The sequence below is a fragment of the Solanum pennellii genome, chromosome 4, assembly GCF_001406875.1.
Source record: "Solanum pennellii chromosome 4, SPENNV200".
In the NCBI taxonomy this organism is placed as follows: domain Eukaryota; kingdom Viridiplantae; phylum Streptophyta; class Magnoliopsida; order Solanales; family Solanaceae; genus Solanum; species Solanum pennellii.
Window position 1 is genome coordinate 31,173,123 of NC_028640.1, and position 72,089 is coordinate 31,245,211.

General features: G+C 34.6%; 1 pseudogene; it reads right to left on the reverse strand.

Moving 5' to 3' along the window:
• Nucleotides 1-3,880: 3,880 nt before the first annotated feature.
• On the reverse strand, nt 3,881-27,062 carry LOC114076876 (annotated as a pseudogene).
• Between the last annotated feature and the right edge of the window lie 45,027 nt (nt 27,063-72,089).

Here is a 72,089-nt window from a genome sequence, read left to right on the forward strand (position 1 = left end):
TAATACTACGTGTCGGAACGTGACACTCCGATCCATTTATCTCATTATTTCAGTTCATCAAGCTTTCTTTATGTCAAGCGTCATCTTAATAGAGAGGATTTAAGATTAAAGATTCAACAATCTCATCATTCTAACCACCACAACTATACGATCACAACATACGAACACACAATCAAGCATATACAAGACTTTACAATACCACCCAATACATATCAATCGCTATTTAGAGTTTATCTATCACATAGACATAAACCATAACCTACCTCCACCGAAGAATCGTGATCAAGCAAGCTACTTCTCCAATGCCTTTGCTTTCCTCTTCGTTCTCTCTCTCTCGCTCGTTCTCCCCTCTCTGTCTTTTCCTTTTTCTTCTCCAGATTCTTTTTCTTTTACCCTAATTATCATATAATTCATTATGATAAAAGTAACCCATTATTTATTTCAAGGTTATCTCCTTTAAATAAATTATTAAACTTACCCCACTAATTTCATAAAGTTTGTCATGAATAGTCTAAAACACCCCTTTAAAACCTTTAGCAGAAATCCGACCCAGTTGGGGTTACGCAACCTGTGATGGTCCGTCGTGTCTATGACGGTCCGTCCTGAAGGTCCGTCACAAAGTTCAGAGAGTTAAATTCAGTAAAGGGTTTGTGACGGTCCATCGTACCTACGACGGTCCGTCCTGCAGTTCCGTCGTGAAGTTCAGAGTCGATCTCAGTACCCAGATATCAGAGTTTAAGTGTTTTGGAACGAAGGCCCTCGCGGTCCGTCGTGCCTATGACGGTTCGTCCTACTTGTCGTCGAGGGTAATGAGAAGAGTAGCAGAAGAAAATACACAAGTATGGGACGACGGAATCCATCACGGGCCGTCGTGACCATTACGGTCTGTCGCGTGGTCCGTCGACCCAGTCAGTTTTAATCAGAATAATTTTTACTGCTCGAACCTACTAAATAGGTTGTTACAGAACTTGACACTATTGAACACATATTTAACTCTAGAAGTTTTGCCAGAAAGGTCTGGGGTTCTTTGTTATCTCCTTGGGTATCCAAAAGGATTATAATTATCATAAATACATGGTGATGAGATGATTGAACAGTGTGCACAGAAATGAGTCTGTTTGTTTCACAATGTCTTAGTTGATACGATTTATGTTGGTTTCTTATATGATTATTATTTATTTGAGGAACATGTACTGATTGTTGATTATCAGATTCTTAGTTGTTATGATCGATTCGATCTGTTTTATTAAAGTTAACCGAGTCTCATTTTAATTTGTTCCAGTCATCTTCAAAAATGTTGATCTGTCTGTGTTGCTGTCAATGTAAACTAAAAATGCCCTCTGTATCTTGATGACAATTTTTTTTATTAATTTTTTAACCCAAGAAACTTGTGTAGTATGATTCGGTTAAGTAATTTTTAACGCAAGTAGCTCCTCAATTGTATTATGCACATTGTTCCTCATAAATTAAGGGTGATGACATAGTGGAACAGTGTGCACATGTTAGGAAGATTATCACGGCTAAGGTTACTTATGATAATCGTTGTTCCAGTGAGTACTGAATCAATTTAATGATTTTGATACATTAATGCCTGTAATTAACATGGATGGTCATGTCGTGCTCAAACTATTTTTCAGTTCAAACTATTGAAAAAAATAGGAATGCAACTGTGGAGCTGTTAGGAGTCTTCATTCAACATTTAACACCAATGTACTGTTATGTTTGTATGTTACAGAGAGGGGCCATCAGATGCCTCAGACAAAGATTGTTGTGTTGATTATTTAGTATATGTGTGTTTGACTTATTATGTGATTTAAGATGAGTTCTATAATTACATTACTGTTTTGTATAAGTTCTGCAATATTATACAGTACTTTAATGTATAAATTCAGGAGAATTCAGAAAATTTTGGAAGTTCTTGAAATTATACAAATTCTGAAGATTATAAAAACTCAAATGTTTCAATCTACTATAATAAGCTATCCATCTGTCAACCTTATATCAAAATTACATTGCTGCTACTTCTTTTAGTTAAACAATCTTATTATTTTGTAGGGTTACTTACTATTGGGAAACAAATTGAAGAGATTTAAACAAAGCGAAAAGAATGAATCAATCAACAATGCTAAAAACAACCACTCTTGAGAATTCAAATTTTATTATTTGTTTTTACTTCCTGAAACTAAATATATTTTATTTTGCATAGTCCAAATTTTTTCCTCCAGTAGAAGGAAAGACGTGGGTGATGACTAGTCTTCGTGATGCTTGGTGGCGACACAAGCAAAAAATTTAAAAGAATTTTTGTGATAAAAACAGTACCCTTGAGGATATGCTAGCAAAATATCCTGATGGCATTCCACATAATCAATTCCGCCAGTTGATCGAGTATTGGAAACACCCAACTATTAAAGTAAGGTTAAAATGGTGCATTTCTACTCATCGACTAATTCTGCATCATATCTATTCTTTTTATACATATCAATTCAATTATCTCTTTGTTTATAACAATAGTCTATATGCGAGATGAATTCTCAAAACAGGAAAAAAAAACAAAAGTGGAGGCATCGAATGGGACCTATTAATTTTGCTAGAGTACGCGTGGCATTGGTAATACTTAGCTGACTTTCATACAAAATTTAATTTTCATTTTTTTGTACTTTATAAGAATTTACTGATTTTTTAAAATTTCTTTTGATATAATCTGTAGCGTGCAACCAAAGACAACAACGAAGAACCATCAAAGCCTTAAATCTTTATTGTAACTCGTACCAAGACGGGAAAGGAAATCCACGTTGATACCCAAGTTGCAATAGTATGCTTTTCAAAAAGGATTAGTAGTGAACTTTATTCAGACTTAACATTTATATTGTGGGAAGTTTGACTACATTAAATTTTAATCACGTATGCCTTCTTCTTCTTCTTCTTCTTGTGCAAGTTCGAAGAGATATCAATTATTTGTCGACGTTGTTTAGTTATTTTTTACGAAAAGTTTTCATAATGTTTTAATGCTTGATCGCTAACATAGGATTGGAAATGAAATAGTACTTACAATTCACTATGGATGCCAATTTTATTCAATAGGCTGAACTTCAAAATCGCCAAAATTCTGGGGAAACAGTTTATGATGCATTTAGGGCAGTATTTGGAAAGGAGTAGCCTGGTCGAGTTAGGTGCTATGGTAGATCAGTGATAACAAGTTCTTTGAAGAAAGATGAGGAAATTAACAATCTAAAACAAAAGCATGACAATGAAATCACTTCTCTAAAGGAAGAATTGAGAGAAGAAATGCGACATTTATTCACTCAATTGTTGCAGAAAAACCCTGGATTGAATTTTCAAGATATAACAAGGTGTTTTGGATATAACCTTGCTTCACCTATTGATTCAAGTAGCGCACAAGCTGTAAGAGGCACAAATCTTCCATATTCTTCGGGGTCAGCTCAAGATTCGGTTCTTCAAAAGGTATTTTGTATTTCAAATTCTCTGTTAATAGTGTCAAGATTGTTTTTCTTCTTGTTTAGTTGGTGTTCTTTGTAATAAAATTCAAAACTTATTTTTACCTGTCTAAGTTCAGTCCACCAATTTAACATCCCTAATTTCTTGTGTACCATATCCTTCATTTTCTCCATTTTGGAAATGTATATACTATTTAACATTCAAATGGAAAGATTCAACCTTTTGATTGAAAATATCAATGAATGGAGGCATCCTTGATGTTAAATATGTATAGAAGGGAGCTAATTTACAAAGAGATAATTAAGATGTGTTCTCAAGATAATTAAGGGAAGATTACAGTAATGAAATAAACATAAGTTGTGTGCCTATATCTAACAGCAAACAAAAGAATTTTTTCTAAAAAAGCAGACTAATATATGTTCAATTATGCAGGACAAAATGTTGTTGCATTTGGTTATACTAGTATGTTAAAATCCCAGAATTTCCCTTTAGAAGAAACCAAATTAGTTTCACATAAGAATTCCCAGGAAAACCACTTCTGGTCCATCAAAAATCACCAAATCCCACTTTACTTCATACACTTCCTTGGGAACATTTGTAACAAGTGACATAAATTTGCACTTTCTTGATGTAGCAGTCTTCCTGGTTTGGTCTAGCATGTTTTAAAATCTTGTATACATCTCTAATAATTGTTTGATACATGACTCTGTGAATTCGAGTACTATCAAAATTACTCGTGGAGTTATAAAATTTGATATTCGCAGGGTTGTCCTCAAGAAAGACAGTGAATCCACCCCTATTGATTGTTAAAATTTGAGAAGAGTACTGTGTTTCAATCCCGAAAACAAGAATATTGTAAGGGTATTTTAGGGATACATGATCATAAAGAAAGTTCTTTTGTTTCTCCGCGAGGAAGTTGTGGCTATGTTAAACTACAAACAAGGCACATAAAATTGGAGAGGAAAATTGGCAGTAGATTTTCTTGCAGCCTGGTCCTCTATTTTTTGTTCACTGTCTGTTAAATCTTTACCTTGTTCATGATTTTGTTTATGTCTTTTTATAGCATTCCTTCTCTTGTTACTAAACATTTCTCCTGATTTAATATTGAACCTAGCTTTCTGTTGACCTGCATCAAAGACCTCTTGTTGCCCTGTATTTTTTGAACTTGAAATAACAGTAACATGGGCTTCATTACAGTGAAAAGGGATATCCTTAACCTCTTTCCAAACAAGAGCCATTTCATCCCTCCCTATAGATTTCTTTTCCTGCAAATTCGTAGTGTCCTGCACTCTCCAGCCATATCAGCAACTTCCTAAACAACAATATTATCTAGGGGCTTAGGGAATGGAGTACCTGCATTTACCGAACCTTTAGAATATTTTTGGTCTTCCATGTATGCAATAGAGATGCAGTCTGATGATTAACCTTGCCCTATGCTGCAGTTCATTGAAATATCATGTTCATGTTTTTATGTATTGATTTTTGTGGTCATTCTAAACTATGTTATGAACCTTGTTTCCAGTGGCCATCTCTGGTTTGTTTGAACTACTTGTGTGTTCCTGTGAGTGTTCTCAGGCCCAATATGTTGTTAGTGCTTGACTTATTATTAATTTGTGTGTCCATTGTATCCTTATTTATTGATTGTTTTGTTCATCCTCCATAGAAAGATTAATTAAATTATTAGAAGTATCAACTGCAGAATTACTAGTGGAACAGTGTGATGAGTCTGTCTTATTTGGTGATCAAGGCAAGTACAGAGAGTTATCCTACAACATTCAAGACTTGTTAGTGTAGAATTATTAGAAGTAAGACATGTACCATTCAAGACTTGTTAGTGCAGAATTATTTGAAGTAGCAAGTGAATAATTACTAAGTAGCTCTGTTGCTTCTTAAGTTACTACAATCCATTCAAGACTTACTATATGTGAAGTCTGAAAGAGTAAGTAGAGGATTAGAAAAAATCATTCTTCATATTGTATACTCATTTCAATATGCAATTAAAGAATTCATATCTTAACAATTATCTCACTTGTCCTATGAAAAATCTTTAATCTATGTTTAACCTTTTGAAGTTTAATTTTGGAGAGCCAACAACAGAAGACTGCACAAATGTTGTAGTCCTTATAATGTGTAATTTTTACATTGAAATTGTATTTAGATTTTGATTGGTTGTCTTACAGTGAATTCTCTCTGATTATGCACTTCCACAATTAATTCAAAAACTTATAATTTTATTTTAAATGTGCAGGAAAATGCAGGTAATTGAATTTGAATTTGGCCAGAAGTAAACTCGATCTATTGTGGCAAAAGATCAAGAAATTTTTGTACTGTTGTCAATCTACGTTTGAATGACAATTTTGTTTTTTTGGAACTTGTTGATATTAGAGATCTTTAAGCAATCATTTTCTAAGTTTTGGTTGTACATGCAATATTTCTCGAAGTTTATTTGAAATATATAGCTTTGATATAATGATTAGTTTATTTTGTGTTTTAGGTCACTTGTATGTATGTAAATATATTATATATAGTTGTGCTACAAGTAGGCTTATAAATGTTAAAGTTACACTTAGTAAGTGTTGCTCTAGGTAGATAAAAAGTTACACTTTATAAATGTTGTTCTAGGTAGATATAAAGTAACACTTTGCAAGTGTTGCTCTAGGTTGATATAAAGTTACACTTTGTAAGTGTTGCTCTAGATGAGATATAAAATCAATACTTTATAAGTGTTTCTATAGATGAGCTATAAAGTAACACTTTATAAGTGTTGCTATAGCTGAGATATAAAGTAACACCTTATAAGTATTACAATAGATGAGATATAAAGTTACACTTTATAAATGTTGCAATAGATGACCAATAAAAGGCAACACTTTTTAAGTGTGACCAATAAATCTTAAAAGGCAACGCTTTTAAGTGTAGTCTAACAAAAAATAGGTGTTGCTAATGCATGTCTTCGAAGCGTGCCCATATACCTATTTTGCTATGCTTTATAAGTGTACCCAAAGATGGCAACATTTAAAAAGTGTTGCCTAATGTCAAAGGTTACGCTTCTTTTGTGCAGCCCCAAAAAATTGTTGCTGATTCTCCAAAAGTGTAGCCTTTTATCAAAGGCCACACTTTTTGCTACTTTAGGCTACACATACGTGGTGTTGTTGTAGGCCGAAAATGGTGTAGTGAATGACTTATATACATTATATTTGTCCTTAAAACAATGTTACAACTCTTTGGTTCTCATGTTAAGCTCTAGATTAGGATTTAGTCTTCGAAGTATTACATTATCCCCCACCTTAAGAACATCCATCCCCGAAAGAAAACAAAATTCTTTGAAAGGAAGAAATAGACTCAAGACTAGCAGTGCAACCAACAATATATCAAAACATGAGTTATAATTCAAATCAACAAAACCATATGAGGAATTAACAATGCAACTCAAAACATCATTTTCAACTCATGAGAGTTTAACATTCACTACATGCTTATTTATTTGTGCCAAAGCTTTCTTCAACACATATCAACATGCTCAATACAACTCATGAAGACACTACATACAAAATACACCACAAAAGTTCAAATCAAGTAAAAGAGTTTTTTCTTGAAAACTGTCATTTAAATATGCATAAATCAAATTCACTGTAACAAAGCACATAATTCATTTCACTATAAATAGGAATAACTAACCTGAGTTATAAAATAGATGAGGGTAAAGGTACTTCATGTCGGCCTTGGACTCCCATGTTCCACCCTCAACTACGTGGTTCTTCACATTTATAGAAGCCAGATCTTTGTTCCTTCAATTCTTTACTTGTCTATCAAGGATTTCAACCGGAACCTCTTCATAAGGGAGGTTCTCTTAAAAACCTAGACCTTCAATAAGAAGAATGAACTAGGGATCACCGATACACTTCTTATGCCTGGAAACATGGAACACCAAGTGAATCGAAGTCAATTCAGTAGGTGAGCTCAATTCATAGGCAACCTTACCAATCTTTTGCAAAATTTCATAACGACCCACATAACAAGGACTCAACTTCCCTTTCTTGCCGAATCTCATCACTACTTTCATTGGTGAAATTTTTAGATACACCTTATATCCTTCTTCAAACTCAAAATCTCTTCTCCTATGGTCGGCATAAGACTTGCGCCGGATATAGGTTGTTTCCAGAGGCTTCTTATTATATGAACTTTCTCCAATGTCTTATAAATTAATTTGGGACGTAAAAGTGAAGACTAAGCTACTTCAAACCATCCAAATTGAGACATATATCTCCTACTATGCTAGGCTTCAAAAAAAAAGCCATAGATATAGATGAATGGTAACTGTTGTTGTAAGAAAATTCAACAAAAGGCATGTGTTTATCCCAATTTCATTTTAAATCAATTATAAAAGCTCTAAGTATATCCTCGAGTGTTTGAATATTACACCACACTAGACCATCCGTTTGGAGATGAAAAGCACATCTAATACCATACAAGGCTTTAAAAAGATCAATAGATATAGATGAATGGTAACTCTTGTTGTAAGAAAACTAAACGAAAGGAAAGCGTTTACCCCAATTTCATTTGAAATCAATTATACAGGATATTANCATACAAGGCTTTAAAAAGATCAATAGATATAGATGAATGGTAACTCTTGTTGTAAGAAAACTTAACGAAAGGAAAGCGTTTACCCCAATTTCATTTGAAATCAATTATACAGGATATAAGAATATCCTCGAGGGTTTGAACAGCACGCTCCGCTTGACCATCCGTTTGGGGCTGAAAAGTGGTCCTTAGCTTCACCTTGGTACCCAAACCTTTTAGGAATGACCTCCAAAAACTAGATGTGAATGGTGCACCCCTGTCCGATATGATGGATAACGGAATACCATGGATACACATAATATCATCTATGAAGATCCTTTCATAATCCTTTATCGTGTATGTGGACTTGATGGGAATAAAATGAGCGGATTTGGTCAACCTATCCACAACCACCCATATGGAGTCGTATGGCTTTTGTATCCGAGGAAAACTTACCTGAAATTCATAGTAATTTCTTCCAATTTCTAAGTTGGAATTTAAATTTTTTTTGAAGTAAAGCACCTGGCTTTTGGTGTTGGGCTTTCACTTTTTGGAAATTATTACATTTTGCAACTAATTCTACTATATATACCTTTAATCCATCCTAAAAAAACACTTCCCTAAGGTCATGATACATCTTTGTAGAAATCGGATGAATGGAATAATGGGACCCATGAGCTTCCTCAATAGTCTAGTTTATCAGGACATCAACATTGGGCACACACAACCTTCCTTGAAACTTCAAGACACCATCCCCCCTAAGGAGAATGACTCTTTAAGCTTACATAGAACCGACTCCTTCAAATCATTCAATTGTTGATCAAGGTGTTGTCTTGACTTCACCTCAACCACCAAAGATGACTCGGAGTTATGATGGACCGTAAAACCACCATATGGAGAATGTTCTAATCTAACATCAAACGAGCTTATCTACGAACATCTTTCACTTGGTCTTTCTTGTCTTTTTCTACCTGAGACACACTACCCATGGTCATACGACTTCGAGCATCCGAAACAACATTGACCTTGTAGGGGTGGTAGAGAACACTCATGTCGTAATCTTTCAACAATTCCCACAACCTTTTTTGTTGGAGATTTAATTCTTTTTGAGTAAACACATATTTAAGACTTATGGTCGGTATATGCATCAATATGGACACCATACAAATAATGCATGATATTTTCAAGGCAAATACAATGGTGGCTATGTAAAGATCATGAGTTGGATAATTCTTCTCATGCACCTTAAGTTTCCTAGAGGCATAGGCTACTACTTTCCCATGTTGCATAAGCACACACCCCAATCCCACTCGGGATGGATCACAATATACAACGAAGCCGTTGGTACACTCCGATAAAGTCAACACTTGAGAGGAAATAACCCTATTTTTCAAAATTTGGAAGCTTCTTTCACATGCCTCCGACCATTGAAATTTCATAATCTTGTGGTTCAAGGTAGTCAAGAGAGAAGCAATGGACGTAAAACCATTCACAAACCTCCAACAGTAACCCGTTAGACCCAAGAAACTTCTAATGTCTGTTGGAGTCAATGGCCTAGCCCAATTTTTCACCGCCTCGGTTTTTGTTGGATCAACCTCAACTTCCTCAGTAGAGATAGTATGACCAATAAACACCACCACATCATCCAAAACTCAATTTTCTATACTTGGAAAATAGTTGGTTTTCTTTAAGCAATTGTAACATCACCCTCAAATAGTCCATATGTTCACCCTGATTTCTTTAATATACTAAGATGTAGTTAATGAAGCCAATGATAAAGGAATCTAGGTAACTTTGAAACACTCTATTCATGAGGTCCATAAATGCCATCGAAGCATTAGTTAGACCAAAGGACATTACTAAGAACTCATAGTGACCATATCTTATCCGAAATGCTGTCTTTTCTATATCCTAATCCCTCACCCTAAGTTTGTGATACCCCGATCTCAAGTTAATCTCAAAAAATTAACTTTCCTTTCGGAGTAAGTCAAACAAGTCGTTTATCCGAGGGAGAGGATACATGTTATTAACACTTACTTTATTGAGTTGGCGATAATAAATTCACATTCTACGGGACCCATTCTGCTTCTTCACAAACAAAACCGGAGCACCCCCATGGAGAAATACTAGGTCTAATGAAGCCTTTTTCTAGTAAGTCCTTGATTTAAGCCGTCATTTCTTTCAATTCCTTAGGGAGGTAATTCGGGAAGATCATAATGAAAGACCTCCGAAAATTTTCTCACTACGGGAACTAACTTAATGGGAGGATTTTTTAGAGTCTAAATCTTTGACTATTATAATATGATATAGACACCATTTTTATATAATTTTACAAGGCTGAACACAAGAGATAATAAATCTCAAAGAAAAAGATTTTCCCCCTTTCACTCTAAGATGGGTTCATTTGAAAAATTGAACTTGACAATTCTTTTTCTACAATCAATGGAAGAAAAACAATCATCAAACCAATCCATCCCCAAAATGACATCAAAATTTACCATATCAAGTTCTAATAATTCAACATTAGTAACTATATTGGGCAACATTATAGGAAAATTTCTCTATACCTTTTTTTCAATGACCAACTCACCTACCGGGGTAGTTAACATGAAATGTTCATTTAGGACTTCGGGAAAAATATCAAACTTTCTAGATATCAAGGGAGTAACTAAATATAATGTATCACCCGGATCAATTATAGCTTATATAGCAATAGAGAACACTTGTAACATACCGGACACCACATCGGGAGAACTCTCTTGTTCACCCCTACAGAGAAGTGTATAAAAGTGATTCTTCTTTGGAGGATCCACTTTAGAATGACTATCTTCAGATTGAACGCTAGCTTTGTCTTTCCACTTAAAGTTAGGGTAATTCCTAATCTTGTGGCAACTCCTGACACACAAAAAGCAATTATCCGTCCCAACAAGGCAATCACCATAATGATTCTAGCAAAATTTTCCATAAGTTGGCTTTTTTGCTTTGTCAGATAGTACCGCTTCACTTTTGAGAATAAGGGTTACACAACCTATCTTCACGAGCCTTGGCAAATTATGTAGGAACTTGACAAGAAAACCTCTTCTTTAACATAGGTTTGTATTTAGATGTCAATCCTACCCTTAGATGAACCACCTTCATAAGACCATGAATTCTTCGCCTCCCTACTCTTTCTGTTTAGCCTAATCTATTCCACTTGTTGAGCATGAACAATGAGATGAGAGATATTCATATTATCATAAAGCACAGCTGAACGACATTCCTTAACCAAGTCTTTGGACACCCCAGAAAGATAGGACTCAAGTCATCACTTGGATTTGATACCAAGGATGGCGCATACTTGCACAATTTAGTGAATTTCAAGGAACAGTCAAGTACATTCATACCTCCTTGACAAAGGTTGATTCATTTTTCCACCTTACTTTTCCTCGACTCTCTAGGAAAGAACCGATCAAGAAAAGCTCTCATGAAGATCTCCCAAGTCACCAAACCACACCTTAGTGCCCAATTATCTCTCTATTTCACATGCCAAGTTTAAGACACATCTTTGAGTCGATAGGACGCCAACTCGGTCTTCTCAAATAAGGTTACACTCATAGAATAGAGGATCTTATAAACCTCATCGAGGAAATCTTAAGTGTCTTTATCCACCCTCGACCCAAAGAACATCGGTGGACTCATTCTAGTAAAGTCTCTCAAGCGAGAAGCCATAGTGTTAGAATGTTGAGGAACTCGAGGTCCAACCTCCCTATTTACTTGAGTCGTCAAGGCTTGGATTTAGAAGTGACCGCATCGGCTTGAGAGGTAATGGCTTGGGCCAAATTGAGAAAAGGCACCCTAATCTCTCCATCGGTCATCGGTGGAGGAAGAACCAGAACTTCATCACCCATAGAAACTTTTTCGAGTTGAGGAACTTTGTTCTCTTGTGGTGGAAATTTATTGTCATTGTAACGACCCAGATTCTTGAATCCGGACCGCCACCGTACACATAAGACTATGCATGATCAAAGAAATCTCTTCCTAAACAACATGCTATTTCTGGAAAGCCTAGTCACTAGACTTTTGTAAAACATTAGTTGTGAATTGAGGTATGCATATGATGTATTTTAATGCATTCAAACCACACCACTCATTTTCTGTATAATTACAAAATATTAGTATTATCAACAAAATTTTAGAACAACTCCTCTTTGTACATTTAGAGTATTTTTCAGTCTTTTTGTTTTTCTTGTTGTGTAATTCAATAATTATTTTAGTCCTATGTTTTACTTACAAGTGCAATTATTTATTGTAGGCCCATACCCACAATGAATCGATATAAGTAATCTAATGACAAAGGATTTCTCTACCTTATAGTTAGTCTTCTTTGCACTTTATATTCATTACCTTTCATAAGCAATTCTCTATTGATCATGGCATTGATTTCATTAATTTCATGTTTTTTATATATTATACATTTCATATACACAAGACTTTTGAATCGTTGATATAGAATAAGGCATCTCAAGTGAGGGCCATATATAGGGGACCTCAACTAGAGGGCCTTCTTTACCAAACACAAAGTCTGCTCGAGGGCCTTCTTTAGAAAACACAGAGTCTGCGTCAATCGTTCATTCGTACTTGACATTATTGATTTCATTCATTCGTAAGCTGATGTAAACACCAGATATACCTAGGATGAATTTTAAGACTCTCATAGGGATCATGAAGTACAATGTCCAAGAATGACCTAATGTCATTACTTGAATCTGATTTCACCTCCTGGTTGTCTTGCACAAACACCTTCGGTATTGTTCATTTCACTATTTTCATACATTGAGGTTGGAGTCATTCTTTCTTTGGAAATTTTAACCTTAACCGATATAGATCATGTGAGCATCATGAAATACAGTGTCTGCCCCACACCTAAAAAAGGTGGACTCACCAGCCAAACTAACCCAAACATGCTAGCGTATATAGGGAGTAGATCCCTATATTGGCAGTATAGGTTCAAAGAGTAGGAGATATAAAAATACCGATACCCGGCATGCTGGACTGTCTCATCTTCTGAGAGTTAAGTGAACGTCCGCCCTTACCGAAGGAAGGCATCACTGTTCATAGCTAGACTGTCTCATGGAAGTGTGCTTCTAGCATGAGGACATCATATCTCATTAGATGATTTCTCTTCTCATCATTAGTATTAAGTGTGAATTGTCCTTACACTTACATATAGAGTATGAGTAAGACTTGTTCTTGATATTCAGCACTCTATTAGGTGAGTACTTATAGTAACCTTTACATAGGCTTGGTTGAGACTTATCTCACCATTCATCTAAGCTTCTTATCATCTTGTCACCATTTTCATTATAATCATGGATTAACATAATTATTCACCTCATTACGTGAATGTTCATTTCTTCTTTATCTTCTAGTTTTGACTCAAGCATTATGGAGGTTTGCTTCTAGATTGAGATTTACTTAGTCTATCGATGACTGATAATCCTTACTTTACGTTGATGAAATGTGAATTTATGTTACATATTCAGTTGGTGTTAATGAGACTGACTCACACATTCTAACACCTTCACACGTGAGTATTCTTTTAACATAGTAGCTTAGGTGTAATTGAGACTTGTCTCACTTCCTTAAACACCCCATTCTGGTCACTTACGTACTTTAGACCCCTTTAATTATGTTATAACTCACGTTTCTTACTTACTTTAGTGTAGTAGATTCATATAATCGTTTATGGATGATGACCACTTTATTCGATGAGTTTCATCAGTTCATATGTCAAACTTTTAAAGCATGGTGGGAGTTGTCCCAATGAGTTGCATGCCCTTTGTTATGGATTCATTGAATTACATTAGAAGTTCTTATAATATATTTTATGCTCTTAATACACAAGATTGACATATGATCAGTATTTGCATAAACATTTTTGTATAGATTACATAACCGTCTTTGTTGGCACAGGCCAATTTTACATTCTTTCATACTTGGTTAGATATGTATATTATTCATTAGCCAATATTTCAATTATTTAACATTATATTATATCCATTTGCATGCATCCCCTTTTGACAATGTATTGTTAATCATTTTATCGGTATAAGCCAAACAATCACTCAAATTATAATTTTATGGAGATCTTTTTAGCCAACCTTATAACATAACTTTAGGCATAACATTTTTAAACATCTTTAACAGCATAATATGATCATTTAACGAACAAAAAGTCATCAACAAGTCACATTTTTTGTAGGTATGCACAGCGAACCATAATCAACTTCATACATAACAGTTTCAGACAAATCTTAACATATTATCATTATCTTAACCAATCTTGGTCCATGACTTTAGAGTAAAGCTTTTAGTACATATTGGACAGCATCATATTAATATTTGATGAATTTAACACCTTCATAACTTCACAATAACAGCAATGAAACATTCAGACAAACAGATCAACACTTAAAACAATTACGGGTGTAACTAACGAATCGTCGATTAATGATTCACGTTTTAAGCACTTAACTTTATACGATCACAACTTCATAGGTTAATCGACATTCATAATTTAATAAAATTACAAATAATATCAGCCATAACCACGTATAAACAACATGATATCTAATCTATTCAACATGGAATTTAAAATAATACTAGGGACAAAGGAATTCGACGAGAACACGGGAACAACCCTAGTTATCAAGATCACTGAATCGTTTAAAAGAATGTTCTCTTGGATAAAGAAGTACAGTAGATAAACCCCGACCTTATGTAGAACCTAATCTACAAATATCACCTTGAAAAAAACCTTGAAGAAACCTTGAAATCTCCCTAGAGAAATCGATAAATTTTCATCTTTTTTCTTGCGTTCGTTGCTTACATTTTTTGCGTCCTTTTTGTTCATGAGTTTGTGATTTTTAGGTTGAATAACTGATCTTTATTAAATCATATTATGTTTTAATAAGNATCTCCCTAGAGAAATCGATAAATTTTCATCTTTTTTCTTGCGTTCGTTGCTTACATTTTTTGAGTCCTTTTTGTTCATGAGTTTGTGATTTTTAGGTTGAATAACTGATCTTTATTAAATCATATTATGTTTTAATAAGTAATTAAATAAATTAATTAACTAATTACTAAAAATCCCCTCCTAGATTGACTAGAACTAGGAAAACACAATACTTAGTCAAATCTGAAATTTTACCGAAGTATTTCGTTTTTACCCTTTAAATTAATTAATTAAATATATAATTTAGTTAATTAAGGTACCTACGGTAACTATTAAAGTGCCCCTAAATTATTGGTACAAAAATTTACCCTTTTGGACCATGCTAAGTTGTAGTAGGATGTTTCTTGAGTTGTTTTAGGTTAGTGTAAAATTTTCTGTTTGACCCCTTTAATTTAATCAATTAAATGGAAAATTTAATTAATTAAGTTACCTAGGGAAATTAATAAAGTACCCTTAAGTCGTTATAACCATAACTAATCCTTTGAACCATCCTAGGTTAGGTACTAGGTTGTCTGTTTCTTGTTTAAATCAAAATCTTAAAATTTCCTTTTTATTTTTCGTTTTAGCCCTTTTAGTTAATTAAATAGGTATACTAGAGGAATTATTAAAGTATCCCTAAGTTTTTAGGACTATAACTAACCGTTTGGACAATCCTAGGTTTGGTACTAGGTTGTCTCTTTAACTAGTACTAGGTTAGTGTAAACTCGGTTTCGGTCCTAGGTTATAGAGTGCACTAATGGGTCCAATTTTGTTATTCCTAGGTTATTTAGCTATTTGGGACAGTACTTTAGAGTCTAGAATTGGTAGGTAGGTTAGGACCCACATGGAATGGTCCCTTGTGGACGTTTTTCCCCCGAACTACCCTATCCGAATTAGGTTAGGGTGGTCCCCTCCTTTGGTAGCTTCTTCACATGTGTTGCACATGGATTTGTTGTACTTTCCTCATTAACTATTATTTGTTGTTCATTTGGGAATATTTACTTAGTGTCCCAAGGAACCTCACCATGTCCTTGGGCAGTGCTTAATACACATGATCATTTTAAATTATCATGTGTTATGTGCTATGGTACTAGCCTTGACACTAAGATGCCTAATATCTTATGCATAAAAGATCCACTGTGTTTTTATCTTAGGGTATTCATTGTAGTTACACTTCTTGGTTAATGAATCTTTGATTGGGTATGGCAACCCAAAATATATATATCTTATTCTTATATAGAACATTGGCTAATATACCTTAGCCAATTTTTCTATATGATGCCCAATATTTCTCAATATTGGTGCTTATGTACCCCTAATAGGCTATCCTAAGGGCATACTTGGCACTTCATTAGACAGATGATTTTCCGGAATGTTACAGTCATTGTCTCTTACATTAGCCATTTCTTCTTCGTCCCTTCTAGCAGCTGCTCTTTGAGTATTCATACCTAAAACCATGATACAAAGTTTAGGTGAAAGAACATAATAATACTCTAGAGGCACGACATTCGAATACAAGAAGATGAGAATTTCTAATTATCACATAGTTTCTTGTTTATCAATGTGACACAGCGGAAGCATGGTGGGCCCATAACCTACACGTCCTTAGATTGAAACCTGGCTTTTATACCAAGTTTGTCACATATGGGAAGTACCCCCTAGACGCAATTGGCGGCAGCGTCCTCAGAGAGGACTAGGACAAGCCTTTTAGCATTCATCATTACTATCATAGTTTATAAATGTGAAAAGTTAAAAATTTTCATCTACACTATATCATAAGGTTTACATAGACCTTTCTCTTACACATAATATATTATATCGGGAATACATAGACCCTTCGTACAAGAACATACATAGTCTTCTATTTTTATGACACACACACATATATATATAACATACAATATAGTCTTAAAACAGATGTTTCATATCAAAACCATCTAAACAAGAGTATAATAATTGGGCGTAGCCCATACACCAATACAATAAAAGACACATATTGGCTATACAATCATAGTACTCAAATGAAAGAAAATGAATAAAGTGTCTTTAAGACTAATCAACATCCAATGCTAGAAAGTGGAATTGTCGTCGATGTGGTGAGGAACTACCCAACATGGAAAATGAGGATCCATGTCTTCTTAAAAGATCGTCACAAACCCTTCACTGACCGGAATCTAAAATGTTGGGAAAAAAAGGAGAAATGGGGTTATCACATCACTTGTACTAAGTATAGGACCATATGCACATACAACATAGAAATCATGCTAAAAAAGAACATTTCATTAAACCATGCTAATTTTCTTTGAAAAGCCTTGTGAATATTCAATAACCAATATAAGTCAATAGTACATATTCATTAAGTCAAGACCATGTACATCACAACAATAACAATACTAAGTCTAGTCAAGTCAACATGCAAATCAACAAAATTTACACATAATCAAGACAACCCTATCATCAACTTAAAATATCAACAACATGTAAAAGTTTTCATATAATCATAACAAAAAAAGACCATTACTCATGAACCCTCATTAAGTACACTAGTGCAATGACTAAGTAACGCCCCATAACCTCACTCTACAAAGAAAATCAACGAAGAACCATTAGAAATGCGAATTTTCACATGCCATATCATTAAAAGTAAACATCATCCCATTTTAGAAATAGAGGCCAAACAAATGTTCATAAGTGTTTCCAACATCACATAGTGTAATTAACATGTAAGATCATCATATGCATATCATTTACATTTACAAGCACATAAACACATAAGAACATACTTCTAACACTTCCTTCAAGGCTAACTAGTGAAATGTAAAGGTAGAGTCCCATACACCTACATACAATTTGCTAAACCCCTTAGGTCATCCTAATTAGAGTTCACTTCATTACATTATTTTACCTTTTGTAACGTCTCGCCTTAATCGGCATAGACCACATGAGCTAATGTGGAATCCGGTGTCATGGAACCTTACACTGAAAAAAGGTGGACTACTTGCCAAGGTAGTATGAGAACATGAACAAAACATCAATATGGATCTACTAGCTAGTATTCCTATGGGGGAAACATAGTTCAAGAACTAGGAGATATAGTTGGTAACCTCTTTATGCTACATGCGTTATAGTCTCCAATCTCATGGATAAATAAGTGGTCCTACCTTCCCTATTTAGGAAGGGACACTCCTAAATTCTAGTTCACTCGGTGCTAAGCTAGAGTCCCTTTTGAAATGTCTTTCATTCATAGTCATATATTAGTTTAATTCATAGGGTCTATCAGTTATATATTAATCATCATAACATAATTGGGTTGCATGAGTATTGTCCTTAGATTTCAATTGATACATGTGATGTTAGCACATTACATAATCACATTATAATAAGGCACATAGGTAAGTTATCACAATCCTTATATCAGTACATCTTAGCCAACAACTCACAAGCTATAATTATGAACATTCCAATTCAATATCATTCCAACCTTAATAAATCTGATCATAAGGTATACATCAATATAACTTCATAACTAAGCACAAGTAATCATAATTGAAGCAAAGGTTTGAGATAACAAGACTCAATCCAAACTTCTGCAGAATCCATCATCAAGGTATTACAATCAACAATCGAATTCAACCCAACAATGGGTGTAGTATCATTATAAAATAGTAATCAACGCAATAATGAAGTCAATTGAATCATTACATAACAATCCATCACTATTTCATTGTCTAGGTTAGGGACATGGGTCAGATTCATCATCTACTTCACAAACTATGTAGTATAATTGAATCATAATATATCACAATCTAAGTACAATAATCAAAGGAAACCATGAAGAAAAAAATTTAGAAGATCAAATTCATAATAGAAGAAAACCCACTTGAAACTCTATAACACTCCAAAACAAACTAAAGTTAACAAGAGCCTCGTTAGTGTTTCTTGAGTATGTTTTATTTTAAAATTAGTTAAATTTGTGTTCTTAGGCAGTGTGTTATGTTTTGTTATGTTTGGAGGTCAAACGTCCATAAACGTCCATGACAGTCGAAAGACATGCCTTAGAAAGTACTTGTGTGTCTTTATGTGTTTGAGTGAGTTTTACGTGTTCGTTTTAATCGAAATTAATGTGCGATGTTGCTAAGACCTTGACGAATTAGTTTATGGTTTTAACGTCTGGGTATGAATCAATAAAGGACACACGAGGGGCCCTCGAAGAGGACCCAAGACTTTGCTCCAAGTTGCTAAACCACTGCTCCATCGATGGAGGGCAGTCTTCTGTCCCCCTAATTTGGGGGGGGGGGGAGGGGGGAGTAGTAACATACTTAGTGGGAGACTATCCCCACCCATTAAGAAGTCTATGAATCCATCTACACCCCAGAAGAATGGGCCGTCGATCAAACATTGCCCAGTAGCTTGGGTCGTCAATTGCCACCTGCAAAAGCTGCTAAACGTTTGCTGCCTGCATGGGGTGTTTTATGTATATTTAACCCAAGTATTTTAGGACTCTAGGATGATATTATTAGGGTTTTTAAGTTATATTAGATTAGTTTTTAATTCGTAGACCTAGATAAGACCTCTCACTTCAAATATTCAAACTCCCTCTTTAAAGAAAACTCTCAATGCCATCATTGGAGCTAAGACTCAAGGAGGGAAATAAGGTATAATTGGGACATATTTATTAACAAAAATTAGTGGGTTTTCCATCTCATTGAGGTATGGTACATTCTTGAACCCTCTTCCATTCAAGCACTTATTTCAAAAAGATTTCATAAAGGGTTTTCAAACTTTATTTCCTTCTTTCTTTGATTTTAACCATGGGTCTTCTTGTAAAAGTGTTTTAATGATTCAAATGTGTTTATTCTAGTATGATTTGATAATTTTAACATCAAAACCCTAATGAACTCATGTTTATGTTATTTCAAACTTTTAGCTTAAGAAATGAGTTAAATGAGCAAGTTTGTGTAGGGTATGAAATTTGGTTTTCTTTTGTTGTTATTATGATTTAGCTACTGCCTAAAGTCCTTATATTTATGATATATTCAGAAATTGGTTATAGCTACTGCCTAAAGTCCTTGTTATGTGATGGATAATAATGACGAAAATCCCTCTTGCAGCCCTTACACCTTTACCTAGCCTTCAATAGAGTACATCTATTTCGCAGAGAAAATAAGAGAGAAGGAAGAGCAATTGGGTTTCAAGAATTATGAGAGTTGTGTTTAGTTTGATTAGGTTAGGGCTTTATATAATTCATTAACTAATTTAATTAGACCTTCGTTAATCCCTAACTAATTAACTAACGAATTTATTAATTTAATTAGATAATCTAAAATATGCCAGTAAAATAGTGACCAGATATACGAGACCCTGACTTACGGGCCATATGTCACGACCAGAATCTAGAACCCAGAGGTGACCGGCTTCGTTGACCTCTCAGAGGTCGCAGACAAGCCTACATACATCATTCTTACTTCATGTAGGTTAATTTTAGCGGAAAATTTGAACTTTTTGTTTAATTATTTCATGCAAAACATTTTAAAATTAAAATCATAGGCGTTCACAAATCAACCATCTAATATAGAGATGATCAAATGAAAGAAACAATTCATAATTGCATTAAACATATTCTTGCCAAAACGACACCAATACAAAGTCCGAAATGAAAGTGGATAGAGACACTAGTGGAACATTCTCCACTAGCTAAAGCCTACATCAAATCTTTATAATAACGGTACACATGTCCGAAAGCATGAGGGCCTACCAAGTCCGAATGAAAGCTCCACGTCCGGATAACTGAAACGTCAACCTTTAAGCTTAGCGTCCACCTACGCCTGCACCTAAAAGTATAGAGTTTATGGGATTAGTACACACTTGTAATAAGTATGGGTGTATATAAGCACACACCAAGGACATGCATGAGTAAGAATGTCTCTTTCCTAACAACATGATTATAGAAAGTCAAGTCAGGGGACTTGCCGAATTCGGATTAGGAAAGTTAGTGAGCTTTCCAAATTTGGATTAGGAAAGTGAGTGAGCTTTCAAAATTTTGATTAGGAAAGTGGGTGAGCTTTCCAAATTTTTATTAGGAAAGTCATGCCATGAGAGTAATATGCATGATCATACTTATCATACTGCACACAACACATAACATCTTCCACATAAAACATAACAACTTGCATATACTACATAACATTTCTCATATCATTCATTCATATGACATGAGACTTTGGAATCATGGAATTGACATCAAGACTTTTCAACATGAGGTCTCAACATATGGGACCTCAACTAGGGATCCTTCTTTAAAAAACACTGAGTCTGCTTCATTCATTCATACGTACTTAATTTCATTTCATTAATAGGCTAGTGTGAACACCAGTTATACACAGGATGTAGTTTAAGACTTTCATCGGGTTTGCTGTGCAATGATTTAGAATGACCTAGTGTCATTACTTGAGTCTAGATATTATCCTATCCTAACACCTCTGATATCATTCATTTCATTATGTGCAAGATTTGAGGTTGGCCTCATTCATTCATTAGGAAATTTAACTTTAACCGACATTGATCATGTGAGCATCATTAAATCCAGTGTCTCCCCCACACCAAAAAGAGGTGGAATCATTGGCCAAAGTGACCCAAAACATGCTAGCGTACATGTGAATTGAACCCCGGCAGATCTCTATAATGGAAGTATAGGTAAAAAGACTAGGGGATATAAGGACCCTACCCGGCATGCCGGACAGTCTCTTCTCATGAGAGTTACGTGAACATCCGCCCTTCCCTAAACAAGATATCACTTCTCATAGCTATTCTATCAGTGCTCATTATAAAGTTCCATTACATTCAACTTATACAACATGGAAGCTGGATTCTAGTATGAAGACATCACAGCTCAATAGATGATTTCTCATCACATATTAGTATTTAGTGTATATTTATCTCAATACTTTCATTAGAGTGTTCATAGAGACTGGTCTTTTCATTAACTTTACATTGTCATAGGTAAGTATGTATTGGTAACATTTACTTAGGCTCATTTGAGATTGCTCTCATCTTTTACATTAGCCTCATATCATGGTTTTACCAGATTCATTAACATTAGCACATTTGCTCTTCATAATTACTCACCCCTTTATACGTGAATGTTCATTTCATCATATGCCAATGCACTTGGCAATTTAGTGTGTTTCACACTCTTACATAACCCTTCTAGGGTTTCATGATTTCATTGTTCATTTCATCATTTCATTGTTCATTTCATAATTTCATTGTTTATTTCATCATTTCACTGTTCATTTCATCATTTCATCACTCATTTCTTCATTTCATTTCATACATCTTAGGTTCACTTATTTTTAAACATATGATAGACTTATGGGTCCATACATACAAGCAATAAGACTTCATTCATATTTCTATTAAGTGATTCATATCTTCCTAAGATTATATTGTACAAGACTTATGCATCTTGTATATATGCAAAGATTTGGATTTCGATCAGAGTAGGCAGCATCACTCTTGAATATTTAATTCAAGGATGACTTATGTATCAATACGGGATTTTGACAAGGGAACCCGGTTTCGAATCCCTTGGACAACACTTACATTTTATTATTCATTTTGATTTTATCCATTGGTCTCGGGGACTACAGACAGACCCCCAACGCCTTCATTTTTTTTCCCTTACTAAAATGAATGTTATTTGGCAGAGAGAAACGTGAATGGGAAGAGAGAATGATCGTGAATGTTGACGAGATAGACGTGAGAGAGTGAGAGTTTTATTAGGCTTAGATTATAGTTTAGAACTTAGTCAAATAAGGTTTTTATTAAATGATAAAAAATCTGATTTCCCTTTTATTTTATATAAGCTAATAAATAATAAATATTAATTAATTACAATAACTGACCAACATAAATGAAAACAAATTTACATCATTGTTTCCACCTAGGTTCGAACCTAGGTGGAGCAAGATTTCACTCTAAGAGCCAATTTTCGGCCCTCTCTCTCCAAAATACCCCTCCACCTTATTAATTAAATAATTAATTATACATTTAGGATAATTATGATACTACCCTTAGTCTGGAAAAAGACAATTTTACCCCTAGACCCTCCAAACTTAAGATTTCCCCTTTTTATGTTCGGTAAAGACTCATCCGGGTAAATCTTCATATTCGGGAGTCCTACATGGCTGGACCCAACCTTTCCTATTTCAACTAACTCCCCAAGTTAGTTGGATTGGTTGTTCTAAAGGTTCAGAGGTCAGGTTCTACGCGCACTAACCCGGGTGAACCCAGTCTAATCGTAGGAATTCTAGACACATTAAGCATTACTTAGCATATCAATTTTTACGGTTGTTACATTACCCCCCCCCCTTAGGAACATTCATCCCCGAATAACACTACTAACTATGTAGTGTAATGCCAGTCAGATCATAACATAGTCAATATACACAATCAAGCAATAGCAACAAAGTATGGAGAGATAAGGAAACTTTGATTAAAGAGTAGGAAGTCTAACATCAAGAGCTGAAAAGATAGGGGTAGTAGGATCTCATATCGGCCTCGGCCACCCACGTAGCACCCTCAAGAACATGATTCCTCCACAATACCTTCACTTTGGTAATCTCCTTGTTCCTCAGCCGCTTGACCTATCTGTCTAGAATCTCAACAGGTACCTCCTCATAGGAAAAATGTTCATCAACCCCCAAACCTTTAACAGGTAGAATTGATGTTGGATCACCTAGGCATTTCTTTAACATAGAGACATGAAAGACTAGAAGAACAGAAGCTAGTTCCGCAAGTAGTACCAACTCATAGGCCACCTCTCTAACACGCTGCAGGATCTCATATGGCCCAACATACCTCGGACTCAACTTCCCCTTACTGCCAAAACTCATCACCCCCTTCATAGGTGATATCATTAAATAGACCTGGTCACTAATATACAACTCTAAGGGTCATTTTTCTGTTGTTTGCATAAGAGTTCTGCAGACTGTAAGAAGCAGCCAACCTGTCCCTAATAACCTTGACCTTCTTTAAGGCCTCATGAATGATCTCTAGACCCAAAATTGATGACTCTGCAAACTCGAACCACCCAACTGGAGACCTAAACCTTTTACCATACAGTGCCTCAAACGGTGCCATCCTAATGATGGAGTCATATCCTATTATTATACGAGAAATCTATCAATGGCAGATGGTCGTACCAACTATAGTCAAAGTCAATTACACACGCCCTCAGCATGTCCTCCAAGGTATGAATGGTGCGCTCTGCCTGCCCATAAGTCTGAGGATGAAAGACAGTACTAAGCTTCACCTGCGTAACTAAGCTCTTCTGGAAGGATCTCTAGATATATGAAGTGAATTTAGCTCCTCTATCTGGAATGATAGACAAAGGAATCCATGCCATCTCACAATCTCATTAATGTAGAGTTTTGCATAATCCTCAGCTCTGTAAGTAGACTTCACAGGGATAAAGTGGGCAGACTTTGCCATCCTGTCTACAATAATCCATCTGGAGTCATGTTGTGTCCTAGTCTTCGAAAGACCAATAACGAAGTCCATATTAATGGCCTCCCATTTCCAAGTCGGAGCCTCAATAATCCGAGTAAGACCGCAAAGCTTAAGATGTTTTTCCTTAACCTGTTGACAATTAGGACACTCAGCCACATAATCTGCAATGTCCTTCTTCATGCTATCCCACCAATAAATCTGTTTAAGATCATCATACATCTTGGTGGAACCTGGATTTATGGAGTATCTGGAACCATGGGCCTCTGCAATGGTCTTGGTCTGCAAATCATCCACATCTGGTACACACAACCTGTCTTGGTACCTAAGTATGTAGGTCATCTCCAAAAGATAAAGACTCATTCATCTTAACCAACACCGAGTCCTTATGCTCCATCAACACAAGATGAAGATGCTGACCCTCCTTGATTCAACCACTATGGTTGCTTCAGAACTAGGATGAACTGAAGCACATCCACTAGTAGATTACACTAACCGCACACCAAGTCTTGCCAGTCTATATATATCTTTCACCAACTCTTTCTTTCCATCCTCAACGTGGGTTGTACTTCTGATGCTCATCCTACTCAAAGCATCAGCTACAACATTACCTTTACCTTGATGGTAGTATACATTCATGTCATAGTACTTCAACAGCTCCAACCATATTCTCTGACGTAGGTTCAACTCTCTCTGTCTGAACACATACTTGATACTCTTGTGGTTTGTGAACTCATCCACATGCACCCCCATACAAGTAGTGCCTCCATAGCTTCAGTGCAAACACCACAGCTGCCGACTTCAGGTTATGAGTGGGATAATTTTTTTCATGAACCTTGAGTTGTCTGGACGCATAAGCTAACACCTTACCACCCTGCATAAGAAAACAACCCAAACAAACCCTAGATTCATCACAATACACAGTGTAATTCTCACCACACATAGGCAAAGTAAGAACTGGGGCTGAAGTGAGTCTATCCTTGAGCTCATGGGAACTCTTATCACAAGCCTCCGTCCATTATAACTTTGCCTTTTTCTTAGTCAAAGTTGTTAGTGAGGCACTAATGGAGGAAAAACCCTCCACGAACCTGCGATAATAACTAGCCAATCCCAAGAAGCTACAAATATTTGTGGGAGTAAGAGGTTTTGTCTAGTTGTTTACAACCTCAATCTTCCTTGGATCTACCTCCACACCTTTGTCGGACACAAAATGAACCAGGAAGGTCAGTGATCTAAGCTAGAATTCACACTTGCTGAATTTGGCATACAATAGATGTTGTCTAAGTACCTGCAAAGTCATTCTCAAATGTTGTTCATGCTGTTTCTTGGTCTTAGAGTAGATGAGAATGTCATCAATGAATACTATGACAAAAGAGTCAAGGTATTCACGGAAGACTCTTTTCATGAGATCCATAAATGCAACTTGTTCATTCGTGATACCAAATGACATAACTAGGAACTCATAATGACCATAATGGGTACGAAAGGATATCTTTCGGATATCTCCATCACTAAATCTAAGTTGATGGTACCGTGAGCGAAGATCGATCATCGAGAAGAAAGTAGACCCTTGGAGTTGGTCGAACAAGTCATCTATTCTTAAAAGTCGATACTTATTCTTGATATTGACTTTGTTGAGCTACTTATAATCGATACATATTCTAAGGGTTCCATCTTTATTTTTCACAAAAAACACTAGAGCGCCCTAAGAGGATATGCTCGGCTGAATAAAACCCTTGTCAGTTAGATCTTTCGATTGCAGCTTTAACTCTTTGAGTTCACCTGGAGCCATTCTGTAAGGAGGAATTGAAATTGCTTTTGGTATTGGGTTCTAAGTCGATACAAAAGTCATTCTCTCGAGGGGGAAGAACTCTAGGCAAATCATTAGGAAATACATCATGGAACTCATTCACTATATGCACTGAGTCTATGGAATGAATGTCATGATCTAAATCATTAACACTCACAAGATGACGCAAAAACCCCTTGGACATCATTTTATTGGCTTTAGGTTTGAAATCAATGGATTAGGACGACTTGAGTTGTACCCTTCCTAGACTAGCTCTTCTTCATTAGGTAAACGAAATCTCACAACCCTACTATGGCATTCCATACAACAATAACAGCTATGAAGTCAGTCAATGCGAAGAATAAAATCAAAATCATACATTGGTAACTCAACCAAGTATGAACACATAGTCTTACCACATACATCTATTGGGTAATCCTTGTATACTCTATCAGTTCTTACATTTTCTCCTAAAGGTGTACTAACCACTATAGGATCATGCAGAACTTCAGGCAATATCCCAAAAGTGAGAGCAAGCAAAGGAATTACAAAGGAAAGCGTACACCCAGGATCAAGTAAAGAATAAATAGAAGTTTTGAATACTTGGAACATACCTATGACGACATCAACGAACTTCTCCTGCTCCTCCCTGCCCTTAAGGGCATAGAATCTGTTCCTCTTAAAAGGCTTAGCTACTGCTGCATCCTGTGGATTAGGACTAGGTTGAGCATTACCTCTAGACTGACCTCGTTTCCGTGGGTAGTCCTTAACCATGTGCCTACTCTTACCGCAACCGATGCACGCATTAGTGCCCTTAGTGCACTATCCACTGTGAGCACGGCCACACTTAGCGCAGTCTTTCTGGGATGGTGCATCACACCTCCATTGCCCTTCCTGGGCTCGGGTCTGCCTCCTCTAGGTGTTGTACTCCTCTGAGAGTTAGAGTTCCCTGAACTCTGTTGGCCCTTTTTGAACAAGGGATGCTCACGGACGCCAAAATTGTTTCTATGGCCTCCGTGGCGGGGGCCTTCTTTAGAGACTCATATCATGAATATCTTCATAACAAGTAGAAAAATACTATAATGTCATCCATAATGAACACATACGTAGTGACATGCATTAGAACAACTTCCTAGAACTTCCTAAGGAGCTACTTGTGCAATGTCTAGATGGGTTCATTACTTCCACCTATCCTATGTAACATCCCTTATGTAATTCGAGTTAGACTCCTAGTGATTTACTTCCTCTTTCCATTTTACATTAGGGAAATATAGACTTAACCGACATAGACCATCTGATGCTAAACATGGAATCCGGTGTCATAAAACCCCTTACCGAAAAAGGGTGGTCTATTGGCCAATGTAGAACCAAATATAACATAGCTTTCTAGGTGGATCCACTAGCTAGTACCTTATGGTGGAAACATAGTCATGGAACTTAAAGGTACGTGTGAAAACCCTCATTATTCCAAGATTAGCATTGTACTTATTCACTTAGGGAAACCCTATTTATTCCTATTGAGGCATTGTGGTTATCCACCTCATGAGTTTTATGTTAACCTACGTTCCTACCATAGGAAGGGACACACACTCATATTCATGTTAACTCGGTGCTAAGATAAGTTCCCTTCATCGAAAACCTTTATTATAATTTTACTTTATAAAGCATAGGTTTAGGAGAGTCATCCCCATATATGCTTAACTCATAGGTCATAGATGGAAGTTAATCAACCTAAATCGTGTAGTGAATCCCTTCACATGAACATAACATATGTAAAACATCATCTAGTTTAGGGTGCACATGAATACACCATTCAAGGCCAATCTCTTTACTAGGTATTCATACATGTGTGTGTGTATACATATTTGTGAGCAAATCTTTCACATAACACATTAAGACACACATGTTCATACGTACATATTCATACGTATAGAAACCAAAACTAGAAATGCATAGGCAAAGGCACATACCGTTGNTCATACGTACATATTCATACGTATAGAAACCAAAACTAGAAATGCATAGGCAAAGGCACATACAACGCCCATACTAGTACACCTATCAAGACATCCCAACTAAGGAAACACATATCATGCTTTGATAAACATCATCTTACCATGCATTGTAGTAGACACTAGTGAATATGAGAACTACCTTTCATTTAGACACCATGACCTATACTACTTGTAACATTCATGTAAAATGAGTGTGTGTGTCATATTCAACATGATCACATAATGTCTATCAACAAAATATTGAGGCATCCACCCTCTTAGACCATAATACTCTTTGAAGCATAAACCACACAACATACAATAGTATAGGTGACAAGTCAACTTCATATTACACTTAAGACTTTTAACTTGTGCTCCTCATGAATTCAAATAGGGGTACATAGGTAAGGGATTATTCACCATTTTACTCATCAATGGCAGCACCTATACTTTACTCTAACTTGGATATACACATGTTTACACAATAGCCATACAACCTTAATCACAACTAGGATAGGAAAGTAGGCATAAGCTTCAGATAGTATCATCATAAGCACATGCTTATATATTTATCAATTTTATTCCATGGACATGTTCAACACATATATAGATAATTTATATAGTAAACACCGCCACCATAAGTGGACCATACAACATAATGCCATACAAGGCTTCCTCAACATCACTATAAAGAAATAGAGAAGTAGAAAACTTGAGGAGATAAGAATTCATACCAATTTCTCAATCTTTGATAATCATTAATCAATAAACCTTATTTATAACCAATTTATATATCAGGCAGTAGCTATTTTTACTTTAGTTATAAAATAAACCATGTACAAGTTGCTACAAGAACACACTATAACATAATACAAGACATCTCACAAGTATTAGGAAGTAGAGACTCCTAGGTCATCAACTAACCTCCCTAGTTTAGTTCATCATTAATCATATACTAATAATACACATTTAGGGAAGTATCCAAATAGATATAAATCAAATCTAAATAATGCTTCATCTACCCTATAATTAAGATCACATAATGTTCATTGCAACATTGAAATTGTAGGCTAGAAGAACTTAGATCAATTCATGCCAAAATTCCTTTTCTTTGATAATCAAGTATTCATAACTACAACCCGTTAATATCATCAAAATAAGATGTTAGATAGTGATAACATAATATACACGAAATCCTCTATCATTGAGATAACCTTTAGAATACAGTGAATGTGTTATTTAAGACATCCATGGAGAGTCGAAGAATCATAGGCCAATAAACATTGATCAATCATGCAATCACTTATTTACATTAAATCCATAATATCCAGTTTAGACAGTAGATACAATGATCTTTACCAATCAAAATCTCCTAACAATCACCATGAACCTACAATGAACTCATAGAACATAGGCTAATTTTGTTCAAATCTTCATACATGGATTCACATGGACAATTCAACAATGATTCACCCTCAATACACATACTAGACAGTAGACAGAAGTATATTAACATAATTGATTCACATGCCGACATGCATAAGATAAAGATCACAAAGTCATACATAGGCTCAAACCGAGTTTGTGAAAGACGCATGGGCTCATCTTGCATTAGGGAACATGTTGATCAATAAATAATCATAAATACCTTCATATTATGCTTTTTAAATCAAATTAAGAAAGAACCCATGGGTAGAATGAAGAAGAACTTGATCATATTGTTCTCTATGAAAACATTGAGATTAACTCTCTACATGGAAGGATAACTAGAGATGAAGGATCACCATACCTTTATCTAAATTAAAATCTCTTAAACTTGATGATTTATCCATAGAAATCCAAGCTCCAATCTGTTCTTGAGCTTCACCAACAATGGAGGTTTTAGAGAGAATATTTTTGAAGGAAAAAGTCTAATTTGGTGAATTGTATTGGGAGTGGGGATGATACCGTTTTTACTCCGTTATATATACCTAAAAGTATCTAAATGAAGCTATTATAATAAGGTTAGGACGTGGGATGAAACCCCTTAGTTAAAACAGACACAGGAAGTAGTTGACAGACCACCATCGACAGAGCAATCGGCTGGCCGTTGGTTAGTCTACGGGCCATCATTTGGCTTGTGTCAACTGGTCCTTAGCCATATTTTTGCTTTAGACATGCCCAAAATAAGTACCGATCTACGAGACCTCACCTAATGGACGTTGGTTGAACAAGTGACCGTCGTTTTGTCCATCGATTGACACTGCCAAGGCAGTGTCTCGACCAGCCTTGGGTCCTTCTTGTGGGGCCTTTTGTGGGGCACTTTAGAAGTAGTACCCAGTCGTTTCCAACGTTAATACAATTCTTACTTAGTTGTATACCTTCCACATAATTTTCAACGAGATGTAACGCCTGCAACTCGTCCAAACAGGCTAGGCCCCATCGAGACACACGTTGAGCGTCTTAAGGGTTATCTTGCGAACGCCTTGGACGTTCTTAGTTGTTTGACCTCCATACTTCTAGAAACTTCATATACCATATTTAAACATAATTATAACTCATTTTAAGACTTAATAAGATCATGACATAGAGTATATAAACACACATGGACACATGAGTCACATAGGCGACTAGTCGTCGAACGTTTTGGTCGTCCCTTGCCGTTCGACTTCCAAATCACTTCAAACTTTACACACGGACTCTAAACCATATTATAAGTAATTTTAGGACATTATAACTTTAATAAAAACATGTTAAAATCTAGTTCCCTATCTCATTTTTGGGTTTTACAATATCCCCCACTTGGGAACATTCAACCTCTAATCATACTAAGCACTCTTTATTCACAACAAGGATTTCAATGCATCATATATCAGTTCATAACATTTATAACAACATCAAATAATTTCAGTACTCAATGCACACAAGCAAGCAAAACCATTACTCACTCACTCTTTAATGCATCAAACACAAAGGCTCTTGTCATGTTCATAGGAGGAACATCCTTCTCTAATCATAACATGGTCATTACACCTTACTTCATTAAGAGATCATCTTGCAAGGCCACACATAGGCAGTTTTCAACAATACTCAAGAAGCTATTTCGGCACTCATACATCAATGCACATAGACTTGAGTTAATTGAACCAATAAATATCTTCATTAGTTAGACCTAGCTCCATTAAGGTCATACTCAACCATACAATTTTTGGTGGTGTCCATGGATGAATGTACTTCTCCTCAACAAACTTAAATGTATCATGAGTTCACACCTTAGAAAAGTGCAAGTTTAATTCCTTATAAAATTTGAAATTATCATCTTTAAACCAAGACATGCTCATAATTCCTTCCTATTGAAGTCTAAATGGTAAATTACACCAAATACATCACAACAAATAAAAAGAAATTTCACAAAATATAAATTTCTACCATAGGACTCACTTTCAGTGTAAGCATATTTTGAGAAGAATCACACAAATCATAGGTACACACATGAGCACTTAGCTAAATATGCTTTCACTTTTCAAGAATGACCTACAATTATGCATTTCAAATCATAAAAGTCACATAGTTTTTTTAATAGACTTAATACAATTCATTTGAAAGAGACTCAACTTTCCATTATATGGCTAAACATTACACCTCACAAGTGACTTCTAGCATGATTCTTCTATTATCTCATGAAGTAAAATGCATAACTAGCATATCAAGATGCAATTTAACATGAGAAAATAAGGATTCTATCAATAATTTTTCTTTCATGCACTTTGGAACATTCATAATATCTTCAAGGTAATGTCAATCAATACATAAAAAACATATAAGGTCATGCAATTCATACTTTATGCAAAACTCTTATTCATGAACAAGCTTACTAAAAATTCAATAGATTCAAGCTCAAGCCAAATCATAAGGTCAATGGTAGAAAATATCTTCAAACTTACTACTCTATCGCCATCCTCCACATAGGGTAAACCCAATTAATAGTAACTTAACCCCGCCTTAAGAGGAACTTAACTAAACAACGTTCATTTTAATCACTTAAAAGTGATTACACTTTTAGAAGGATTTACATTAAGTTAACATAGGAAAACCAAGGTATTCTCAACTTCATCTCCTTAGCAATTTATCCCCTATTATCATGTTTGGTCATCTCATTAAACCACATATGATTTTCATACAATACAATAAACACCAAGGTCATATATCAATATGGGAAACAATAGAGGAGACTTAGCCTTCAGGACTCTTTTTTTACATTAAAGTAAGGTAACTTCTTAGTCAATCAAACCCGCATCATCAGCCTACCAAGACAAGTATACTACCCTTAAATCTAGGCGAAACATCAATTCCATAACATCAAGGGACTCACAAAACAATACGAAGTTAGAAAAAATCTACAACTCATCATGCCATAAGATTCTCATCCTTCATCCAAATAGCAATTCTCCTTTTTACATTTACTTCATGCTCATATGCATCAATTCTATACAAAGAACTCCAATCCATACTAAGCAACTTATCAAGAACCACATATATACAAAGGGAATCATTGAACACTTTTAAGATATATTCTTGGGGTAGCATGCTTCCATAGGTAGTCACTAAGCATTTTAAGTTCAAATCGTAGTATTAGGCTACCATCATGTAAAACCATATAGAAACACACCATTCCAAAAGAAACTTATTTTAACCATAATAACTCCTAAGATAATTTGACTATATAATGACATACATATTTCAATATACCATGCTATTTCACATAAGTTTCCTATAGAGCCATAAATGGGCATCGCAGCTTCAAAACATGCCAAAATTCACCTTCCACACATAGTCATTCTAACCATAAAACCAAGATAAGTATTTAAACTCACATTTAATCCCTCAAGCATAAAGATAATCTCATCCAAGCAAACACATCAAAAAGACCACCAGACAAGAAAACATAAGAGTGAGATCTTATTGAGTTAAGTTCTATGACACGATATGAGATTGATGAAGAAGGGAAACTCTATCGTCTTATAGCTTCTCGTATTATTTGATGTGTTGCGACTCAACACCAGTGATACAAGACTCTACTAGACGTGGCAATAAGACACTTCGTTGAACCTAAACAACTTTTAAAAACCTCATGCTCTAATACCACATTTGTCACATCCGGGGAGCACCCCCTAGAAGTAACATGGCGTACTTGACCTCTCGGATGTCTTATATAAGCCCATAGTTATCATTCATCGCATTGACATAGTAAATTTTGCAGAAAATTTAAAACTTTTCATAGAACATCATATGATATAAACATAACTTCATATATATATATATATATATATATATATAAGTCATAATACATATATAGAATCTAACTCTCTAATCCATCTTAGAGTCGACATTACCCTTAAAACATAAACATAATTACAATATTTAAGACTTTACAGTAAACAATAACATAGTAAATCCTAGGACTTAAGGATTCCTTTCCTTGAGCTTGGGAATCACATATCAATCTCCTTAATCATATAGACATTCTTTAAGCATCCATAACCTACACTTTATGTAAACACCAGAGAAGAATGGAATTAGTAAAAGAATGCACTAAGTATGACAACTATGCAAAAACATGTATTTAAAAGGGATATTTTCTTGAAATCATATTTCATGCCTTTATGATTAAATCTTTATAAAATATTGAAACAGTAGATTGATATAATTCGTACACTTCATATAAACATATTCTAAGGCCAAACACTTCATAGAATCACAGATAGGACATATTACATTTTTGAGTTACATTACAATGATCTCTTGTTCCCTTAACAGTGAGCTAATTTCCTTTTTATTCATTAACTTCCCAAATAACCCTTTAGTGATGGTGCAATGCATCACCTTAGGACCACAAGGAAAACAATACTTACAACTTAAAGAATCCAACACATATCATCATAGAAATATAGTACAACATAGACATGGTTAAGTTAAGACATTCATCATATAGTCAATAAGATCAACACCATGCATAAAGAATCATATAATGCACATCTTCATAAAAAATAGACAAATAATACAATGTCATGCATAACGAACAGATACATAGTGACATGCATTAGAACACCTTTCTAGAAGTTCCTAAGAAGCTACTAGTGCAATGTCTAGATGGGTTCATTACTTCCACCCATCCTAAGTAACCTCCCTTAAGTCATTCTAGTTAGGGTCTTAGTAATTTACATCCTTTGTCCATTTTACATTAGGGAAACTATAGCCTTAACCGACATAGACCATGTAATGCAAAACATGGAATCCGGTGTCGTAAAAACCCAAACCGAAAAAGGGTGGTCTACCGGCCAAAGTAGAACCAAACATAACATAGTTTTGTAGGTGGATCAAATAGCTAGTATCCTATGGTGGCAACATAGTTATGAAACTTGGAGGAACGTGTGAAAACCCTCTTTATGCCAACATTAGGCATTGTAGTTATTCACTTAGGGAAACCCTATGTATGCCTAGTGAGGGTTATCCACCTCAAGAGATTTCTGGTGACCTACCTTCCTACCTTAGGAAGGAACACACACCCATATTCAAGTTTACTCAGTGCTAAGCTAATTTACCTTCATTAAAAACCTTTATTATAATTTTACTTTATAAAATATAGGTTCAGGAGAGTCATCTCCTTATACACTTAATTCATAGGTCATAGATGGAAGTTCATCAACCTAAATCATGTAAAGAATCCCTTGACATGAACATTACATATGTAAAGCATCATCTTATTTAGGGTACACATGAGTACACCATTCAAGGCCCCTCTATTGACTAGGTCTTTATACATATGTGTGTGTATACATATATGTGAGCTAACCTTTGACATAAAATATTAAGACACACATGTTCATACATACATATTCATACATATAGAAACCAAAACTAGAACTATTCCATCAAGGTACACATGTGCAATGCATAGGCAAAGTCTCATACCCTTTCCTATACTAGTAAACCTATTAACTCATCTCAGCAAAGGAAACACATATCATGCTTTCATAAAAATCATCTTACCATGCATAGTAGTAAACACCAGTGAATATGAGAACTACCTTTGATTTAGACACCATGACCTATACTACTTGTATAATACATGTAAAGTGTGTGTGTACATTGGTCAACATGATCGCATAATGGCTATCAACAACATATTGAGGTTGCTACCCTCTTACACCATAATACTCTTTCAAGCATAAACCACACAACACACAAAAGCATTGGAGACACTTAAACTTCATATTACACTTAAGACTCCTAACTTGTGCTATTTCATGAATTCACATAGGGGTACATAGGTATGGGATTATTAACAATTTTACTCATAATTGGAAGCACCTATACTTTAACCTAACATAGATATACACATGCTTACACAACAGCCATAGAACCTAAATTACAACTAGAATAGGAAAGTAGGAATAAGCCTCACATAGTATCATCATAAGTACATGTTCATATATTCATCAATTTGCCTTCATGATTATGGTCAACACATATATAGATTGAAAGTAAATTAAACACCTCCACCATAAGTGGACCATACTATAGAATGTTATACAAGGATTCCTCAATACCACTATAAAGAAATAGAGAAGTAGAAGAGTACAGGAGATAAGCATTCTTACCAATTTCTCCTAATTTTATACTCATAGATCAATACCCCTTATTTATCAACAATTCATATATAAGGCAGTATATATGTACTTTAGTCATACAAACAAGCCATGTACAAGTGGCTACAAGATCACATTATAGCATAATACAAGGCATCTCACATGTACTAGGAAGTAGAGAGTCCTAAGTCATCAACTAACCTTCCTAGTTTAGTTCATCGTTCGTCATATACAAATAATATACATTTGGGCAGTAGATAAATATATATAAATCATGCTTCATCTACCCAAGAATTAAGATAACATAATGTTCATTACAAAAGTCAAATTGTAGGTTAGAAGAACCTAGAACAATTCATGACAAAATTCCTTTAATTTGATAATCAATAATTCATACCTACAATACATTAATATCGTAAATATAAGAAAGTACATAATGACCATATAACCTAAAACAAATCCTACTATCGTTGCTATAACCTTTAAATTACAGTAAACATGTTATTTAAGACATCTATGGAGAGTAGAAGATTCATAGTCTAACCAATATTGATCTATCGTGAAATAATTTATTTACAATTAATACATAATATTCAATTGATACAGTAGATACAATGATCTTTACCCAATTGAAATCTCGTACCAGTCACCATGAATCTGAACTTACAGTGAACTCATAGAACATAGGCTAGTTTGTTCAAATCTTCATGCATAGATTCACATGGATAATTCATCAGTGATTCTACATAAATATACATACTAGAAAGTATACATAAGCATATTAACATAATTGAATCACAAATCTACATTCATAAGATCAATATCGTAAAGCCATACATAGGTTAAAATCGAGTTTGTGAAAAATGCATGGGTTCATCATGCAATATGATTGAAAATCACGTACAAATCAGTAAATAATCATCAATGCATTCATATTATTCTTTTTAAATCAATTTAAGAAAGAACCCATGGCTAAAAAAAAAGAACTTGATCATATATTTGTTTTTGAAAATTTAGAGATTAACTCTCGACATGAAAGGATAAATAGAGATGAAGGATCACCATACCATTATCTACAGTAAAATCTCTAAAACTTGATAATTCATAATTGGAAATACAAAATCCAAGCTATTCTTGAGCTTCACCAACAATGGAGATTTTAGAGAGAATAGTTTTGGAGGGAAAAGTCTAATTTGGTGAATTGTATTGGGGGTGGGGTTGATCACGTTTTTACTCCCTAATATAAACCTAAAAGTATATAAATAAACCTATTATAATCAGGTTAGCACGTAGGGTGAATTTCTCATTTACCCCTTTACTAAAACAGACGCATGCAGCAGTTGACAGGCGACCATCGACGGAGCAATCCAATGGCCATAGGTTAGTCTACGAGCCGTTGTTTGGCTTCCGTTGATTGGTCCTTAGCCAATTTTTTTTGTTGAGACATGACCAAACTAATTACCGATTGACGATACCTCACCTACGGGACATTGCTTGACCAACTAGCCGTAGTTTGGTCCGTTGATTTAAACGATAAAGGCAGTGTCTTGACCAGCCTTGGGTCTTGTTGTGGGGCCTTTTGCGTGGCCCTTTAGAAGTCGTGCACAAATGTTTCCAACAAAAATACAACCTTAATAAGTTTTAGACCTTCCACATAAGTTTCACCAATATCAAACACCTCCAACTCATCCAAATAGGCTAGGCCCCAACGATACACACGTTGAGCGTCTTATGGTCTATCTTTCAAACGCCTTGGACGTTCTTGGTCAATTGACCTCAAAACTTCTAGAAAATTCATATACAATCTTTAAGCATAATTAAACTCATTTTAAGACTTAATAAGATAATTAAAAACAGTATATAAACACACATGGACACATGAGGCATATAGGCGACTAGTGATCGAACGTTTTGGTCTTCTTTTGCCATTCGACTTCCAAATCACTTCATACATTACACACTGCCTCTAACAATATTATAAGTCATTTTAGGACCTTAGAAACTGAAAATAAACATATGTGGATCTATAAACCTATCTCAGTTTGGGGTCTTACATTTTCTTAAGATATTATGTGATTAGATATAACTAATCAATTCAATTTAATTTCCCTTTTGCAATTAGATGTCTTATTCGGTGAACTTTGAGAAAAAAAAATTCACATTAAAATTTAAATTTGTATAAACCATCTAAATATATTAACAGAATACATTCACCTTTCATTGAATTATGTGTTTTTTGAGATATATAGTAGGCAAAGAATAAATGTAGTTCCAGTGTAGTCATCCTACATAGCAAGAACGTCGGTGAAGATCGAAAGAACCTTTAAATTAAAAAAGAAACTATAATAATAATATTTAATATTTTTAGAACTACAATTTAAATATATTCTTAATATAATTTATATGACGCTCATAATTAAGTACTCACTAATAAATAAAAAAACACGTTACACACATATGAAATGATTAATACTTAGTGCAAGAGAAAGTAAAAAAAGACTAAAAATTAAATAAGGAAAGGGTCAAATTGAATTAATAAAGAATAGTAAATGAATAAGGAAAACTGGAGAAAAATAAAAGAAAAGGAAAAAGGGAGCAAGCAAGAATTTTTATGTTGTTGGTGAATTTGATCCATGGTAGTATAGGTGGCAGACCGTCTATTTCGCCTAATGAGTTATTCCGTATTATTGTTACTGGTTTGCAAACGTAATATTTTTCAATTATAATTATATATATATATATATATATATANGCTCAATATATAAGATTGGCTACCATAATATAAAACCATATCATAAGACTATCATCATGCAAAGTCATACAATAGCATTCATATCCAAAAGAAGGCTCATTTTATCTATAATTACTTCTAACATGCTTTAACCATATCATGACATACACTTCTCAACATAACATTTAATTTCACATAGATCTCATGTATATAGCCACAAAGGGCATCATATCATCAAGGCATACAAAATTTCACTTCCACACATACTCACGAAACCATATAACCAAGATAAGAATCAAAACTCACCTTTTCTCCCTCAAGAATATAGATAACATCTCATCCAAGCAATCACATATAAAAGACCACAGGACAATAAAACATAAGAGATAGATCTTATAAAATTAAGTTCTATGGCATGAAAAAGGGAAACTCTATCGTTCTATTCCCTATCGCTCATAGATGAGTCGCACTCACCATCGATAATCGAGACTCTACTAGACGTGGCAATATGAGACTTTGCAACCTAAAACAACTTTCATATACCTCATGCTTTGATACCACGTCTGACACGACTGGGGAGAACCCCCTAGAAGTAATATGACGTATTTGACCTCTCGGAGGTCTTATACAAATCCATAGTTACAATTCATCGCATTGTCANCTAAAACAACTTTCATATACCTCATGCTTTGATACCACGTCTGACACGACTGGGGAGAACCCCTAGAAGTAATATGACGTATTTGACCTCTCGGAGGTCTTATACAAATCCATAGTTACAATTCATCGCATTGTAATATTAATTTTAGAGGAAAATGTAAAACTTTTCATAGTACATCATATGCTAGAAAATCACTTCATATATATATAAAAAATATAAGTCATAATACCGATTTAGACTCTATGTCTCTTTTAAATCTTAGACTCAACATCATTATAGTAAATTAGGGACACAACCCTTACAACATAATATATTAACTAAGATATTACAAGATTTTTGAGAAACTTTACATAGGAAATCCTTGAACTTATGGATCCCTTTCATTGAGCTCGGGAATCACATATCAAGTCCTTCACCTTAGAATATCCTTTAAGCATCAATAACCTACAGTTCGTGTAAAAAGGTGAAGAACAATGGTGTTCATACAAGAATGCACTAAGTATGACAACCATGTAAAAACATGCATTTAAAAGGGGACATTTTACTTTGAAAAATGTGCATAATGCCTTTTTGTGAAAACTTAATCAACTTTGATAACATAAGTATCATATAATTAACATAATTCATATAGGCATATACAGTAGTCACAATATCCCATTAAATCGCACCTTACATTTAAATTAGATTTTGAATTACATTACAATAGCTTCTCTCCCTTTACGATAACCTTTTTATGTTCTTTACAGTTAACTCCTTTTACTTTAACTCCCTTACATCCCCAAGTAACCCATTAGTGATTCTTATTGCAATGTATAGACAATGTCCCATTACATTATCCACACTCAAGCATCACCTTAAGTCCACAAATAAACCATGCATACAATCTTCATAAATCATCAAACATATATACATATACATGAAGGCTTATCATATAATTATAGTTCAAACTTCACATATAACTAAATACATTGCATAAAACCTCATATAGACTTAATCAAAGACATCATGTAAGTCAACACTATAAACAACAACATTCTAGGCAATAGTCAACAACACATAGTTGGACTTCACTTCATAAAACATAATAGAACCCTACTCATAATCCCATTCTAAGTTTAGCAGTGCAATGTACATGTGAAGTCCCATCACCTCACACACACTAAGTACCCCTACAAAGAGACTACAAGCCTTAACATATAATTCATACATCAATGAGACAAGTCTAGACTACTTCATACATGAAGAGCAAGACCTTCACTATATAGTAGATAAGACCCACTTTATGCATATAAGTTAAGGCTGTACCATATAGACTCATTAGGACTCATATCATGCATTTAATCACAACAAGTAGATAACACTACAATGGCATGCATAAGAGACATATACATATACATATAGAACACCTTCCTAGAATTCCCTTCAAGAGCTACTTGTGCAATGCATGGGTAAAGTGCCATACCCTCACCTACACAAAGCAACATTCCTTAGTTTGTCCTAGTTAGGGTGCATTACTTACTTCTAATGTCCATTTTACATTAGAGAAACTATAGTCTTAACCGACACTAAGACTATGGGTGCTAAACATGGAATTTGGTGTTGTAGAGCATTACACTAATGGAAGGTTCCCTACTTAGCCAAAGTAGAACATTAACACATGCTAGGATACTAATTGAATTAACTTGCTACATCCTATGTGGCAAGCATAGTTTATAGAACTTGGGGTCTTTCAGGGAAACATCACTCTATGCCCTTTTTTAGTTATAAGGCTATCCACCCCCTGAGAACCATGGTGAACCCTACCTTTCCTCCTTGGGAAGGCCGCACCCCTCACCTACAAGTTCACTCGCTGCTATGATAAGTTCCCTTTATTGAAAAGCCTTTATTATATTACTTTATAAAACATAGGCCTTAGGATATTGACTCCACATATACTTAGGTCATAAGTCATATATAAGATTTCATCAACCTATATCCTGTGAGAAACCCTTTCACTTAGACATAGCATATTCATGCACCGTCTAGTTTAGGGTACTCTTGATAACACCTTTCAAGTGCACCTCTATTGACTATATTATCATTCATGTGTGTGTGTGTGTATACATATATGTGAGCAAACATTTCACATAACATATTAAGGCCACACATGTTCAGACATCAATGCATAAGTATATAGGTATAATAATATGAGCAATACTATCATATAAACATACAAAGACAACAATGCACATTCTACTTTATCACATCATATAATTAACATCATAGCGTATAATTCATATTTGTTACATGTTCACACCTTCCTATGCATGTACTTAGAATACTAACCTCGGAACTATTCTATCAAGATACACATGTGCAATGCATAGACATGGTCCTATACCCTTGTCCATACTAGTACACCTATGAAGTCATCATTGTTAAGATACACTATCATCCTTTAATTAACATATTATTCACATACGTAGTAGTGTACGTTAGGTGCATAGGAGAACTATCCTTTCATTATCTACCTTGAGTCTATCCTTCTTATAGTCATGCATGAGGTGTGCGTCTACATTGTACAACATGATCACGTAATGGCAACCATCCTAATATTAAGGCAGCCACCTTACAAAGATCACAATACACATTCAAGTCAAATAAACCATAGACAATTCATATATAGAGTAATAGGAACTATCGACCACACACATTAACATTATAACATAGGAGACAAGACATCTTCATTACTTTAATCTAAAACTCCTAATGCTTTAGACAATACATTCATGTAGAGGCTCATAGGTAGGGGTTTTGATACACAAGAGAAGGCGATCATCAATACACCTCAGCAATGTCAAATGTATAAACCCCTAACCCTAAAATCTTTGTTCACATATAAAACGCTTCATCTATTTAACCTAGATCATGAACTAGCATTGGAGACTAGACATATACCTTCACATGTATGATCATCATAACCACACTTCACCACATAAATTTGCCTTCAAGGCTATAATTATAACACATAATATATAACAAGAAATTAACATTGCCACCGTAAGTGTACAATACCACACACTGCCATACTAAGCATCTAGCAAATCTATTGAAGAGTAGAGAGAATAGGTCCAACTTACAATTCCACAAAGCTTTGATAATGATTGATTAATTACATTAATTCAACATCAATACATGTTTGAAACAATAGATAAACCAACCATTACATAAACGAAATCTTAACTCAAACATCATGGTTTCAAGATCACAGTAGGTACACTACATCATCAAGTCTATAGAAAGTAGACGAATATAGATCAATTTACGCTATCCCTAAACATTGATCATCATTTATCAATCATCAAAAATTAATATTCAATTCACATGAATAAAAATATTGATAGGCAATTCAACATATTTGAAACATAATTCAATGAACACATAGTCAAGAGCAAAAGACCCAAATTATAGGCCAATTTGAGAAATTAGGAGGATCATGGATTCATCGTAAAATTGGATTGAAATTCATCTTTAAAATAGTATATAGTAATCAATTTATCATAAAACATGCTTTTGAAATCAATTGGAGAAAGAACCCATGGCTAGATTGAAAATTGGAAATTTGGTCATTGATCACACTTGAAAATCCTTGATTGACTCCTTAGATGAATGATTACTAAAGATGAAGGTTCGCCATACCTTATTTATTGAAGACACATAAGAAATTTCAGAAACCTTGAAAATCCAGTTCTTAGCTTAAACTTGATTTTCCCTCCAATGGAGGCTTGAGAGAATTTGGAGAAGAAGAGAGTTTTGGAATTTTTTTTAGTTTTCTTATTGGGCGTCGGGGTTTTTACTTTTGAAAAGGGGTTAAATAAGTCTTAAAACCTGTGTATAACCGTCTCCCAATATTTAGAAAACACCTCCAAACTTAATCGAACTTATAGACATGTCTAACTCAACTTCTATTTCTGAAATCTTCGTTGGGGAATAAATCCCAGACGCGAAGTTGTTCCCGTAAGATTTTTTTGGAAATAAATTCCGGGGCAGTTCAAGCTGCGTTGTGTCTACGACGTGGACAAACTTTTTGACCTACGGTGGACCAAGTCCGCTACGCAGACCTATTTCACCAAGGAATAAAAGCTGCTGCCGTGGGCAGCTTTTTGTGCCAAGGTTGGATCCTCCTCAAGGACCCTTCTGTTGGTCCTTGGGGAGTTTTTCCATGACGTTACCACCTCAGATACTTTCGTATACATATTAGGAACCTCTCCTATTAATTTGAGAATAAAAAACATATAAAACACACCAAGGCACTCTAGAACATACACACACGTTTCAACGGCTAACATTTGAAAAACTCAGACGTTCTTGAATGTTTCACCTCCAAATGACTGCAAATCGAGTATACATACTGTGAAAAACTCGTTTAACTTATTTTAAAACTGTTTAGGCGCATGTGAGGCTCTAAGAACCTTAATTCATGTTGAGAATCCTTACATTAGTGCACTTTCATAATTAAGACCTATGTTCACCATAACATATGAGCTGATGCCCCAAGGCCTCCTCAAAGTACTCTTGTGAAATTCATGTTAAGCATCCCATACTACCTCACACACTAAGTATATCTTGAAGTCAGCCTATTCTTTTACATGTCATCTTACGAGTCTCTAGTACACCTACTTCATCTTTTCAAGGAACCATCATCATAAGTCAACAATGTCATGAAATGTAACTATATTCACTATCCAATCTAAGAGTACATCATGTAGGGGTGATGTCATAGGTAGCTTCAAGTCACATTTGTGCAATGTATCGAAGGAATCCCATACTACATCTTTACTAAGTACTTTTTTAGGCTAACCTAATCATAGCTAATGTATCTTGAAAACTTGTCTATTAAGATCAACATACTACCATAATAGACCTACCACCATGGGAAGCCTCTCAATATACTAACCAAGGTACTAAAAGAAGGTGATAACAATCCTAATCATTATGCAACCAATAATATAGATGCAAGTTAGTCCACAGGCGAGCAAGTTTCCTCAACCCTAAGCTACTACGAGAAATTAATATCAAGCTATTCCATGAATTACACCTTAGATGAAAATCGAGCTACCATTACGAGAGTATAGGCCTTTCTTCTAAATCAACCATGAAATAATCTTGGCTAAACCAAGTCAAGCTACAATGAAGTTCAACACCTCAAGATACCATGAGTAATCTAACCCAAGCTTCCATGAGATTTCAACATTTGAAGCTACCATGAGTATTTTAACTCAAGCCTCCCGGATATTTATTATCTCAAGCTACCCTTGAGATATACTATCTCAAGTTACGATGAGTACTCAAGCTACCATGTCCTTGGTGTTGTATCACCAAGTCTACTACACAAGAAGTGATCGTACAATCCACCTTCAAGCTAACCTTGCTCTACCATACATTGATTCATGTTAGGTTCTTAAATCAATCTAGGGTTCCACTATGTGAGAACTTAATTCTCCTAATCATATTCTTGTCTAGGTTTAAAAGAGAACGGAAACATCATCAAGCTCATCCTCATCAACAATATACCGGCAAATCCCTAATTACAATGGCCATTAGACCATTAAAAAATTACTATATTTAGTCCTTCACGATTCATACTCAATTACATGTGAATCTATTCAATTAGATCAGTAGAAGGTAAGTGTAGTCATTCATCATCACCTAGATTCAATCCCAACTTCCTAGTTCAAGACAATCCTTAACCAATTAGAACTATTAAAATTCATAACTAGGTGATTCAATCATGATCCAATAGCATAGAATACAATTAAATCAAGAAGACTAACATAAAACCTTCATCTAGCCTCTCATGGCCTAAAATCACCATGATCACCTTCAAGTTCAATTATCATAATTCACCATGAAAACTCCATGAACACAATACATCAACATTACATGAATATAAGGGAATGATACCCACACTATTGGGATCACAATCATACCTTACCCAGAATGCAATCACAACCCTCACTTGTTTGGAGATCTTTGGATTCTCAATTGTAGGAAAACTAGAGGGATTCTATGTGTAACATTCCGGAAAATTACATGCCTAGTGAACAACCAATAGGCATTTAGGAATGCTTATTGGGGGTTCATAGGCTACCCAATGCCCAATATTTAAAAATATTGGGCATTGTATATAAAATTGGCTAAGCGGTGTGAGCCAATTTCTATATTTACCCAAGTACGCATGACATGATCCAAGTTTGTTTAGAATTGTACCTGCAATGAAGACCTTATGCTAAAATTATAAATTGTTTTGATTCACAACCCAATTCATTAGGTACTAGGCATCCAAGTGTCAAGACTAGAACCATAGCACATAACCATTTAAAATGATCATGTAGATAAAGAAGTGCCAAGAACATAGTGAGGATCATTGGGAAAATAAGAAAACATTCCCAAATGAACCATAAATAATTGTTTGTTAGGAAATTTCAACCAAAACATGTGCAAGCACATGTGCAAGAAATGTGAAGAAGCTTCCAAACGAGGTGACCACCCTAACCGAATTCGGTTAGGGTAGTTAGGGGGAAAAACGTGCACAAGGGACCACTCCTTGTCGGGCCTAACCTCCCTACCAATTTTTGACTCTAACCTAGTGCCCTAAATAACTAAATAACCTAGGACTTACCGAATTGGATCCATTAGTGAACCCAATAACCTAGGACAAAAACTGAGTTGGCACTAACCTAGTACTAGTAAAAGAGACAACCTAGAACCTAATCTAGGATGCTCCAAAAGGTTAGTAATGATCCTAAAAATTTAAGGGTACTTTAGTTATTCCCCTAGGTTACCTAATTAATTAATTAATTAATTAATTAATTTAAAAGGTCTAAAACCGAAAATAAAAAAGGAAATTTTCACATTTCGATTAAGACAAGAAAGGGACAAACTAGTACCTAACCTAGGATGTTCGAAAGAGTTAGTTAAGATCCTAACGACTTAAGAGTACTTTAGTAATTACCCTAGGAAAGTTAATTGATTAATTTACCAAATTAATTAATTAATTAAATGGGGAAAAACCAAAATCACAAAGAAATATCAAGATTTTGGCTAAAACAAGAAAAAGACAACCTAGTACCTAACCTAGGATGGTTGAAAGGATTACTTATGATTATAAATAAATAAGTGTACTTTAATGATTACCCTATGTAAATTAATTAATTAAATTAACAATTTAATTGAATTAATTAAAGGGTTCAAATTGAAATTCTTACCCGAACCTAGTACAATTCAAGAAACATCGTAGTACTTAACCTAGGATGGTCCAAAAGTGTTAAATTTTGTTCCAATGATTTAGGGTCACTGTAATAGTATCCTTGGTACCTTAATTAATTAAATTATCAATTTTACTAATTAATTTAAAGGGGCAATATTTAATTCTTAAGAAAAATTTCAGATTTGACCAAGTATTGTGTTTTCCTAGTTCTAGTCAATCTAGGAGGGGATTTTTAGTAATTAGTTAATTAATTTATTTAATTTACTTATTAAACTCTAAGTCAAATGATTCAACATCAGTTCTTTAACCTAAAAATCACGTTCAAACTAATAGACAAAAATGACACAAAAAGAGTAAGCAACGAACGCAAGAAAAAGGCAGAAAATTTATCGATTTCTCTAGAGCGATTTCAAAGTTTCATCAAGGTTTTGTTTAAAGTGGTCTTCCTTGATTGAGATCTATATAAGGTATGGGTTTCTGTCTATGACTTCTTTCTCCAAGAGAACTTTCTTTCCGACGATTCAAAGATCTTGAAAACTAGGGTTGTTCCCGTGTTCTCGTCGAACTCCTTTGTCCATAGTATCCTTTTCGATTCCATGGTGAATAGGTTAGATATCATGTTTTTTGTATGTGGTGATGGATGATTGTATGTGTAATGTTCTTCAATTATTATTTTCGATTGACCTATGAAGTTGTGATTGTATAAAGTTAAGTTCTTAAAACGTGAATCATGAATCGACAATGTGTTAGTTACAACCGTAATTATTTTAAGTGTTGATGTGTTTGTACGAATGTTGCATTGCTCTTATTGTGACTTTATGAAGGTTTTAAATTCATAAAATGTTGATAGGATGTTGTCCAATATGTCTTAAAAACATTACCATAAAATCATGGACAAGGATTGGTTAAGAGAATTATGTTATGTTAAGATGTGTCCGATACTGTTATGTATGAAGATTACTATGGTTTTTTGTGTATACCTACTGTAAATGTGACTTGTTTATTAATTTGTGTTCGTTAAATGATAATATTATGCTGTTCAAGATGTTTAAAAACGTAATGCCTAAAGTTATCTTATAAGGTTGGCTAAAAATATCTCCATGAAATCATAATTTGAGTTATTGTTTGGCTTATGCCAATAAAATGTCTTACAATACATTGTCCAAAAGGGATGCATGCAAATGGCTATAACATTATGTTAAATAATTAAAAGATTGGCTAATGAATATTATATTAATCCAACCAAGCATGAAAAAAAGTAAAATTGGCATATGCCGACAATGATGGTTATGTAATATATACCCAAATGCTTCAGCCAATACTAATCATAGGTCAATCTTGTGTAGTAAGAGTATCAAATATATTATTAGCACTTCTAAATTAATTCAATGAATCCATAAGCAAGGGCATGCCACTCATTGGGACAACTCCCAACATGATCTAAAATAATGACATATGAACTCATGAAACTCATTCAATGAAGTGCTCATCGTCCATAAATGATGATATGAATCTACTACACTAAAGTAAGTAAGTAACGTGAGTTATAATATAATTAGAGGGGTCTAATGTAAGTTAGTGACAAGAATGGTGTGCTAAAGAAAGTGAGACAAGTCTCACTTACACCTAAGCTACTATGTTAAAAGAATACTCACGTATGAAGGTGTTAGAATGTGTGAACCAGTCTCATTAACTCCAAAGGATGATATGTAAGGAAAATTCGCATTTCATCAATATAAAGTAAGGATGACCAATCATCAATAGAGTAAGTAAATCTCAATCTAAAAGAAAGCCTCCATAATGCTTGAGTCAATACTAGAAGATAAAGAAGAAATGTACATTCACGTAATGAGGTGAGTAAATATGTTAATCTATGATTCTAATAAAAATGGTGACAACATGATAAGTGGAAAAGATGAATGGTGAAACAAGTCTCAACCAAGCCTAAGTAAAGGTCACTAAAATTACTCACCTAAGAGACTGTTGAATATCAAGAGACAAGTCTCAATTATACTCTATATGTAAGTGTAAGGACAATTCACACTTAATACTAATGATGAGATGAGAAATCATCTAATAAGAAATTACGCACTCATGCTAGAAGCCAGCTTCTATGATGTATGACATGAATGTAATAGAACATTATACTTAGCACAGATAGACTAGCTATAAGAGGTTGTAAAAACACTAAAAATGGATATACTAAATGATACTTAATGTGTCAAGAATGCCTATGATTAGGCCGGTTTCACACGGATTGATGCGTGTGGAACAAGACTTCGGAACCCTTGCTACATCAAAAACAACTAACTTGGAGAGTTAGTGGAGCTAGAAAAGGTTGGGTCCAACCATGTAGGGCTCTCGAATACGAAATACTAGAAAGAGTCTTTACCGGACTTAAAAAGAGGAAATCTTAGGTTTGGAGGGTCTAGGGTTAAAATTGTCTTTTTTTAGGCTGAAGGTAATATTGTATATTACTCTAAATATATAATTAATTATTTAATTACTAAGTTGGAGGGTCAATTTGGGGATAGAGAGCCGAAATTGAGCTCTTGAAGTGAGGTCTTGCTTCACTCAAGTTCGAACCTAGGTGTAAGCAATGAATTAATGTGATTTTTATTTAATCTATTGAATTAATATAATTAAGTAATATTTATTATTCATTAGATGATTTAAAATAAAATAAAAATAAGATTTTTAATAATTAAGAAAACCTTATTTGACTAAGCCCTAAACTAGACTCCTAAGCCTAATATAACTCCTACTCTCTCTCACGTTTATCTGTCCATTCACACGCTCAATCTCTCTCCCTCTTTCATAAAAACATTATGTGCCAAAATACGATACTAAAGGAGAAAAAGAAACCAAGTTCTTCGCACTTGAAGAACTCAAATGAAAATATAAGAAAACAAGCTAAGGGAACACGTTAGGCAAAGAGGGGGTTTTTCCGTTGAAAGTTTTGTGTTGAAAACTTGGCTTGGACGTGAGTTTTGGATAGGTTTTGGGAAGCAACTTCAAATTTTGAACGTCAAAATAAGGTATGGGTTTTCTTCTCTCTTGGTCTCTTTCCAAAGAGACCCATTAAGGTTCAGGTTATTCATTCGAAAACTAGGATTGTTTCCCCTCTTGCATCCCCCTGTCACTAGCTCCCAATGAATCGTAACTTGGGTATGATTGCTGGTAGATTTAGGTGTATCTTATGTTTTCTGATGAATATGATTACGTTGCGTACTTGAAATCGTATGATAGGAAACCATGTACTGAATGTTTGTGCAAGTGTGTGCATGTGCAAAAGAATGTTACTATGAATGTACTTGAATGAGGCCGAACTAATACTTCAAGTTTAATAATCTTTGGTTGTCATTTTACGTACATAAATACCCCCCCCCCCAAAAAAAGTGTTAAAAGATCCATGAAATGTCCTAAGTTTTCAAGTGGAAATATTGATGAAAATAAGTTGAGAAAATGATTAATTTCAAGAAAAAAATATAAGTTTGGTTTAGGCTAAAAAGTTTAGTGATGAAATATGGAAAATTTAATTACTTTTAAAGGGGTGAGGTCACAAGGATTCGAACCTGTTACCTCACCCGTGTGGAACCTTAATTTCGCAAGAAAAACGAAAAGGGGTCTGGGGGATTCGAAATGGGTTCTACTGGTGAGAAAGGAGAGAGCAAAAAATTAAATAAATAAAATGGGAGGCGTGGGAATCCAATCCACGACCTCCAGGCAGCGAATAAAAGGAAAGAAAAATAAAAGAAAGGAAGTATGAGGTGTGGGAATCGAACCCACGACCTCAAGGTTGTAAAGGAGAAAGGGAGAAATAAAAAGAAAATAAAGTGAGGCTGTGGGGACTCGATCCCACAACCTCACTTCCAATGCATAGATAAGTCCAACTTTAAATAAAAATAAAATAAGGAGGCCGTGGGTGTTCGAACCCACAACCTCATAGTCCCTAGCGAGTTAGAGAATAATTAAACAGAGGTTGTGGGGGTTCAATCCCACAACCTCATGGTCTATGCGAAATTAGAAAAGAGGAATTAAATTTTAAAGGAGTAATAAAATGGGTTGTGGGGGTTCAATCCCACAACCCTTCGGTTAAATAAGAGGATAATCCAAGGAGAAAACTAAAGATTGAATGTTGATGTTGGGGCTTGATCTAGGGTCCCAATGTCATGAACACTAAAAATAAAGATAAGGAAAAATGTAAGTATTGTCCAAGGGGTTTGAACTTGGGTTCCTTGCCCGAATTTCCGTAACGATATATAAATCATATGTGAATTAAAAGTTCACGAATAATTCCAGCTACTTAGATCGAAATAGAAATCTTGGCATACATACAAGATACATAAGTCTTGTACTACATATTGTTATGAAGATATGAGTAACTTAACAAACTATGAATGAAGCCTCATGTCTTGTATATAGATCCATAAGTCTAGCATACGATTAAAAACAAGTGAACCTTAGATATATGTTATGGAATTATGAAACCTTAGAAGGATTAAGTACGAGTGTAAGATACACTAAATGTCCAAGTTCATTTTAATATGACAAAATGAACAATGAAATGATGAAATTAACAATGAAACGATGAAACCCTCGAAGGGTTAAGTAAGAGTGTGAAACCCACAAATGGCCAAGTGCATTGGCATATGATGAAATGAACATTCACGTAAAAAGGGGTGAGTAATTATGAAGAGCAAATGTGCTAATGTTGATGAATGTGGTGACAACATGAAATGAGGCTAATGTAAAAGATGAGAGCAATATCAAATGAGCCTAAGTAAATGTTACCAAAACGTACTCACCTATGAGAGTGTAAAGTTAATGAAGAGACCAGTCTCTATGAACACTCTAATGAAAGTATTGAGATTAACACACTTAATACTAATTATGATATGAAAAATCATCTATTGAGCTATGATGTACTCATACTAGAATCCAACTTCCATGACGTATGAGTTGAATGAAATGGAACTTTATAATGAGCACCGATAGACTAGCTATGAGTGGTGATGCCTTCTTTCCGGAAGGGCGGAGGTTCACGTAACTCTCATGAGATGAGACTGTCCGGCATGCCGGGTATGGGTCTCCTTATATCTCCGAGTCTTCGAACCTATACTGCCAATATAGGGATCTGGCGGGGTTAAATTCCCATGTACTCTATCATGTTTTGGGTCACATTGGACGGTGACTCCTCCTCTTTTCGGTGTGGGGAAGACACTGGATTTCATGATGCTCACATGATCTGTGTTTGTTAAGGTTAAAGTTCCTAAAGAAAGAATGAGGTCTTCCTCAAAGTATGAAAGATAATGAAATGAACGATACCAAAGGTGTTTGTGCAAGACAATCAGGAGGTGAAATCAGATTCAAGTAATGACATTAGGTCATTCTTGGTCATTGCACTTCATGATCCCGATGAGAGTCTTAAACTTCATCCTAGGTATAGCTGGTGTTTACATAAACCTACGAATGAATGAAATGAATAATGTGAAGTAGGAATAAATGAATGAAGCAGACTATTTTTTTGCTAAAGAAGGCCCTATGGTTGAGGTCCCATATGTTGGGCCCCCAATTGGGATGTCTTAATGCTACATCAACGATTCCAAAGTCCCGTGCATATGAAATGAATAATATATAAAACATGAAAGTAATGAAATTAATGGCATGATCAATAGAGAATTGCTTATGAAAGTTAATGAATACATAGTGTAAAGAAGGACTCACTATAAGGTAGGGAAATCATTCCTTAGTCCTTGTATTACTTATATCGATTTATTGTAGGTATGGGACTACAATGAATCATTGCACTTATAAGTAAAACATAGGAAAAAAAGAATTATTGAACTACAAAACATGAAGAAGAAAAAGACTGAAAAATAATCTAAGTGTACAAAGAGGAGATCTCGTCCTAAGAGGATCAAAAATCTCAAATCTTCGCCCAAATTATTCTAAAATTATGTTGATGATACTAATGTTTTGTAATCATATATAAAATGATTTGTGTGCATTTAATGCATTAAAATACATCATATAGATACATCAATTCACAAATACTGATTTAGGAAACTCTAGTGACTAGGCTTTCCAGAAATAGCACGTTGTTTAGGAAGTGATTTCATTGATCATGCATAGCCTTATGTGTATGTGTGCATACCCATATTTAGTACAATTGGTGTACTAACCCCTACTATTACTAATTTATAGATGCAGGTTAAGGGAAAGATTCGTGACTCTTGCAACAATTTGATCATCAGCGTTTCTCCACACCATTTGGTAGGTCCTCTTGATTTCGAGGATGCTACAATTTTAGTCTAGCCTTAGTTTTAGAAAAAGCTAGTGGATGTTGTCCCATAGTTTCTTTCATACTTCCGTTTAGAAGCTTTTTTAATAAGGTCGTGTTTGGCAAACGTATTTACGATATATTCTAATTCTATTTCAAATTGATTCTTATGATACATGGTTGTTATATTTATGTTGAGCTTAGTATATGATGAATTCATGAAATAACTATATGAAGTCTATGTTTACTTCATATGTTTAAAAGTTTTAAATTTTCCATTAAAAATAAGCATATGAATGTGATGAATGCAAGATGAGGCTTGTCTGCGACCTCTGAGAGGCGAACGACGCCGGTGGTGGTCCGGATTGCAGAATTTGGGTCATGACAAACTTGGTATAAGAGCATGAGGTTAAAGTACCTAGGAAATAAACTTTAACACAACCACGTTACATAGTTTCTAGCTTATGGTTATGAAGCGCGTCACATACATGAGTTAGAGACTATGCGTTGATAGCATATTCTCCCTTCTTCTACTCTTTATCGTGCTATCCAGAGCTTTGATACTTTGTGTCAATATAAGTATCTAACTTCCTTATTGTGTGAACGAGTAGAAGAATACACACAATAATTAGGATGGCAAAGTGGTATAAGGCGCCAGGTGCAAGATCTGGCCTTCCCAGGAAGGCGCAATAATGGAAATGCCCAACGTGGTGAATGTGGCTATTCGCATGGAGGTGAATGCATGGTAAAGATCTAAAAGCTTGTTATGAGTAGTAATGAAGAGGATAAGGCTATGCTTGTTCCATACCAACTCAAGGATAAGGCTAAGGAATGAATTGGCTTCATAAGTGTTATGCTACAATAGACTATAGAAACATGGTAGTAAGGTTTCAGTTTTCAAATGAGTTAAAGTTGAGATAGAAGGAGCGTGGTTCAAATCAAACAAGACAAATAGTTTCAAATGTTTAGTCCAACAAGATGTTATCTAAGGGGGGTTAGGAGTCAATAAGAACCTTTCTTACGAAAAGTTTTCTATTGAAATTTTAGATCGCCAAGTGAAATGGTTGAGGAACAAGGAGGTTGCCATCGTAAAAGTATTATGGGGAACCACCTTGTTGAGGGAGAAACATGGGAGGCTGAGGAAGATATGAGATCATGTTATCCTCACTTGTTTAGTTCTTGAGGTTCGATATGCTTTTCCTAAGTCTTGTTTTGCTTAAGAAACTCTATGTTTTAGTGCAATAGTAGACTTGGTGTTGTATGTCCATAATCGTTTGTGTAATCATTGCATTATGTGAGTTAAAATGAATTCATGTTGCATTTCATGTTACTGTTTTTGTATAGCTTCTTACGTGATTGTGTGTTGCAATAGTGTGATGTGCATTACGTTAAAGTAGAATTGAGAAGTAAGTTCCTCGATTTTCAATAAGAATCTTCAGATAAGCATAGAGTAGGTGCATTATTGAGAGTATGTCTTGATTTAGACTTTCAGGAAGATAAAGTTCAAGCATGCTAAAGAGATTTTCGAAAATTTCCCTCTTCAGTTTAAAATGATAGGTAGTGTCATTCGGGGACGAATGATCCTAAGGGGGGATAATTTAACAATCCAGAAAAGTACATGCCTAGTAAACAACAAATACGTCATTAGTAATGCATATTGGGGGTACATAGGCGTCCTAATGCCCAATATTTAAAAACGTTGGGCATTGTATATAAAATTGAATGAGGGGTGTGAGACAATTTCTATATTTAACCATGTATGCATAACATGATCTAAACTTTTATAGAGTCGTTCTTGCAATGAAGACCCCATGATGAACTTATAAATTGTTTCGATTAACAACCCAATTCAATAGGTACTAGGCATCCAAGTGTCAAGCATTGCACCATAGCATATAACCATTTAAATAATCATGTAGATTAAGCAGTGCCCATGGATATATTGAGGATTGTTGGGACAATAAGAAAAGAATCCCATATAAACCCTAAATAATAATATGTTAGGAAAGTGAAACAAACCCATATGCAAGCACATGTGTAAGAAATGTGAAGAGGGACCACCCTAACCGAATTCGGTTAGGGTAGTTAGGGGAAAAACGTGTACAAGGGACCAATCCATGTGGATCCTAACCTCCCTACCGATTCTAGACTCTAAACTAATTCCCTAAATAACTAAATAAACTAGGACTAACCGAATGGGACCCATTAGTGCACCCAACAAACCTAGGACAAAAACTGGGTTGACACTAACCTAGTACTAGTTAAGGAGACAACCTAGTACCTAACCTTGGATGGTCCAAAAGGTTAGTTATGGTACCTAATTAATTAGTTTAGAAAATAAATTAATTAATTCAAAATGGCTAAAAGCGAAAGTAAAAAGAAAATTTTTAGATTTCGGTTAAGACATAAAAGGGACAACCTAGTACCTAACCTAGGATGGTCCGAAGAGTTAGTTAAGATCCTAAATACTTAAGGGTACTCTAGTAATTACCCTAGGATACTTAATTAATTAATTTAGCAACATAATTAATTAATTTTAAGGTGCAAAACCGAAATCAGAAAGCAATATCCAGATTTCGGTTAATACAAGAAAAAGACAACCTAGTACTTAACCTAGGATGGTTTAAAGGATTACTTATGATTATAAAGACTTAAGGGTACTTTATTAATTACCCTAGGTCACTTAATTAATTAAATTATCCATTTAATTAATTAAATTAAAGGGGTCAAACCAAAATTCTTACACTAACCTAGTACAATTCAGGAAACATCCTAGTACTTAACCTAGGATAGTCCAAAAGGGTTAAATTTTGTTCCAATGATTTAGGGGCACTTTAATAGTTACTCTAGGGTCATTAATTAATTAAATTATCCATTTAATTAATTAAGTATTGTCTTTTCCTAGTTCTAGTCAATCTAGGAGGGGCTTTTTAGTAATTAATCAATTAATTTATTTAATAAAATTATTAAATCCTAAGTTGAATGAGTAAAGATCAGTTATTAATCCTGAAAATCACGTTCAAACTCATAGGCAAAAAGGACCCAAAAATAGTAAGCAACGAACGCAAGAAAAAGGTAGAAAATTTATCCATTTCTCAAGGGCGATTTCAAGGTTTCTACAACGTTTCGTTCAAGCTGGTCTTCGTAGATTAAGTTCTACATAAGGTATTGGTTTCTCTGGTAGACTTGTTTCTCCAAGAGAACTTTCCTTCCAACAATTCAAAGATCTTGAAAACTAGGGTTCTGCCCGTGTTCTCGTCGAACTCCTTTATCCCTAGTATACGTTTCGATTACATGTTGAATAGGTTAGATATCATGTTGTTGGTATGTAATGCTAGATTATCTTATGTATAATGTTCTGGAATTATGATTGCTTACTAGCCTATGAAGTTGTGATCGTATAAAGTTAAGTGCTTAAAACGTGAATCATGAATCGACAATGTGTTAGTTACACCCGTTATTGTTGTAAGTGTTGATGTGTTTGTCCGAATGTTGCATTAATTTTATTGTGACTGTACGAAGGGTTTAAATTCATCAAATATTAATATGATGGTGTCAAATATGTATTTAAAAAGTCACCCTAAAGTCATGGACCAAGATTGGTTAAGAGAGTGATAATATGTCAAGATGTGTCTGAAAGTGTTATGTATGAAGAAGATTACAGTTTTTTGTGTATACCTACTATAAATTTTACTTGTTGATGATGTTGTGTTCGTTAAATGATCATACAATGTTGTTAAATATGTTTAAAAACGTTATCCCTAAAGTTATGTTATAAGGTTTGCTAAAAATATCTCCGTGAAATCATAATTTGAGTGACTGTTTGGCTTATGCCAATAAACTCGCTAACATTACATTGTCCAAAAGAGATGCATTCAAATGACTATAATATTATGTTAAATAATTAAAGATTGTCTAATTAATTAAAGAATGTCAAATTGGCCTATGCCAACAAAGATGGTTATGTAATCTATAACCAAATCTTTACGCCAAGAATAATCATTTGTCAATCTTGTGTAGTAAGAGTATCAAATATATTTTAAGGACTTCTAATGTAATTCAATGAATCCATAACCAAGGTCATGTCACTCATTGGGACAACTCCCAACATGATCTAAAAATTACATATGAACTCATGAAACTCATTGAATGAAGTGCTCATCGTCCACAAATAATGATATGAATCTACTACACTAAAGTAAGTAAGTAACGTGAGTTATAACATAATTAAAGGGGTCTAAAGTAAGTAAGTGACCAGAATGTGGTGTTAAAGAAAGTTACACAAGTATCACTTACACCTAAGCTACTATGTTAAAAGAATACTCACGTATGAAGGTGTTAGAATCTGAGTGTCAGTCTATTTAACACCAAAGGATATTATGTAAGGAAAATTCACATTTAATCAATGTAAAGTAAGGATGACCAGTCATCAATAGAGTAAGTAAATTTCAATCAAAAAGAAATACTTCATAATGCTTGAGTCAACACTAGAAAATAATGAAGAAATAAACATTCACGTAATGAGGTGAGTAATTATATTAATCTATGATGCTAATGAAAATGATGACAACATGATAAGAGGCTAAGATGAATGGTGAGACAAGTCTCAACCATGACTAAGGAAAGGTCACTAAAAGTACTCACCTAAGAGAGTGTTGAATATCAAGAGACCATTCTCAATCATCCAGTATATGTAAGTATAAGGAATATTCACACTTAATACGAATGATGAGATGAGAAATCATCTAATGAGAAATGATGACCTCATTCTAGAAGCCAGCTTCCATGATGTATGAGTTAAATGTAATAGAACATTATATTGAGCACAGATAGGCTAGCTATGAGGGGTTATGCCTTTCTTTAGGAAGGGAGGAGGTTCACGTAACTCTCATAAGATGAGACTGTCTGTCATGCCGGGAATGGGTCCCCTTATATCTTCTAGTTTTTGAACCTATACTGCCAATGTAGGGATATAGGAGGGTTAAACTCCCTATATACGTTAGCATGTTTGGGTCATTTTGGCCGGTGATTCCACCTCTTTTTTGTGTGCGGCAGACACTTGATTTCATGATGCTCACATGATCTACGTCTGTTTGGGTTAAAGTTCCCAAAGAAAGAATGAGGCCAGCCTCAAAGTATGAAAGATTATTAAATGAACAATACCGAAGGTGTTTGTGCAAGATAATCAGGAGGTGAAATCATATTCAAGAAATGACATTAGGTCATTCTTGGTCATTGCACTTCCTAATCCCTATGAGAGTCTTAAACTTTATCCTACCTATAGCTGGTGTTTACATCATCCTTCGAATGAATGGAATAAATAAAGTGATGTAGAAATGAACAAATGAAGCAGACTTTGTGTTTGCTAAATAAGGCCCTCGGATTGAGGTCACATATGTTGGGCCCTCAATCAAGATGTCTTAATCATACATCAACGACTCCAAAATCTCGTGTATACGAAATGTATAATATAAAACATGAAAATAAAGAAATCAATGACATGATCAATAGAGAATTGCTTGTGAAAGGTAAGGAACATATAGAGTAAAGAATGCCTCACTATAAGGTAGGGAAATCATTCCTTAGTCCTTAGATTACTTACATCGAATTATTGTGGGTATGGGACTACATTGAATCATTGCACTTGTAATTAAGACATAGGACCAAAATAATTATTGAACTACACAACAACAAGAAGAAAAAGACTGAGATAATCTAATACACAACAAGCAGAAGAAAAAGATTGAAAAATAATCTAAGTGTACAAAGAGAAGCAATCGGCCTAAGAGGATAAAAAACCTCAAATCATCGCCCGAGTTGTTCTAAAATTATGTTGATGATACTAATATTTTGTAATCACACTGAAAATGAGTTGTGTGCTTTGAATGCATTAAAATACATCATATTTATACCTCGATTCACAACTAACGATTTAGGAAAGTCTAGTGACTAGGCTTTCCACAAATAGCATGATGTTTAGGAAAAACATTATCTGATCATGCATAGCCTTATGTGTAAGTGTGCATAAACCCATACTTAGTACAAGTGTTGTACAAACCCCTACTATTAACTATTATATAGATGCCGGTCAAGGGACAAATTGACGACTCTTGTAACAGTTTGGACATCAGTGTTTCTCCAGACCATTTGGTAAGTCCTCTTGATTTCGAGGATGCTACAATTTTAGTCTAGACTTAGTTTTAGAAAAATCTAGCGGATGTTTTGTCCCTAGAGTTTCTTTCGTACTTTCATTTCGATGTTTTTGTAATAAGGCCATGTTTGGCAAACGTATTTATGATATATTCTTATTCTATTTCAAATTGATTCTTATGATAGATGGTTGTTATATTTATGTTGATCTTAGTATATGATGAGTTCATAAAATAACTATATGAAGTCTATGTATACTTCATACGTTTAAAAGATCTAATTTTCCGCTAAAAATAATCATATAAATGTGATGAATGCAAGATGAGCTTGTCTGCGACCTCTGAGAGGTCAAGGACGCCGGTGGTGGTCCGAATTCCAGAATCTGGGTCGTTACACCATGGATGAATAAGCTTCACATACCTTAGATTAGACCCTTAAACATATCTTTAAATCATTGTGAAATTCGTCCTAAAGCTGCTGTAATTTTTTCTCTTCTTTCAATGGTTGTTTTTGGAGAATTTTAGGATATAAAGGTTTTTGATATGGAATCTAAGGTCTTATTGGCTATCGTGCTTCTTTAATACTCTTCCAATACCTACAATAACCCCCCCCCCCCAAAAAAAAAAAATTAATTCCTAAAGTTCCCAAAAGAACCCTACAACTATTGGACATTTTAACTAACTTAAATTTGACTTAAAACAATGCAACCAAATCTCAGAGTTTACTGCGCGTCACAGAGGATTTTTTTATTCTTGGTTCAAGAAACTAGTTTGGGACAGAATGGTTCGGGATGTTTACAAGTCACAGGGAAAAAATGTCCCTTTACGTGATAAGTCCGTGTTGCCCGACAGCTTCATTTGTTATGTTTGATTTCTCCTCGGGGACCCATAGGCTTGTCCCTGGGGCGTGGTTCTTAGACATTTTTACCCTTTACATGTTTCACTTCCGGGTATCACCCCCTAGATATAACCGGTGTCATCGTTCTTTGTCATAACTAAGACTATCCTCTTAACTTACATCACTACATTCATAGGTCAATAATGCGGAAAAATTTAAAACTTCTTATTACTTCTGTATTGAGGTTTACATAGACCTCTACATAAACATAATAGATATATATCATGTATACATAGACCCTATGTATAGGAATATTACTTAGTCTTCTACTTTTATTACACATCGATATATAAAAATGACATAGGCTCAAAATAGTTATCTCATCTCATAACAATCTAATAAGAGCATATCAAAATGGTCCTAGCCCACACAGGAATACAATAAGACCACACATAGGTCATAAAACTTTAGTATCCAAATAAAAAGAAAAGAAACAAAAGAATCTTAATACTAAAAACAACTTTATAGCTTGATAGTGGCATTGCCCTGGAAAAGTGAGGATCGTCCAAACTTAGATGATTAACAATTCCAAGTCTTCTTCAAAGTCGTCACCAAAAGACCTTCAACGACTGTAAACTAAAATTTTGGGGAAAAGGAAGAGATGGGATGCACATATCATGAAAACATGCTAAAAATGGTCCTTCCTTGAAAACATGCTATTTTACCCTTTGAAAACGTTATGCACATTCAAGAAGACTATACCAATCAAAAAGACATATTCCTTAAGTCATAGGCATGTATATTACAAGAATGAATGGATTAATAAGCTTCACATACGTTATATCAGAGCCTTAAACCAGGCTTGAAACCTTGGTGAATTGATCCTAAAGCTTCTGCAATTTCTCTTCTTCTTCAATGGTTATTTTGGGAGAATTTTAAAAGAGAAAGGTTTTTGATTTGATGTCTAGGGTGTTATTGGCTATTGTTCTCCTTAAATACTCATCCACTACCTAAAATAACATCCAATAATTAATCCCTAAAGTGCCCAAAATACCCCTGAAATTATTGGGAAATAATGGTTTGATATTTGCCCACATCGCAGCGCAAAACATTGCCCTTTACATGATGGCTCTATGTCGCACAACAGCCTCCACATCTGGTCTGCCCGACAGCTTCACATGCCTATGTTTGGGTCCTCCTCGGGGAACCTTAGACTGATCCCCGAGGCATTTTTCTCTGACTTTTAGAACCTTTGAATTCCAGGATATGAATAGGAACCATATATACTCAATCTCACCCTTAAAACATCCTCCAAAACTCCACTACAAAACATTGTGTTACACTAGTTTTACTTTGACTAGTTTCCGGACGTTCCTAGGCGTTTGACCTTCCAAACACCTACAAACTTTATATACTGACTCTTAACACTATTTTTAGTCATTTTAGGACCTTATAATATCATGATAGTCATGTAAGGATCTAGCTACACCTAAATAATTTTGAAGGTGTAACTGTTATCGTACTTAGTCTAGTCTTGTACTAACACCGTTCTTCTTCATCTTTTTACACAAAGTACATGTGGTGATGGCTAGAGGTTCTTTCCCAAAGTGAAGTGATTGGACAGAAATTTCCAAACTTCAAAGGGTCCTTATGATTCAAGGATCTTCATGTCAAGATTTTATTTAAGTTTATGTAATAGTCTAGATTGTTCTTTTATGTTGTTAAGGGTCATGCCCCTAATCTATTCTATTGATTTGAAGGTCTAAGATTAAAAAAGAGACTTAGTTTCTTATCTATGTATTCCCCTAATCTATTCTATTGATTTGAAGGTCTAAGATTAAAAAAGAGACTTAGTTTCTTATCTATGTACTTATAATCATTAAATGAAGTGATGTTTTAGCATGGTGTTATGCTATGATATTATTTAAATTTTTTGCTAATTTTGTGACGATGCAATTAGTGAATGCGAAGAGGCTTCTCCAAAACCTCCGAGAGGTCGAAAAAATTGGTTACTTATAGGGGGTGATGTCCGGTCATGAAAAACTCGGTATCAGAGCATGTGGTTATAAATAGTAGTTTTAGGGTCCAAAGTCTCATAATGAGACCTCTACTTGAGTCTTGTTCATCAATGTGAGTCGTGAACATAATTGTGCGAGAGGCTANTCTCCAAAACCTCCGAGAGGTCGAAAAAATTGGTTACTTATAGGGGGTGATGTCCGGTCATGACAAACTCGGTATCAGAGCATGTGGTTATAAATAGTAGTTTTAGGGTCCAAAGTCTCATAATGAGACCTCTACTTGAGTCTTGTTCATCAATGTGAGTCGTGAACATAATTGTGCGAGAGGCATAGGATGATAGAAGTTTCACTTTTTTCATTACTATTGTTTCATGACATAGAGTTTAACTCTATATGATTTCTCTCTTAATTTCCTTATTCAGTGGTGTTCTTGCTGTGATTACTTATAAGGGTGATGTCTCAAGGATTGAGGGATAAAAGGTGAGTTTGGATGCTTATTATGGTTATTGTGACTACATGAGTATATGTAATGGTTAATATGTAATATTTTGATATGATTCCATTTATGGCTATATGTTACCTATGGGATTCGAGAATTTATGTTGTGATGTTTTTCTAGCCTTATAAGAGTTGTTCAGGTAGAATGAATTTTTTTTGGATCAATGGGTGACTTTATCGTTATATGTAATGATAGTATAATGTTATGGTATAGGCTTGAAATGTTTTAGAGAAATGTGGTAAATAGTGAAAGTTGAATGTTTCCCTTTTTATGTGAGTAATACTTCATGGATTTCATTGCGTGGAGTAGTGTCTTTATTATGGCTTACTCCTAAGAAGGGAAGATAGTGTGTTGAACCTTGTAACTTGATCGTGAAGTATGCTAGTGAATGGGAGGATACATATGACTAGTTGATTAGTCCCTTATAAACCTATAATAAAAGTTTGGGGAATGGGTTTGATTTAATAAGTTTGTATGGTGTATTACTCTAAGGTTTACTTAGCGGGATGTATGTACCCCTTAGTTCATGGGGAGAGGAAGAGAATTGATGTTGACCTACTTTAAAGTGGTTAGTTGTCTTTTAAGATTGATCTTAAGTGTGGTCATTTGAGAAGAGTTATTTGATTGTACCTAGACATGATTTGTTGGAACATTCCACCCAAAAGTGATGGTATGGGTTGAAATTGTCTAGAAGTTATATCCCTAAATTTGGAGTAAAAGAAAGAGGCTTCTGTAAGACTTTAAAAGTCTAAGATGTGATCTAGATCCTAACATGAGTGTGAGAAGGCTCAGACACTGTTTTAAAGTAAATTTAATGTATACAAGTCATTTAGGAAGTTTGTGAAACAAATCGTCAAGGAACGTCCATGACGTCCAGTGAATTTACTAAATTTGCTATACGAGAGTTCTGATGGGTTGAAGAGAGTCTCTAGGGTTCTATATTGATGAGATTATTAAGATGTATAGGAGTCTCAAGGAAGGTCTTAAGGATTCTAGTCCAAGTGAGGAGTTCAAACCTCCCCCATTCCCAATCAATGATTCAAAATTAGACTTCCCTCTCCTAACATATCCTCTCTAGAAACCTCCATTGTAGATGAAGCTCAAGAACAACCATGGTAGTGGATTCTCAAGATTTCATCATCAAGTTTCAGTGGTTTTCTTCTACAATGAGGTATGATGATCCTTCATCTTTAGATAACCTTTCATCTAGAGAATTCTTCTCAAAGTTACCAAAGAGAAAATATGATCAAACCAGTTATCTTGCAATCTAGCAATGTGTTCTTACTCAACATTTCTAAGGCTTTCTCATGATGAATTGATGTTAATATATTGATTTTAACGTGAATTTCAATCCTATTGCACGATTAACCCATGCTCCTTTTAAATTCTTGTTTTAGCCCATGTATTGGTTATTTTGATTTTAAGAGGATTATACTGTGATTCAATTACGTTAAAGTAATTGTTGTCTACTGCCTTTGATGTAATGTGATGATGAATTATGTTTTTTTGGTCCAATGTTGATTGATGCTTGAAGACTTGATAAGGATTAGCCTATATTACTCCATTTCCGATCAATTGAATAATGTATGGTATTTACTGTGATCTCGACTTTATATTACACGATTGTAGCATTTCGTTTATGTAAATATACTTATAGCTACTGCCTTATATTGATATTATTGATGAATTCTGTGTAGTAATCGTTGATGATCAAACCAAGGGAGTCTTGGTAAGGATGATCGACATTCCTTCACATTCTATAGATTGATGATGAGTATTGCTCAATGATGATCAAAGATTTATGAATAGGTGAGAATGACTCTTTGTCACGATCGGGGAGCACCCCCTAGAAGTAACATTGCGTACTTGACCACTCGGAGGTCTTATACAACACCATAGTTATCATTCATCCTATCATCATCATAAATTTAGCTAAAAATTTAAAACTTTCATAGCATATCATATGCTAGAACACCACTTTTATTATAAATAAAATATATATCATAATACATTTGTCACATCCCAAAACCAAACCCTAGAAGTTATGGAAAATCTCGATTTGCAACTGGTGAACTTGACCTCTCGGAGGTCTTGTACAAGCTCTACCCATATCTTTCAATGCATATATATATTGAAAAGAAGTGCGGAATTAAAATCTTTTACAAAACATTAGAATATCATTAGTAACATATTTCATTAAAAATCATAGGAAATACTAAGTCTCAATATCATCAAACTTAGACACGACAATACTTTTTGGGACACGACCAATACTTCAAAATATAGAATTACTTAATTTATTACAAGACTTCGAAAATAAAGGACATATATGTATGCCTTCAAAGTCAATTGAGAACATATTTCACTTTGTTTGAACGACTCTAGAATCCAAGCTTTTCTTAACAACCCTTCTCACCTTTCACCAACACTTTTAGAGATAACAAAATATATTGAATTAGTACAAAAAATTGTACTATGAATGACACTATGCATAAAATCATGAAAACGGACATTTATTAGAAAAAATGTATTTTTCATTTAAAATAATATTATAATCATAAGAATATTATTTAACACCTTATAAACACATCAGATAACACTTAAGTAATTTATCACATTTTTAAGGTCACTTTTCAGTAACCTCAATTCACTGTACACTGAATTGCTTCACTGTAACAGTGAAGTGATTTTCCTTCCCTTCTTGACACTTTCTAGAATGTAATTATCCCACTAAAAGCAAAACTAAGACTCAGTTAAGCAACACAAAGAGAGACCACCCACACACCCTCCCTAAGATGGCCTAAATGATCCTCAAGACTACTCATAATGAGACACATACACACCTACAAGAACCCACACACATGAACATGAGATCCTCCTACAAAAGGTGATTCTAAGTATCACTTGAGTGAGTTATGAAGTGACTACCCATACAATCCGTTACACACACACTTAAGATATCCTATTGACTACCTACGATAGAATCATTTTCATTTAGAACAACAACATATAGAAAATATGATATTCTCTTTACAAAGGCAATCAAAAGACATAGTTAACTAAATCAAGAAGATAACGTCCATTATTTACCTCTTCAAGACTACCTTAATAATCCTTAATACTACCTAAGTTTAGATCATGTCTACATAATGAACAATTTTCCCTAACTAGTGTCATTCTTAAAACATATCTAGGTAAGATACGAAGTGACCGTTCCTATGCCCCCTTCACACCTTAACTAGACAACCGTTAACTACTCTAGGTAAGTACTTATTCATTTAACATACTTTCTTAACATAAGTCATTACATTCATTAGCTTATTTAAGACTCATGCATGACATAAAGCAATTCACGTAATGGTCTTGGAAATACCTAGGGACGCTAACTAACACCTTCAAAGCCTATTGTGCAATGTCTAGATAGCGTCTGATACCACCACCTAAACATCATAGAACTTCTCTAATGCTAGTAGGTATCCCATATAATGAGAATAGGCAACAATCGACATAGACCATGATAACAAAGCATGGAATCCTCAGTTGTAACCTACCCCGATGAGGGTGGTTTACTTGCCCATAGTAGAACTTGGACTCATCCTATGTAGGCACATAGTTAAGGAATATGAAGGGCGTGCTTTGTACTCTACTCTCATTATTTAACTATAACTACTTCCCTTACCATACTCGTTTCTAGCCTTTGTTTTAATAGAGTAATTTTTATTAAAGCTTTATATAAAGGGGTTCCATATCAAGTTCATAACCCAATCACATTATCTACCAAGGAAAGGTCCACTTGGACTACCTTACAATGGTGAGAAGAAGCAAATAATGACTTTTCTAAGGATTGATATGATGTCGTTCTAGCCAACCTACCTTTAGACTATCATTCCTTTGTTTGAAGGATACTATTACGGCTTTTGACTTAACATTCTTAAACATACCACTAGGTTCAAGGTTCCACATATAGGATTCTTTTAACATCATTTAAGGTCTCATGTAATTTATATATACAAGACTAAGAGGCTTTAGCATCCTAAGTCAAGACATCTCAGATTCAGATTCATACATGCATAAAGTAAGGGACACAAGTCAACGACGTCAAGACACAACATATTTGACTTAAACACGTGTTACATGTCATTCTTGAAGCATATATAAATAACCAAATTCTCTTTAAGTCATTCTATTCACTATCATATCATTATCAATATGACCATCATAGACTCATATAGTCAAGTATGAATAACCATCCATTGACCAGAAGACTATATACACAAAGCCATAGTCATAGTCTAACATGATCACCGAAATAACTTCAATAGAAGAAATCACATACTTTCACATTACTTATCATGTAGGTAGAAATTATCATACTTCACATAATGAACTACACAATTAATCACATTACATCAAGTAGTTTCCGAGAATGTCATAATCATCATAATACATGAGTGGACTATTCCAATCACAAAATAATTGAAGTCTAGTAATCATAAAATAAAGGGAATTAGAGAAGCATACCACCACTCAATCCTCAACACTTCAATGCAATGTTAAACCACCTAAATCAATACCATTAGGCCCTTACCTATGGCCATGAACCAATAATCAAATATAAAAACTATCATACTCAATGAATCTAGGTTAATTCATCATAGATTTATCAATATAATACAACCTACATCAAGTGAATACAATACTTACATCATCAGATAGCCCATAGAAAACTACACTAGAATTTGTAAATATTATATTAATATTACTGAACGCATAAAGTAGTCAAAAACTAGGGTTCATCAATTACATGGGTTCTTAGGTTAATTGATTCAAAATAATAAAATTACTAACAATTCAATCAATATCAGTGCTTAAAAAATTATTAGTGCAAGAACCCATGCATAGATCATGAAATCGGACATTTCATCTTTAAAATCTTTAGAAAACTTCTTTGAAAGTTTGGCTACTTTATGAATAAAGTTTCAAGGATCGAAAATCATACATCAATGAAGCTAATTCTTCAATTTTATGACGAATCTCCACTCAATTTCCAATCCAATCCCTTCCTTGAGTTTTGGTTCCAATCGAGTTCAGGGGAAATTTTAAGGGAATTTGGGTTTTGATTTTAGAGAATGAAATATTTTGAGTGTTTTTGGCTTATAAATATATTTAAAATACGCAAAACACCCTTTAGGAACTGCATTTTGTCTTATTTGTACGTGGGGTTAATTTACAACTTCACTCCTTAAACATAACAGTAACTGTGCTGGGGGCAGCCTTCACAAACGGAGGACCGTCGACGGCCCATCCCTTGACCAACAGACCATCCTGTTTGTCCGTGGTTGGGAACTGAGGCTTGTATTTGGCCTCTCCTCTCCCACACCTAAGTACAATAGACGATACCTCACCTACGTGGCATCGATTGACCCACTAGGCATCGATTATCTTCTGTGGGTGAGTTGTCTTTGAAAGGCTTGGCCACCAATCATGGGTGCTTCCTCAAGGACCCTTGGATGATTCTTGGGGATGTTTGTCCATAATTTTCCAACCCAAACATGAACTTATAAAATTTTAGGACCTCTCACATGAATTTTATCTAAAACGAACACGTAGAACTCGATGAAACATGCATAGACACACAAGGTCATTTCAAGGAAAAACTTCCAAACGTCATGGATGTTCTTGGACGTTTGACCTCCAAACTTCACAAAACATGACACACTGCATATATAGACAATAATAAATCATATAATGACCTTAAAACCTGATGAATCAAACATAAACATATAAAAACACATATAAGAAACATAGGTGACTTAGTCGTCGAATGTCTTAGTCATCCCCTGACGTTTGACTTCCAATGCACCTAAACTCTTAGACACTGCCTCCATACCATGTTATAGACTATTTTAGGACCTTATACCACTCATGAAAACCATGTTAGGATCTAGTTCACCTATGTAATTTTTGAAATCATACATTCTATGTCTTTTTTGCCATCTTACACTTATCATAGAATAGAATAGGGACACGACACTTTTAACAACATAGCATAATATCTAAAATATTGCATTACTCTAATAAAGAACATAACATACGATATCCTTGAAACATAAGGATCCCTTTCGTTTAACTTGGGGAAGCTATCCAAGCCCTTCAATTTGATAGACATCCTCTAGTCATCAATACATACACATTGTATAAAAAGATGAAGAAGAATGGATTTAGTACAAGAATGCACTCAGTATGAAAACCATGCAAAAACATGCATTTATAGATGACATTTGGTTAGAAAAACATGCATCATGCCATTTAGTAAAACTTCATAAAACCCTTATACAATAAGCACAACATAGCTCATCTACTTCACATAGGAATGTACACCATTCATAACATCATATGAAGGTCACAATATTCATTGAAGTCACATTTAGCATATTCATAATATTATCTTGCCTTTTACCTTAAGTTATAAACTCCCAAGTAACCCTCCTGTAACACTTGGAGCAATGTATGAATAGTTTCCCATTCCACTACCCACACTAAAGCATCACCTTAAGGTCACCAAGGTGAATATTCACATGAACCTCATTTACATAAACAAAGGCATTCATAAGAACATAGCATATCCTAAGACACCTACTTCACATATGAACAAACCTGTTCCATGAACCATATATAAGACTCACTTCAAGACCACATGCAAATAAACACTGCAAATAACATCATAATAGGTAATATTCAACAATAGCATATTTGGACTTCATTTCATTTAGACATCAGAAGACCTTACTCATAATCCCAATATAAGCCTACCAGTGCAAGGTACATGTGAAGTCCCGTAACCTCACACATATTTAGCACACTCATAAATATATCACAAGCATTATCATTTACTTGATACATCATCATGACAACTTTAGTCAACTACATGCCTAACAAGAGAGACCATCATCATATAATCAATAAGTAAAACTTCATGCACATAAGGTGAGACCACATAAAATACATACCATAGACTCATACTATTCATATTATCATGATTTCATGCATGATATATATATATATATATATGCATATACATATGGAACTCCTCCCTGGAACTCCCTTCAAACGCTACATGTGCACCACATAGGTGAAGTCCTATACCCTCACCTACACTAAGCAACATCCCTTAGGTTATTCTAGTTAGTGTCCATTTCTTTACTTCCATTGTTAATTTTACATTAGGAAATCTATAGCCTTAATTGTCACTAAGACCATATGGTGCTACATGAAATTTTGTGTTGTAGAGCATTACAACAAGGGAATATGCTCTACTTAGCGAAAGAAGAAAATTAACACATGCTAGAATACCAAGTGATATTATTTACTAGATCCTATGGGGCAAGCATAGTGTATATAACTTGGAGGTATATATGGAAACAACACTCTATGCCCTTTAGGCGATGAGGCTAACCACCTCGTGAGGACTTTGTTGAACCTACCTTCCTACATTGGGAAGGGACACCCTTATCTTTCAAGTTCACTCGGTGCTAAGCTAAGTTCCATTTGTTAAAAGCCTTTAATAATATTACTTATCAATATTAGGATTTGGGATATTGACTCCCAATATGATTATCTCGTAGGTCATAGTCGTGAGTTTACCAACCTAAATCATGTGAGAAATCCTTTCACATAGACATTGCATATTAAAGCACCATGCTGTTGAGGGTACCCTTGAGAACACCTTTCAGGAGCCCCTCTATTGACTAGATCATCATATATGTGTGTGTATACATATATGTGAGCAAACCTTTAACATAAACACATTAAGACAATAGATGTTCATACTTCTCTTCTTTAATGCATAAGTGTATAGGTTTAACTATATGAGGAACCGTTTCATATAAACACATTTAGACACTATGCACATTCATACTTAATCATATCACCTAAGACATGTCCATATCTTAATCATGCATTCAAACTCATAGACATACATAGCCACCTAGCAACTATCCTATCAAGGACACATGTGCAATGCATGGACAGGTCCCATACCCTTATCCATACTAGTATACCTTTCAAGTCATCCTAGTTGAAGGACACATAACATACTTCATGGACACATATACTTTACATGCATAGTAGAAGACATTAGCTCATAAGAGAATACCCATTTATTTAGACACAATGTACCTATACTAATTAAAAGGATGTATGAGGTGTGTGTGCATTGGACAACATGATAACATAATAACAAAAATCCTAACATTGAGGCAGCCACCTTACAAAGGTCACAATACACATTCAAGTCCCTTATACTATAATGAACTCACATATTGAGTGATAGGAACTATAGGACACACACAACAACATTATAACATAGGAGACAAGACATCTGTATTACTCAAATCTAAGATTCCTAATAATGCTTAAGACTACACATTCATGTAGAGGATCACTGGTAAGAGTTATGCTACACAAGAGTAACCAATCATCAATAGACCTCAATAACTTCAACTGAATAAACCCCTAACTCTAACATCCTCATTCACATAGAGGAAGCATCATCAATATAACCTAGATCATGAACTAGCATTGGAGACAAGACATATAGATTTACATGTATGATCATCATAACCACACTTCATCACATAAATTAGCCATCAAGTACATGATCATAATGCATAGATATATACACAAGAAGGTAAATGTCGCCACCATAAGTCAACCATACCACACAATGCCATACGAAGCCAAATATCTAGCAATTCTATAGAAGAGTGGAGTGAATATAGACAACTTACAATTCCTCCGAGCTTTGATCATCATTGATAATTTTCAATAATTCAACACAAATACATGTATAAAACATTAGCTAAAGTTACCATTACATAAATTAAATCATGCTTCAAATATCATGGTTCAAAGATCACATTGATACACTACTTTATCAACTTATACAAAGTATAGGAATACAAATCAATTTACCCAATCTGTAAAACTTGATCATCATTTATAAATAAGCAACAATTTATATTCAATTCACATGATAAACAATAGTAATATGCAATTCAACATAATTGAAAGATAATTCAATTATCATAGTGTCAAATTCACAAGACCCACATTATAAGCCAATTAGAGAAATTAGGAGGATCATGGGTTCATCATTAAATAGGATTGATATTCATCTTTAAAATAGTATATAATCATTAATTTATCATAAACATTCTTTTGAAATCAACTTCACAAAGAATCCATGACTAGATTTGAAATTGGGAATTTTGGTATTTGTATCATATTTGAAAATCCTTGATTGACTCCTTAAATGAAAATTGACTTCTTAAATGAATGTATAAATAAGGATGAAGGATGACCATTCATTTCTACATGAGGAAACCAAATGAAGTTGAAGAAGAAACCATGAAAATCAAGCCCCTATCTTGTAATTGAGTTTTCCCTCCAATGGAGATTTGAGAGGCTTAGGAAGAGAAGAGGGATTTGGGATTTTTATTTCTTACAGGATGTTGGGGTTTTTTCTTTGGAAAGGGTTAAATAAGTCATAAAAACAGTTTATATCCGTCTCCCCAAGTTACCAAAACACCCCCATACCTATTGGGACTTTTAGACATGTCAAAATTGACTTTAACACGATGCAACTGTATTGAGGCATTAGGGTGCATATTGGGACCGAGAAGCGAGGGCATCTCCAATTCTTGGTGCTGCATACTGCCTAGGGAAGCCTCCTTTCCAAACATTTGGGTCC